Source organism: Dioscorea cayenensis, chromosome 3, assembly GCF_009730915.1.
Source record: "Dioscorea cayenensis subsp. rotundata cultivar TDr96_F1 chromosome 3, TDr96_F1_v2_PseudoChromosome.rev07_lg8_w22 25.fasta, whole genome shotgun sequence".
NCBI lineage: Eukaryota > Viridiplantae > Streptophyta > Magnoliopsida > Dioscoreales > Dioscoreaceae > Dioscorea > Dioscorea cayenensis.
Window position 1 is genome coordinate 6,527,234 of NC_052473.1, and position 72,089 is coordinate 6,599,322.

General features: G+C 37.7%; 1 protein-coding gene across 1 annotated transcript; it reads right to left on the reverse strand.

Moving 5' to 3' along the window:
• Positions 1 to 19,947: 19,947 nt before the first annotated feature.
• LOC120282910 (ribosomal RNA small subunit methyltransferase G) lies at positions 19,948 to 49,218 on the reverse strand. Its single transcript, XM_039289743.1, has 7 exons — positions 48,990 to 49,218; positions 48,704 to 48,911; positions 45,656 to 45,765; positions 36,844 to 36,922; positions 36,683 to 36,750; positions 35,535 to 35,601; positions 19,948 to 20,227 (listed from the first exon to the last, which is right to left on the reverse strand). Exons 1-7 carry the CDS (start codon positions 49,191 to 49,193, stop codon positions 20,115 to 20,117), a joined length of 849 nt encoding a protein of 282 aa, XP_039145677.1. The 5' UTR covers positions 49,194 to 49,218; the 3' UTR covers positions 19,948 to 20,114.
• Positions 49,219 to 72,089: the final 22,871 nt, after the last annotated feature.

Sequence of the window (72,089 nt, forward strand, 5' to 3'; positions counted from 1 at the left end):
CAGCTTTGCCGTCATGGAGGAACTATTGGCCACTTTGAGAAGTCACCCTTGTGTACACAATCACCATAATAGGGATATCAGCTGCACTGATGACGAGCAAGGCTTGGCGGATCTGATATCGAACTTTTGTGAGCAAACATCACAGTTGAGTCAATTTATGATTGCAGAGATGGATCATTACCAAGAGAACCAAGAATAAGGGATGAGAGAGACTCAGGCAACGTCCATCTCAGTTGATCCCTCCAAGGACAGACAAATAAGAGAAATTCAGCATTGTAGGTTCAATGATGATGACTTCACCCACATTTGCAATCCCGAGAGTGGTATTTTAGTGACTACCATAGATATTAAAAAGGCAAGTGTGAAAGATTCAGTTTCAAAACCAATAGTGGCCATCCCTTCAGAGAATGAGCTTATGGAGTTACCTACACATTTAGAATACGCATTTTTTGATGAAAACCCCCAGATTTCTGTCGTTATTTCACCCACACTCGATGTATGTCAAAAGGAAAAATTGGTGGAAATGTTGCAAGTGCATAAGTTGACCATTGCTTGGAGTATTTTTGACATCAAAGGGATTAATCCATCATTTTGTACGCATAAAATTTTGATGGAAGATAACATTAGACCCAAGGTTCAACCTCAACGGAGATTAAACCCCAATATGATGGAGGTGGTCAACAAGGAAGTGAAAAATCTTTTTGATGCCGGAATAATTTATCCAATCTCAGGCAGCCCATGGGTTAGTCCAGTCCAGGTTATGCCGAAGAAGGGAGGAATAACAGTAATTTCAGACGAACATAATGAATTGATCCCTACCAATATAGTAACTAGATAGCGTGCCTGCATAGATTATCGGAAGCTGAATGATGCTACACGTAAGGACCATTTCCCCTTACCATTCATTGATCAAATGTTGGAACGGTTATTAGGTCACAAGTACTACTGCTTCCTTGATGGAATGTGCGAATACCTTCAGATTGTAGTCGCTCCTGAAGATCAAGAAAAGACCATTTTCACATGTGATGAGTGCATTTCATATATATATTTCCATACCCTTTTCATGTACTTATCTTGTCTTTAAGCGTTTATTTATTGTGATTCGGTGCTACTATAGGTATTATTGTGTATTTGTACAGGAAAATAGGCTCCTGTGCAAAACAGCAGGATTCAGTGCAATTACAGTGTTCCAGGTGAAGTAGAGTCTGAGCACGACCGTGTCTCCCCCCTAATTATTCTAGGTGATTTCCGAAGCAAGCGAAGCACTATCACTATAGCTTATTACTATAGCATTTACTATAGCAAACCGCTGTTGCACAAGTCTGGAGAAGAAGCACGGTTTGTATGCTCCTAGCACGATTGTGCCCAACAGCGAAGTAGGGGCATGTCTATACTGGAATTCTATAATTCAATTGTTTAGACAATCCAGTGATAATCAGTGCTGATAGCGTGTTGAGCTTGAAAACTGCTTTTTAAGCCATATCTAGGACATTCTTAGAGGCATCTTCTCTTAATCTTACTTCCTTCTTATTGGGGGGCATCTACCAAGCTCTTTCCTTCCACTTTTCTAGGGCCGATGTGGAGCTACGGTGCAAGATCGCAAGTGGAGCAGAGCTAAGCCTGTGGAACTTTATCAAAGCACCGTCGGAGTGGTTAAGAAGTAAAGAGGCGAGTCTTTCATGGCTTCTTTATATTTTGTTTTCCTTAGCTTTGTAATGATTTGTATAGCTATGAGGGGATAGCCACTTTCTGATGCCCCGGATCTATGAACTTGGATGTTTATGTTTTTGTTGATTTACTTACTTTTAATGGCTACGGAGTCCTGATGTATTTTTGTGTTTAATGATGTGTTTGCATAAATTGATGAGTTTAATTTGCATAGTTACTTAGGTAAAACTTGGTGTGTGGATCGTCATAGTTGTAGTTACCTTGTGTGATTGCAAAGCTTGATGTGTATGAAACCCACAGTTACTTTAGCAAAACTTGGTGTATTTGAGAACTATAGATGCAACATTGCTCTTAAGCGCACACAAGAACCTTAGGATGTACCTGGTAGGTATTAGAAGTAAGTCTATTGTACATTTCTCCAAGATATTAGCCCGAGGCATTGCTCTATCTTTGTGTATCTCACCTAGTTCCATTCCAGCCCTTACCTGTCATCCTTTCCCTCTTTAAGATCTAGTTTCAATCTTTTTCTAGCTATTGTTGATCAGTTAGACATTAGAAGATCAATTAATACTATGAGTACAGTCCCTGTGGTTCGACAACCCTACTGATAAGTGCTTGAGTAGATATATTTTTATATATGTTTTACATGCATTGAGCATCATTTTTACTATGGTTTATGTCTCATATTGTGTATTTGGTGTTCTTTTATGCATATAGGTTGTGAATGCCTTGAAGAGTAAAAAGGAAGCAAAGATAGGCTATAAAGACACAATGTTGGGAGTTCTTATTCAATTCAAGGACCAAGACACGAGAGCAATTCATAAACATGGAGATGTGTGCCAACTTCCAAGAAGATTCAAGTCAATTCATTTTTTGGAAGGGCACAAAGGCAGCCACATCTTCATGATCCTTCTCTTTGTCAAGATTGCAAGACCTCTCAAAGATACGTCGATGAAGAAAAATTTTATAGCCTACCACATGGATGTGTGCCCGGACATGTGGCCTCAAGAGAAGAGTATTTGGATCGCGTTTTGTGAAAAGTTTTACTGTAGCAGTTCTGTAGCAAAGTTACTGTTCACGCGCCCGCGTGGAAATTTCTGCAACCCACGCGGCCGCGTGGAAAATCCACATGGGCGCATGAGGGCACGTGACAGACGCGATCTAAGGCCTACAAATAGCCATTTTGCCCTATTATTTCTCATATTTTGTGCGGCTCTTGAGGGGTGAGACGGCTAGGGTTTGGAGAGGAGGTCTTTGCAGCTTTGGAGGCGCTTCGTCACCAACTTTGATCGATTCCTCCTCCGTCATAGTATCAAGGAAGCCACCGGTGAACCTAGCTTCGGAGTGGGTCTTTCAAGACGTCGAAGCTCTCCATCAAGGCCATCAGTTTATATATAAGGGGGTTTATTTCTATGGTTTTAATGTACTTTCATTCTTTGATGGTGTATTTTGTATGTTGCTCCATGGAGAGCTAAAACCCTAGAGGATATTTGGCCTTGTGAACCCTAGGATTCTCATCTTTTGTGGATTTGCTTTGTGTTTCTATTTAATCCGAGTTTGATTAAGTTTTAATCTTGTATTCTCATTGCTTGTTTGTTTAATTAATCCTTGTGGTTGATTGGATTTGCTTGATTTGTTACTTTGATGTGAGAGAGGTCTCCATTAGAGTTAGAACTTCAAGGTTAAAGAGGGTTGAGAGGGTGAGTCATGAGATAGTGGAGTGTCCCCTCTCCCTTCTGATTGAGTGTATTCTATCTCCGTTCCTTAAGCTCTATGCAACCATATTTGGTGTGAGGCTTGAGATTGAGAGATTTCTCCGCCGGGACCTTGTAGAGGGTTAGGATCCTTCGCCGAGAATTATGGTTGGATCAATCTTTAGGAATCGGATACAACTCTTGGAATCCCTAGAGTGTTTTTCAGTCATATGTGGTGTGAGGTGTTGAGATTGAGTGATTCCTCCACCGGGACCTCGTAGGGGACTAGTATCGGTGATCGGGAGGCCGGATCCGATTATATTTGGATTTCCATGACTTAACTTACTCATCATAGAAACACTTTGCTTATTCGGTACCTAATACTTGAATCCTAGGGGGAGCATTGCCCGAATACCCCACTTTTACTGATTGAGATCTCCATCCATTTTACCCTTGCATATTTGTCTCCGGTATTCATTTCTTCGCACATTAGATCACCACACCTTTCCATTTATCATTAGGTTAGAAAGCAGAGAAGAAGTTAGTACTAGTAGCCCTGTTCCCTGTGGATTCGACTACCCACTCACCGGGGTAATTATTACTTCGACACCCGTGCACTTGCGGTATACACGCATATTCGGACGCGTGTCACCTACCCCTCATGAGATACCACTGTATTACTTGTGTGCGACCCATACACTTGCGGAGAGCCATCAACATGTCTGTATGGTACCTTTGCTTACAGGAGAATGTCATTTGGTCCATGTAATGCCCCATCAACATTTCAAAGATGTATGATGTCGATTTTCAATGAGTTCATTAAAGACTTTATGGGAGTATTTATGGATGACTTCTTGGTTTTTGGGGATTCTTTTGATGGGTGGTTGGAAAATCTAAAATGTGTCATTTCAAGGTGTGAGGAGATAAATTTAGTATTGAACTAGGAGAAGTGCCACTTCATAGTAAGAGAAGGGATTGTATTGGGTCATAAAATCTTTGGTAAGGAAATTGAGGTAGTCCAAGTCAAACTCGACAGGATTGCGAAGCTTCCCCCACTTATATCTACGAAGGATATTCAAAGTTTTGTTGGTCGTGTTGGTTATTATAGAAGATTTATTTAAGACTTTTCAAAAATTTTCAAGCCAATGACGAAACTCCTGGAGAAGAACACACCTTTCATTTTTAATCAGGAATGCCTCAGAGACTTCCAGTTACTAAAGGAGAAGTTGGTCAAAGCACCGATCATAAAGGCGCCCGAGTGGGATCAGCACTTCGAACTCATGTGCGACGCAAGTGATTGGCCAATTGGAGTAGTAATGTGGCAGTGGCACAATAAGCAATTCCATCCAATTTAATATGTGAGCAAGACTATAACGCCAACTCAAAGGAATTATAACACCACAAAAAAAGAGTTGTTAGCTATAGTCTAAGCTTTCGATAAGTTCAAATCCTACCTGGTGCTCCCTAAAGTCATAGTATATACTGATCATGCAGCAATCAGATACCTCCTTGCCAAGACAGATGTAAAACCTCGGCTGATTAGATAGATACTTCTATTATAAGAGTTCAATTTGGAAATACGAGACAAGAAGGGTTCAAAAAATGTGGTGGCGGTTCACCTTTTGCGGCTTGTACACACTAATTGAGACAATAGGAGGCACCCAAGGATTAATGATCTCTTTATTGAAGAACATCTTTACTGGGTTCAAAAGAGACCTACCCTTGATGATGATTGCCCTTAGTTTGCCGATTTTACAAACTACCTGGTGGAACAAATCATCCCTCGTAGTTCTCATACCAGCACCAAAAAAAATTCTTATCTGATGTCAAGCATTATTTTCGGGAGGATCCCTTTTTATACAAACTTTTTGAAGCACTGTATTTCAATGTGTCTCACATAATGAGGGATGGGAAATTTTGAAGCACTGTTATTCTGGAACAGTAGGAGGTCACTTTAGTGCATATCGTACAGCTAAGAAAGTTTTAGAAGCTAGTTTCTTTTGGCTGTCGCTTTTTAGTGATGCTCGGAGGTTTGTTAGAACTTGTGATCAATGTCAAAGAAGTGGAAACTTATCCAAGTTTAATGAAATGAGAGACAGACCCCCATTCATTAGTGTGAAGTTTTTAATGTCTAGGGAATTGATTTCATGGGACCCTTTCAAAGCTCAAATGGGAACAGATATGTGTTAGTGGCAGTTGATTATGTGTCCAAATGGGTAGAAACACAGGCCCTTCTTTCAAATGATGCAAGGGTAGTAGTAAAATTTTTGAAAAAGTTGTTCTCCCTATTTGGCACACCCAGAGCAATTATTAGTGATGGGGGAACTCACTTTTGCAACACTCAATTTGAAAAGGTAATGAAGAAATATTGTGTTAACCACCATATTGCCACTGCATATCACTCCCAAACGAGCGGTGAAGTCGAAGTTACAGACCCATGAGTTAAAAAGAATTTTTGAAAAAACTGTTCATCATAACATACAAGATTGGTCAGAGCGCTTAGATGACACGCTCTTGGCTTACGAATCAGTGCATAAAACTTCCACCTCGGCACACACCTTATCCTTTGGTATTTGGCAAAGGTGGTATCTGCCTATCAAGCTTGAGCATCAAGCATATTGGGCAAATAAAGTGTTAAACTTGGACGTGGGAGATGCGCAAAAAAAATGAAAGTACCAGTTGAATGAGTTAGAGGAGCATAGACTGAATGCTTATGAGAATTCGTTATTGTACAAGGAGAAAACTAGAAAAATTCATGACGACCACCTCAGGATGGATAAGCAATTTCAAGTCGAGGAACCGGTTCTCCTTTTCAACTCAAGATTGAAGCTTTTCCCTGGAAAACTTAAATCTCGCTAGTCTTAGATTTGTCACGCCCCGAGCCCGAGGCATTGACAAACGGCCATATACCCATAAGGTCGAGACCCAATGGACATACAAGGCCTCAAAATCTATCTCACAAAAATAAGATATAACAAGGTACTAACATCACAAGAACATAAGAATTTAAGGGATACAATAACTAGGTTCATAACTAAGATTCATGGAAACTAAAAATGCAAGGTTCAAAGCTTAAACAAATAACAGTTCGAGGTTCGCAACAGAAAGACTATTTACATGATAACCAACTGGTGTTCGCTAAACGGTCCCCACTAAGCCATCCACCACACACTTACTCTTGATTTGAAAAAGATAAGAACCACTATTTATGAGCTTGACAGCCCAGTAAGCAACCACTAAAAATATACGGATTACAAAACTCAATAATTTCACAAAACATGCTTAAGTGTAATATTGTACAATAAGAATAGAAATAAAACTTCGATTTCAGAGTATTTCAAATAAAGATAATTTTTCCAAGTAAAAGAGTATATATGTTCTCCAAATAACTAATGCCATAAACAAAACCACAGAATTCATATATTTAAACTCGATGACCCGAGTCGGATTGTCAGAGTTCATTTATTTACCCTCGGTGACCAGAGCGCAGATTGTTGGGCCCAGAGATTGTGCAGCTGACAGTAGAGAAAGTCCGCTTGATCAGAGATTGTTTGCGAATCGCTCAGAGCAGGCAGAAAAGTTATGCAGATAATAGAAGAAAAACCTTGGAGTTCTAGGTGGGTGATCATGTTTTCTTGAGAGTAGCTCCAACTAAAGGAGTTATCCGCTTTGGTGTTAGAGGGAATCTTAGCCCTCGTTTCATCGGTCCATTTGAGATTTTGGAGTGCATTGGTGACGTGGCATATCGGGTCGAGGCCCTACACTGTCACGCAAACATTTCCTCATGGTGTGGTGGAAATCTCCCACCAAACTAAAGGGACTTTTAAGGTTACTAGGGCATCATTTGAAGCATTATGCAATACAAGAAGAATACTCTCCTCTCACAGTTGGCGGTGCGATTTTAATGCATGAACCTCCTCTTTAAATTTTTGTTCCCCATTTTTGTGATGCATGCCATACATCTTTACATTGAGGACAATGTACTATTCAAGTGTGGGGGAGGGTTGTATGCTTGTTTCTGTGGATGAATGCTTTGCTAATGAGATCTATGATTGTTTTGTTGGAAATTCTTAAACTTAGAGGAACATGTGTGTGTGTGTCTTAGTGACTATTAAAGCCAAATTATAGACTCACTGTTACTTTTAAGACCTAAAACTTCATCACTATGCCCTAATTGTGGAGCTGTTTGTTTTAGGACGATAATCTTCTAGTTTAAAAAAAACTGGGAAGTCGGATTCCTTGATAGGAATGCCCTACCAGTCCAGTTTTGCATTTTTGTTTGTGTAAATAGAGTGAAGCCGCTTTTGAGTAGTCAAATTTTGGGCATTACAAGTGTACATTTGATGACCTACTGAGAGAAAAGGCTACCTCTAGGGTGTATGAAGCTACTAAACACCATTCTTAGTGAAATTAATGTCAAGTTGTGTTAGGTTGACTCCTCGACACTATAGGGCACTCAATTTATGGTTTGTGCACACACATAATATCTTTGAAGTAAAACTGAAGCCTATCATTGAGCATTCTTTGTTTTAACTAACTCCCGTTGTTCCCTCTATGCTTAAGAATTCACCATTCCCCTAACATCAGAAGTGATGCACTCATCCTTTTTTTATTGAGCGATATGAGATTGCTTGAGGGCAAGCAACAATTCAAATGTAGGGATATTTGATAACTGCATTTCATATCATATTTATTTGCCCTTACTTCATTCTTTTACTCGTTCTTTAGCATATTTTTGTGTATATTCGGTGCTATTCTGGGTATATTTGTTCTTTGTACAGGATTTAGGGGCTTGAAGCAATTTGGAGTGAGATCGAGGAAGGAACGAGCAAAGAATGAAGATTTTGCTAAGTGCTCAAGTTCAACACAGGTAGAGCACGAGCGTGCTCTGTTCCACTCATTATTTCAACATGGAGATGACCCAATGATAATTTAAGCTAGGGGGTATTCTCAAACCAACCATGATCTCAGCAAGACTGTGCTCATCCCCCTGATTATTCCAGTCTGAAGATAGTTTCTGCCCAATGAGAGAAGCAAGCTCAGGATGCTCCTAGCACGGTCGTGCACAGACGAAGCAAGGGCTAAGCACGACCGTGCACCTCCCCCTGATTCTTCCAGGCAAGCACTCAGCCGATTCACTCAAAAATCTCAACGAGATAGCATAGTCCAAGGACAATCGTGCATAGACCGTGTCAAGCCTGAAATCAGCCTTTTAACTCCAACTTTCTCGGGTTTCAAGCTCATCTTTGTTTGGGGATTTTCTTCTCTACGGGGAATAATTTGATGAGGATAAAGATCAAGGTTCACCACGCCATCTAAGGGGATCAAGGATGAGTCAAAGGCCAAGGGAAGTTGGGTTAGCACACGAAGCTCAACTAGGAAGAATACATTGAGAAAGAGGGAGTCATATCTTCTTCCCTTAGATCTTCATTTGTTTCTTCCATTTTGTACCCATCCATGAGGGACTAACCGTCCATGATACCTCAGGATGTTAAACTATGATGCTTTGTATGCTTTGATTACTTTCTTCTAATAATCTACGGAGTTCTTTTGGTTTCTTCCGTTTAATCTTATGTTTGCATAGCTTGATGTGTTTGATTTGCATAGTTGCTTAGATAAAACTTAGTGTGTGGATTGCCATAGTTGTAGTTGCCTCGTGTGATTGCAAAACTAGATGTGTATGAAACCACAGTTACTTTAGCAAAACTTGATGTATTTGAGAACCATAGATGTAACTCTTAAGCACACGCAAGAACCATAAATGTACCTGGTAGGCATTAGAAGCAAATCAGCATACTATAGCTCATAGGAATCGTCCCGAGGCATTGCTCTCTTCCTGTTGAAACACTCGATCCTAATCTACCTGATAATTTCACCTGTCTTATCCTTTACTTGTTTTATTTTCTCTTTGTAAACCAAATCTTATTCTTGTTTAACTAGAGATTGGAAGAATAATTAGTACTTTAAGTCCAATCCCTGTGGTTCGATAACCCTATCTCTCACGAGGTACCACTATATTACTTGTGTATGACCCATACACTTGCGGAGAGTGCATCAGTTAACAGTAGAAGTGTTGGGTTCTGAGGTCAGAGGATGGAGGACACCAACCAGGCTTTGTAGGGAGATCAAAAGTTAGCTCTTACAATATCTCAAAGGGACCTCAACACCAAATTCATCAAAAGTTCTTACACACCTCAATCTTTTCTACTGCATGAACTTGAATTTTCTCTAAAACGTAAGAAGACCTCTTTTGTACCCATCTCCCGACATCAGTCTTGATAGTGGCAACCTCATCAATATATTCATCCAAGCTGAGTAAGTTTTTGGTAGGGTACCCAACTATGGTGAATGATAAGTGTTTGTATGTTAAGAATGAGAAGTATTCTTTCCTTACAATGAGTATGACTTTTATCAGGTTTAAGCTCTAATACATGTGTATTTGTGTTCTTTTGCGCATGTAGGGTTGTAAAGCTAAGTATTAATAAAAGAAGCTAAAAGTAAATCGTGAACGCACTATTTGGTGGAATCTTGGAAGCAACAAACGCGAAGATACAAGTGGGGCTCTAAGAAACGTGAATGTGTGCCAACCTCCATTTATTTAAGCCATTACAATAAGTTGGAGGGGCACGAAGGCAATCACATTTGCATATCCCAACTTGTGCAATGATAACAAGATCTTCACCAATGAACCTGTTTATTGAAGAAGAGACGTGATCTACGGCATAAATGTGTGCCCGTTTGCCTAGATGAAAAGTGGATTCGGGAGTGTTTTTTGTCGTGGGGTGGGGGGTACTATAGCAAACCGATGTAATAATTTACTGTAGTAGTTACTGTTCACAGCCGGTCGAAAATCAAAATTCCAGATAATCCACACGGGCGTGTGGAAATTCCACAAGGGTGTGCGGAACATCCACAGGCCCGTGTGGATGCCCGATTCCGGCCTATTTAAAACCGTTTTTCAGCCCGATTTCAGGATCCTTTTCTCCATTCTTTCCCAAACTTGAGAGGGGACTGTGGCTAGGGTTTTGAGAGGTATTGGCAGGGTTTTTGGAGAGGTTTTCGGCTTCAACATCGTGCTCCACTTGGAAGAAGATTAATGGGAGAGCTTTCGTCGGCACCGATCCAGCGAGGTGTGTCCTAAGCCGGACAAGGGAACCTTTGGAGGAGACGAGGCTTCTCCACAAGACCATCATCATGACTATCGAGGGGGTTTTCTATGGATTACTTGTTTTTACATTCGATTTCATTGTTGATTGTAACTAGCTCCATGAAAAGCTAAAACCCTAGTGGGTATTTGGATTTGTGAACCCTATGATGTATTTGTTTCATTAAACCTTCTATTATGCTTTCATTAATTGATGTTTTATTTGAGTTCCAATCTTGAATGCTTGATTGATTGAATCCTCCCTTAGAGTGACACGAGGGTTGAGAGTTCATATTGGTCACCCTTGTGAGTGAGTGACACAACACGAGGGTTGGACAAAGCTAGTTTGAAGAGGGTCGAGAGGGTGAGTCGAGAGGTAGCGGAGCGTCTCCTTTTCTCTCTAATGTGATTTATCCTACCTCCATTTCCTTGATCTCTTTGCAGTTATAGTAGAGTGAATGGGCTAAGGGATAACCTTCCGCCGGGGCTTAGTTGCAGAGGCAACGGAGTGAAGCACTGAAGTGATTTTAGCACCTACGGCTTAATTGTGACTAGGGACCACTCACCTGGACCAAAGTGATTAGGTATATTCCTAGGAAGAGGATTTATCACTTGCATCCCTAGAACTCCATGCGATTCTATCCGAGTGCGAGGTGTTGAGATTGTTCGATTTCTCCTCCGGAACATGGTATAGAGTTAGTCACGGTTGACCTTAGATTTGGGACTGTGTATTGAAGGATTTCTATGACTCATTAATGCATTAGTTGGGAGGCATAATAGTCGGTTTTGCGCTTGAAATGATTGTCCTAGGCGGAACAATATCCGAGTACCCCATTTATATCGTTGCCTTATCTCTCACTTACTTGTGCATTTCTCTCTTGTTTATATTATTCTTGTTTATATTACATCTTGTCAACATAATCATTATTCATCTTCACTTGGTTAAGAAACAATTTAAGTATTTTTACTCCCTACTCCCATGTGGATACGATACCCACTCACCTGGGATTTTATTACTCAACAAACCCGTGCACTTGCGGGACATGCGCAAGGGGCGTTGTCAGTGAATTGTCATTTTGGGATACAAACTTTAATTTTTATTAAAAATAGGTACAAATATTTAATTTTATTTTACCGACTAGGGTACCTGAGTAACATCGGCCAAATTTTAATGACATTGTGGCTGGAAAATTCTCATCAGAGGAGACAAACCAATCTATCTCACCACATGGTATTTCCATCTCAGCAGCTTTCCAGGTCAGGCCTTCCCTATCGTGACTAATAAACCCTTATCCACATGTTGGGGAAACCTTACAACGGTCGCCATCAACACCATTCGCTTTCCCCTTATGAGTTCTTTCCCCTTTCAAGAAACACAAGTAAAGGAGGGTTCCATCAGTTCGTCAAATCTTGCGGTCTTGGGAGGGAGGAGTAGCCCACTGATAAGTGTCTAAATGTAGGTGATTTTGTATATATATCGTATTCACTTTGCATGTATTTTGTGAGGTCTGATGCCCGTTTTGCGTTTAATCGTCTATTATTTGCTTTATAGGGCATAAGGAAGCCATGGAGAACAAGAAGATATCATTTAGGCGAAAAGAGAAAAAAACAGGAATTTCATACCACCCCCATACTACCCAGTATGGGGGCCGTATGCACTGTAGCAGCGGAATGATTTGGAGTTGTCTGCCCAGATTTCCATACTACCCAGTATATAGGGCCGTATGAAGGCCGTATGCACCCCCGTATGAAACACGAATCTAGGGTTTTTGAGTGCTATACGACCCCCATACGACCCCTATACGGCCCATATGTCATGGGGGTATAAATACTGACTTCTAGGACAGAACAAGGGACTTTTTCTGGGAATATTTTGAGAGACCACTTGAGAGGCTTTGGGCGACCTTGGGAAGGAGAAGAAGGGCAAGGAAGCTAAGCGATCATTCATGGCCAAGGTCCAAGACTCTCAAGGCAAGAAGGCAACATCATTCAAGGGAAGATCTACCACGATTTGAAGGAAGGAGACCCGCGGCTAGAGGAAGCGTCATTCGGCATTACTTTGGTGGGAAAAGCGTCATTCGGCACATTTTCTACCTCCTCCTCCACTATTTCATCTAGGGAGTGTCATTTATGCTTTTCTTTTGTGTTTCACTTGATTGTTTTGCTTGTTGTGGGATGATGACACACTAGACCCCCAAGGCCACCGGGTGTTGGTGAACCTTGGGGGGTTTTATCATATATTTTGGATGATTACTTGTTAATTCCATGCTTGGGCTAATTTTGAGATTTAATCCATTGTTTTCATGCTAAGTGCTACACTAAGGACAAATCCGTAGCTCTTTTATGAGTGATGCATGTAGATGTGACTTGCTCGCATGTATTAGATCATGAATGGATTAGAAGCGGATACTTGTATGATAACGCCGAGAAATTGGGTGTTGGTAGCCCTCCATGTTAGGTTAAGCCGAAGAAGAGTAGGTTTACTCCTATTTGAGATTTTCTTGTGCTTAATGCAATCGTAGGAATGTGGATTTCGAAGAAATTCCTATCTATGTTCATATGGGATTAGGGTTCAATCGCCGAGAAATTGGGATTGTTCTAATAAAGAAATCTCTTGGTCCATTTTACCCTTGCGTCAATTAATCATCATCCATGTTTTATGATAACTCCTCAAGGGGATCCACATCCATAGGCCTTTGCATTATATTGAATTTCTTGCTTGCTCATTGCTTGTTCTCTCTAATTTGTTGGAAATCTTGTTTTAGTTTTAATTGCTTCTAGTAGAGTAAATTCCATCACTTGAGATCTTAGGCTAGATAATAGTTCGAGAAGGAGTAATAGGAGATCCTTAGCCCCAAGCAATACGACCCTCGTATCTTCACACGAGGTATTACTTGGCAATCCCGTACACTTGCGGGGAAGCAATCACCCACTATCGCCGGTAAGGAAGTAAAAGAGAGTGCCCACCTTGAAGATGGCAGTTAACTTGGGAAGACGACTAGAGGGAAAGGAAGCACTAAATTATTGTGAGGCCCTTTTTCGAAAACCCTAAATCATCACACATTATTGACTTTTTAGAATAAATCAACATATGAACTTCAGTTGTTAGATGATTCCATTTCACATCATTGCATTATGTTCATCTTAATGTAGTGCATTATGTTCATCTAAAGTTTTTCCAATATTAATAACATATTAATTAAATTCTATTAATGATGTATTGAACCCTAAGTTTTTTTCGCTATTTTATGAACTGCAAGAACAGAGAAAGATATTACATGAAAAAGTTATAACAGACCATAGGGTTTAAATGGTTAGTATTTATGCCAAATGTACTTTACATGCCTGAATTCCAAATATACTGAACCTTAAGTTTTTCCAATGATTTTATTTTTTGTTTAATGAACCAAAAGTCCATTACACATCAATGCATTGTACCATCAATCTCCTTTGTTTCTCATTCACTTCAATCTCCTTTGTTTCTCATTCACTGATATGCTTTAAATCTAATTGCCTTTTTTTTCATTCATTAATATGCTTTATATATGCTTTAGATTTTTTTTTTTTTTAAATGAACCTAAAGTCCATTTCACATCAATGCATTATGCCATCAATACCCTTTGTTTCTCATTCACTGATATGGTTTACATCTGTTTATCTGTCATTTATTGATATGCTTCATATATGGGTTTTTTTAATGAACTTAAAGTCCATTTCATATGAATGTATTGTGTTCATCTTTTCTTTTTTTTTTTAAATGAATCTAAAGTCCAAACTTGTATGGGATATTTTCATATATGTTTTACATTTGTTTTTTTTATTATTTGAAGTGAACAGCAACCATGTTGTATAGATATTCTTGCCATTGCTCAATTAGCATACCAACTGCCCTTGTTGGATTGCCAAACAATTTGATTTTATATTCTTAGGGCTTAATATTTACTATCTAATTCTACGTAGTTGTAGGTGTGAATATCTACTTATGTTTGTTTTTATTGATTCATCGCTCAATTAATTGTTGAAATAGTCAATGGTAGTAAAATTAAGTGCATGTCAAGTTAATTCACTTAGGGTTTAATGGATTAAATAGATCCTGAACTAAAGATGGGTCGATTGATTGGTTTTCATTGCCATGCCAGTGTTAGAGAAGCCCTACAATTGATTTCTCATGACTATGAAATTTAAGACCAAGCTAATTGAATGAACCAAGGTGGCCAGATAAATGTATAGCTCATTTACAATCTTAGGTTAGTGAATAGTAAAAGAGAACTCAAATAAACTTTCACTTGCTAGAAGGTTATCTCGTATTCTTTAGTCTGTTATACCTTCAGTGCTTTAAGATAAGCTCAAAAGAAAGAAAACTCTAATTTTTAGACTTCGAGATGAAACACTCCAAAGCCACAGTCCCAACCATTTAGTTACTGGATATCCTTAATTGTTCAGAGGGAACTCATTTGTAAAATACCTTCGATCTTCCCAGTATTTGCTTAGGCTCGTCTTTGCATTACCATAAAACCAAGGAATATTCCTAACATCATCCGAAAGACGCAAGTGCCTGGGTTTAAATGCGTGTTATACTTTCAAAAGACTTGAAAAGTTTCTTCCAAATTGATTATATATTTGTCAACCTTTGAGTGTTTAATGAGCATATTGTTTACAAATGCGTCTACATTTGTCCTGATCTGTTTGATGAAAATCTTATTTACAAACATTAGAAATTCGCTCATGCATTATTTAATCTCTACATTTCTCCTAATCTATTCGCTGAAAATCTTATTTATGAACCATTGGAAAATTGCTCATGCATTCTTTAATCTAAAGCTAGCTTTGTAATAATGAATGTCTTTATTTGTGATTGAAAATAAAAAATTTCTCCTCATCTAATTCCACTATATGGATTTGTTTTTATCTAGAAAAAAACATTGAGAAAATTTAAAAGTTCATAACTAACTGTGGACAATACCAACTTGTTAATTATCGGATGTAGAGAGCTATCTTTACAACAAGCCTTTTTCAGGTTAGTGAAGTCTATACAAAGCATCCATTTTCCATTAGCCTTCATAACCAACACTACATTGGCGACCTACTAAGGATACTAAACTTCGCTAATAAATCCTATCTATCCTAGCTTCCCAATTTACTTATTAATTTCTCGTTATCTTTCATAGTAAAATGGTACCTATTTTGCTTGATTAGGTTAAGTTAGATCAACATTCAAATGATGCTCCATGACCTTCGATCTACTGCTAGAGGCCTTCTGAGCCCATGCAAACATGTCTGCATTGGCACTTTAGAAACTTAGCACACCCTCTATATATTCGTCTTGCAATAATTCCCCCAACATAGATGATTCTATCGGGTCAACTTTCATCAAGTGCTGCCATGACCAAATCATCAATAGCAGAGTTTTGGTGTAAGTTTCTTTTGGGTCTACTTAAGGACTTTGATTAATAGGTTATTCTGCATCTTGTCCCAAAGTAAGGGTATTGATGAGTCGAGAAATTATAGTATCTATCCTAGTGTTGGTTGTTCTTATTGCTTTTTGTGAACCTCAACATTGTATTTTAGCCCAATTTTTTTATTATTAGAGGATAAATGCTTTTAATGTATTTTTATATGATTTCAATGCAATAACAAGGAGTTGTTCCACGAAAAATGGTTCAAAATGGAGTAAATAAAGCGAAGTATGATATCAGACTTAAGCTAATTGTGCAGCTGAGGCTATATGGCCATAATTCACTCATTTTTTATTAAACCAGCACAAGTAAAGGCTTGTTGGAAAGATCTCCAAAACTCTAGAAGTTTAATGTTCAAAATTTTTCCATATTCCATGTGGAAATTAAAGAAAAACTAGGAACAAAATGGGCTAGGTTAACATGCCAAGAGTTAAAGCATAGCTATACCATAATAGGATTAAGGATCTAATGCAAAAAAATTACTAACTAATTCTGTAATTTTGGTTGAAATTTTAAATTAAGATTTTGTAGAAGCTTTGGGTATATATATATATCCCGACCTAGACCTATTAAGTTTTTTGGGAAGGTTTTCAAAGAGGATAAGGATCGGAGAAGGAGAAAAAGGCACCATTGATGAAAATCAAGCTTGGAAAGAGGATCGATCAAGGCCAAAATTCATCCCCCTAGAGTTTTATTGTTTTAGTCTTGAGTTAATATTTGAACTATTTGCACTACTCTTTCTTTTGATTTTCATGTTTCAATAAATAATTTTGAGTTTGTGTAATTGAATTTCATTTTTGAATAAGCTTCTTACGCCGGATTGACTGATCTACTTTATTTTCTTGAGTTTATATAATTGGGTGTGATTTGATCTAATAATTCATTGCTTGATTGAATTTTAATTCCATGAATCCATAAGAATTTTTAATCCTATTCTTGAGAATTTGATCATCATTTGGTTTGCGAAAATGCTATATTATTTGGGAACAGAGATCTACGTTTCAATATTACATTTCCATTTAAATTTTTGAATCATTCTAGAAAACTTTTAAGATTCTCTAAATCTTATCTAGATTGTTCAGATATGAGAATGCAAAGGTTTGGTAAGAGAATAGGTGAGATTGAATTAGAAATATAATAAGGTGCCTAGAAAAGAGAAATGCCTAGTTAGAGATTCCTCGTATTAGAATTACACTAGAATTATTGATTAATGAAGCATTATATCTAACTATTTAAGCCTACTGGGATAAGAGGGTTTTGCTTTATGATACTTATTGCTCGAATGTGGAAGTTGCCCTATAATAGGAATTGATACTCTCTCAAAAGAATTAAAGAGGTGTTAATTTTACAAGAGGAGCAGACAACCCGAAGGCCCTGTTACACCATCATGGGTGTGCACAAGCCTCGGTGGAGCAAGTGGGGGCGGGGCCGCGCACACATGAACGCTGGGACCACCCGCACACAACCACTGCTCACATCTCCCAGAAATGTGCCCTCAGCCGAGAATCGAACTTTCACCACTCGGTGAAGAGCTCTGTAAGCGACCGGTATACCAATAGACCATTTGGTCGTTGGCGAATTAAAGAGGAGTTGAATGTATATTTTAGTGAAGGAAGTTGCCCAAACATGAGAGTAGTTCAGAAAGTGAATCCAAAGATCAAGCTTAGCTTGAGATCTCCAACTTACTTCTCTAGTAAATTGGGAATATTTGACCTACCAAGACATGAGAGTTGCTTGGCTGTAAGGAGGTCTAGGACTGAGATTAAATCGATGTCTTAATTTGTTTGCGATCAGATTGCTCATAAGAGAATCATGTCAACTCTTTACTTGAAAATTTTAAATCCTTAAAGCACAAGGGAAATTTGAAATCTAATGATCATTTCATATAAAAGTTCTTTGAAAGTCATTATACATTTCTTTTCATTTCTTCAAATTTGAATTTTTTGAATTTTAATTTCTTTGCACAACACATTGATTCAATCCCTCAAATAGCACTAGAAGTAGCTTGATTTGACACCTTTGGAACACTATAGTATGTAGAGTGTCAATCCCACAAGAATTGAGTACTAGTACTATCCTTCTATTATCTAGTCAACAAAACAACATTGGTTCCTTCTTGACATAGTGGCTAACCCTACTATTTAGGATACTCCCAAAGCCTGGATGACCCTGCTGTTAGTTTGGCCGCTTACAGCGCAAATCTCCACTCTCTACATCTCTTCCTGCACGGTCGAGATTTACCCCATTAGATAATGAAAAGCTTTGTAGATGCTAGTCTTTCTCTCGAATTGGTTATATTTTGTTCCTGAGTTTCCTAGCTGTATCTAGTGTTTCTCTTTTACTGTTTTCTCTCCCTTCGTCTCTTCGTCTCTTTTGTTGCTCCTTTTTTGTTTTACTAAAATAGCCCTTCTGGGCTTTTTCTTCAAAAAAAAAAAAACCAACCTTGATTTCAAGAGTCGAATTGAAGAAAGCTACACGAAGGAGGCTAAGAATTAATTGGGAGAAAATCAATCATAGAAAGACAATATGCAAATAATAAATCCACCAAGGATTTCTGAAGTGCAAGACTTCAACCATCAGGTTGACTGTAAAATTCATTGGATCATGGAGATTCCTCAAGTTTGCTAATACTTTTCTCAAAGCAAAGTATTATACTTATCTTTAAAGTTTGAATTTATTATGAACTCAAGCTCTAGTGGACCAATCTATATATACTCCATGTGATATGAAGTGGTATTCCTAAGATCATATGAGAAGATTTCCACAAAATACAACAACAGTACTAAAAAAAACATTACTAAAATTACAGACTCATTACCCCCACAACACAAGTCGCAATATGAAAAGAGGATGGTTGAATGTTAGGAGAAGATCACCCTGATCTGAGAACCTTGTGAAAGAGCGAAGGCTTATCTGAGAATAATATATGTGGCATACCTTTATCTCAGTCCTTACATAAGTGTTTTTAGAACTTTTTAGAAAGCGACAAGCACGAACCCTGGGGACAAACACGTGGGAGAGCGGCATGCGCGAAATGGGGATCGAACTCGGGAGCCACGCTCGACACTCGGGGAGCTAACACTCTACGCAGGCGGGACTGACGCCATGACTAAAAAATGGTCATTGGCAGAAGAACTTTTTTCTACTATATATTTTTTCTAGAGAATTTTCTATTTCTTCCCAATACTTCATCAAATTTCAAAGTCCACCATCGACCTCCACCACCACAATGCCACAACCAAGAGGGATAACATACAAGAAAGTTCACAACCTACATTTTATGAGATGATCATCCATGGTATTCACCGGGCCAGTCATAGTATCTCACCTATCTTAACCTGTTTTATTTTTTTTGCCAAGATGAGTGATAAGGCCATTAAAAAAGACAGGGACATGCACAAACATCGGCAAAACAAGTAGAAACAGGGTCCACGCACACATGGGTACCGGAACTACCTGCACACAGCCACTACTCACACTCCCAGAAAATATGTCTTCACCGGTAACTCGAACTCTCACCACTTATAAAAAATTCTAAAAAAGACCCACCTACCAATATATCACTTGATTGTTGGTTAAATTGTTTTATGTTGCCCCATAAACAACTTCAGTGACAGACAAACATGATAGAGACACAATTATTTGAGATATGGCCCACACAAAATTATATTATTTATAAAAATATATACAAAATTATCTATTTTTGTGGAGGTAAACTATCTATATGGAATTTCCATGGAACAACCGAAGCAAGTTTATTTTTCCGGTGATGTTGATATTTTGCTTTGATTTACATATACTATGGTTCAGTTTAGGATCGAATCCTACCGCTAATATCATGAATATAACTTTGTTCGATAGAAAATTAGCAACTTTAACTTTTGCAAATGTAACATCTTTTTCACAAAGAATAACTAAGAGGAAGGAATTTTATTAGATAGTTGTAACATAATTCTTTGCAATATACCGCCAATAGACAGTGTCATTCGCAAAATTCCCAAAAAACATTTAAATTTAATATTTATCTTCTTATAAAGAGCTCATAAACCATCACCATCTTTTCACAGGTTATAAAGAGCTCATAAACCAGCATGTTACAAATTTAATATTTATCTTCTTATAAAGAGCTCATAAACCATCCTTAAATATGGTCTACAGAGGTATCTTCGACGGAGTACCAGGCTGACGAGGGTACCTGCGAGGGGTTGAACGCTTCTTCAAACAAGTAACAACAGTTCGTTGTCCATGAGGGCTGTATGATTTCACTGTGAAAAAATACAATTGTAACATGCATCTTAGTTACTTGTAAACTGAACACACATCAAGTTCTCTTCAAATTTTTAGCTACTGCTAATCCATTTACAACATGAACCATAAAGAGTAATGAAAAACAATGAACACAATGCTGATGCAGATATGTTAATATATGCATGCATGCATGCTGAAGATAAAAGTGAGTAAAGCAGTCTGATCTTAGTTACACAATCAGAAATCTAAGAACTTTTCATATTTGATGTTGCATTTGTGACAATCTAAAGTATTAACTTACAGATTTCTCAAGCCAACATAAACAGATATTCTGAATCAGTCCTAATCTCATCACTCAGGCATGATGGGAATGGTTTGTAATGCACATAGAATAAGACTCAAAACTGATATTTCTGCCCAGCACATCACCCAGACTGTAATTCATGGGTGCCAAGCCAGGATAGCAAGTTCTGCTTATCCACATCTTGTAAACCATGCATATTGAGGACTATTTATATTGTGATTTAAAAGAAAAAATGTCTCCATCAGAGTTATTACACATCACTGGTAAAAAAAGGGCTCGAATAAAACCATAGTAGAAAGTTATAAATTTATAATACTCAAAACGTTCTAATTGGTACCTTAATATGGAAGGTTATTCACTACATCTAAAGCAATTCATATCTGCCATCAAAACTTCTCCAAAAGTACATAAGTCGATAGTTACTACGACAAATCATCTTGCTGTGTGCAGGCTTGAGATGTGAAGTTTCTAGCTTCGATTCTTAATTATTTACACTCCAATAAGAGCATCTTCAAAGCATAAAAGAAGTTTATGAAGGAAATTTGTGCACACGACTTCAACTTCTCATTTAAAAACCTCTCACAGAGCATAATGCCCGGTAGGTATGTCCATAGATATTTGCTTTAATGGTAGAAAGAAGAAAGCAAGTATTGATATACCATTTCCAATGATCACCATCTCAAAATTGATATCCTTGGTATCCCCAAATTAAATCAGAAAATCTCTTCAGATATTTTCACGGACAGATACATTGATAAACTTAATTCAACATAACCCAGTCACTAGGCATTGCCTTGCCTCTTTACAATCCCTTAGCTTGTGAAATCAACAAACCCGGAGTTTAAAGATTCAGACCAGCATATGTTTGAGCCAACTTTAAACTGAAATATTGGTCCAATTTCAGCTTGAACATAATAATATCTTAGTGTAGGTTAATAACATGTATTCATGGCTTACATTCCAGAAATGCGAATAGCAATCTAGACAACCAATGACCAATGCAAAGTCAACCTTAAAACAAAAAAATATTGACCATAAATGAGAGTCATTCTTGACATTATTCCTCTAATTCTGCAGCATACAATACCCATCAATCCTAATCAAAGTCGTCCCTTCTCCATTATTCCATGCTGATGATAACCAATTGCAATTGCCACAACTGTCTAAGCACTCGTCTCCATGAAAGTAAGTTGGTATCCCAAAGCAATTTACAACATTATTCATCCATGGTTTGCTACATAATAAAGTTAAATTAGCCAAACCAGTTGACCAATTGCAAAACAAATGATACGTTAATATGACAACCAAAAACTCAAAATTGCTAAAATAGTCTATTGTTCATAAGCAGATTATTTACAACTGGAGTAAGTCCTTTGGATGAAGCCAGATCATATAGATCAACAATTTTCCATAGTTTTAGATTGAATTCGTTCAGTGTATTTACTAATTGCACAATTGCAAATCGAATAATGAAATAAATTGAGGATTTCATCCATTCAAATGAACAGATGCAATCTTGTAAAAAATTCAATATAAAAAAGACTTCTAATTCAATAGCTTTCAAAATCGATCCTAACAAGGTTGGGCAATGATAAAGAACACCAGAGGCTTAAAAATTTAGGTGTCCATCCTTGGGTAATAGCTTACATATACCTTATGAACAATGTTTGCTTGAAATTTTGGATTATTTGATTTTATAAAGTATAAAAGTTTAAACACTTCAAAACTGATTTGATCAATATGGGCCGCAGCTGGGCTTAGAACGCTATATGAATCAGGCTTGAGAATTTTTATTCTAAAAATTCACATTGATCTAATATATACATTTTTAGACCAAACATAATTTTTATTTATTTATCATGCATCTTTCCTAATTTTTTTAATTGAATTTTACTCTTTTAGCTCAAATTACTACTCTTCATCAATTTGCATGACGCTAAGTGGAGTTTGGCTTTTATTCGAAACACGGGTGACTCGTGGTAGCTACCACAACCATGGATCATGGTGCAAAAATTCAAGACACAAACCCTAGAAGAAGAGTGACCCGCCGGTGCTAGCTAACATGGCCATGGATCTTTGCCACCATCTCAACCCTAATTTAACCCTCCTTTATATAAGGCCAAGAAAACATTTTTTTAAGAGACAAACAGTTATGGTGGCAAAAAGAGAAAGAGGTGTTTTCCTCCAAGACTTCTAAGGTTGAAAAAGAAGCAATGGTTTCCATCGATCAACAAGCAAGCCGAGCAACACTTTTGTGAAGGATTAGAGTTTCCTATTCTCCTACCTTCTATTCTTGCTTGTCCAATGTTTATTTTAAATGTTATGGGCATCCTAGACACCAAAAGTAGGACAGAAAAGTGAACTGCGGTGTTGGGAACCCTACGATTAAACCTGAAATCCGAGATAAAGATTTTTTGAGGATTCACAATTATCACAAAACTTACAAGATCTAATTAAAATTTAATTACCACAAAAATAAGAGTTACCTTGCTATATTCTGAAAAGAAATAGGGAGCACCTCAGGATAAATCACCTTCAAACAATTGAGTATAATAAAGAAAAAGCCAGTACATGAGCTTTTGTTAATAATTGTGGTAGAACCCTATTTCTAGAAGCTCTTGATATTTGAAGTTTTCCCTCTTTGCCATTGCTAACCATAGTTTAATAGCTTTAAGTACAATTCTGTCAATCTCTTTATTTATTCTTTAATCAGACTAAAAACCTCTGGTTGCAAAAGCATAGTACTCAACAACATAGTCCTCATGGGGAATGAGATCTTATTTACTACTTGACAACTGGCGCACTTGCGACAAGCATCAATTTCCCTTACGATCCTCCACTTCTAGAAAGTAAGCACTATATATCAAAAGTAAGATGGCTGAAGCAAAATGAAGGAAAAATGTGAGATGGGAAAGAGAATTCTGAATTATTAGCTCCATATGAATTGATTTTTTCACAATATTATATAGGAATTTACAAGAAAAATAGGAAACTAAATCACACCCGAAAAGAAATTAAAGCACTTCTAAACCTAAAACTTTCTAGCTAAATCCCTCCATTTAAGAAATTAGTTATATCACTCCATTAGAAATTTCAAACCAATTTTCCTAATCGATTTATCCTATTTTTCTAATCTATTTACGGCTCATTCAAACCTCGAAACGCTCCTTCAAACTAAAGAATAGATGTCTTTCAACCCCAACTTGAATAAAAGCATGAAAACTTAGCATTGTAGAGCCCTTTTGTTAGAACATCAGCTAATTGATGCTCTTATAGAACATATAACATACACACTAATTCTTCCTTCAATTTTTCTTTAATGAAATGTCTATCAATTTCAACATGCTTTATTCTTTTGTGTTGTGTAAGACTATAAGCAATATTGATGGTCAACTTCTTGTCACAATGGAGCTTCATAGGACCTTCCCACTTTATTCTCAAGTCATCTATGATAATCTTCAGCCATATTAGTTCATACAATTCTTGAGCAATAGCCTTGAGTTCCAATTCTACAAATAAACTTATCACCATATTTGCTTCTTACACCACCATCTTACTAGATTACCACAAAGAAAAATATAATACTATGTAGTTAGATCTTGAATCCACTAGGGAACCTGCATGGTCAATTCCAGTGTAAGCTTCTAAAGTAAGAGTATTGTTCCTCTTTGACAAGATTGTTTTTCCCAAATTACCCTTCAAGTAATATAACACCTTGTAAGCCGCTTGAAGATGAGCTTCTCTTGAAGCATGTATGAATTGATTTATCAGGCTCACCAAGTATGCTATGTATCGAGTGTGAGCAAGATGAGTCTACCAACTAACCTCTAGTACATTTTATCAACGGCTAGTTCTTTAGCTTCTCCTAACTTATGATTTGGATTCATTGGGGTAAACATGCTTACACCCAATCTTCTATGTTTCGATCAATAAATTATTCACTTACTTTAGTTTCAATATGAAAATCCCTAGTGTCGAATATGTCACCTCAATACCAAGAAAATACTTCGGTTTCCCCGGTTTCTTTGTCATAAACATTTTTACTAATCTCTACTTCAAATCATGTCTCTCTCCCTTTTTCTCTCTCATCATTTCTAGTCACAATGATGTCTTCTACATAGAGTAGAAGAGCAGTCATTCTCCTTATAATCGAATACTTAATAAGAAGAGTGTTGTCATCTTGGCATTGTTTATTCCCAGAATTTTTCATGATTTTGCAATCTCCCAAACCATGCTCTAGGAGATTAATTTAACCATAAAGGGCCTTTTTCAACTTGAGCACTTTGTTATCTGTCTTTCTCAAACTCTAGTGAGATGTTCATGCAAAGTTTTCATCTAAGCCGCAATAGAGAAATGCATCTTAACGTCATACCGGAGAAGTTACCAATTGAAGTGAACAGCCAATGATATCAAAATTCTCATAGTATTCAAGCAAAAGTTTTTTGATAATCAACCTATACTGTTGGCCACCAACCATGCTTTATGTCTCTCGAACAATCCATCAGCGTTGTATATTAGTATGAAGATCCACTTGTAATCAAAAATGTTTTTCCCTTTCGGTTTATCAGCAACCTCCAATGTTTTATTCTATTATAACGCACTCATCTTCTCTCTAATAGTATCCCTCCATTCCCTTGTTAACAATACCTCAAAAATAGTGCTAAGGATACTAATAGTATTTAAACTCACAATGTGTTGGAGTTTTTTGTCGAAGGAGGAAAGAAGGCAGCTAGATAGATTTTTCTGAAAGAAACTTATTCTAGATCTGAGATGTTCATGCATATAAAGATGAAGTACAGGACAGGAAAGCATCTTACCTACCACATCAACTTTTCCTAGTTTTAAGGACAACCACTAACAAGTTACCAAGTCCAACAAAAACATCATTACATTTCACTTAATCCGACAGCACATAAGCTGCTCAAATAGACCAAAACAAAACATCACAACATTAACACAATGAGCCTTTTGCGGGCTAGTGGCATGCGCTTAACAGAGACATAGACAGAGGATAAAGTGGTCATTTGTGCACTCTCTTGCACCTTTTCGAACCACAATGGGAAGGTCTAAATCATGTGTTAGGTCAGTGGATGTTTAAATAGCTTGTGCATGTAAAGGATCAAGTCTTACAGGGTCCAAATTGGATTCTTGGACATGTCAGTTCTACAATGACCTTCATTCTCGAATAAACCTGACAGAACATTGGAACATTGTGAGCAACATTGGCTGGGTCAGGCTCAAGGTCAATGGTAGGATTGGATGGCTCAATGGTAGGATTGGATTGGGACTTGAAATAAGAGATGTATTTTCAATAAAGATGACATCTGCAAAGATGTAAAATTTTCTTGATGAAGGTTGTAACAGATGATTAATGAAGAAGGGACATTTGACGACTCTAGAGTCCAGCTTGCCTTTATGTTGGTTGTTGACATGGATAAAGGCACACAAAAAAATAACAAATACCTGCATGTGAGGCCATGAGAGGTTCTAAAGTAAAGGAAAAAAACTATTAAGGATCTCTACATGACTCTTGTTGTCTAACATGTGAGAAAATCTATTTAACATGTATGTGGCAGTAAAAACAATCTCTCCCACTAGGACTTAAGAACATTATCTTGAAAGAGTAAAGCTGATGGCGTTGAGTAAGTGCCCATTTCCCCATTCAGCTACCTCATTTTGCTTCGGCATGTTAATACATGATTAATCATGGATAACGCCCTGTGATTGAAAATAAACTGAGAACAGCTGGTTGGAGCAGTCTTTAGCATTGTCAATCCTAAAGCCTCTTAATTTTTCTAATCCCAAATTGGGCTTGAACTCTTAAGAGTAAATTAAGTATACCAATACTAACAACCCATGCAACCCAAGTTCAATCAACAATCAAGGATACCAACCAACGAGCCCCAAAAAATGTCAGGTGCGATAGGACCCAATATGTCATTATGAATTAAATGAAAAGGATGAGAGAGTTCTATTATTGCTAATATGAAAACACATGAGTATGTGCAACTAATTCACAAATATTACAATGAAACTCCAAAATATCTAATTCGTCAAACAAATAGGAAAACAGGACTTTTAAAACTCTAAAAGATGATAGCCTCAGGGTAGGTGATATAGCCAAATGGTGTTTTATCTTAGGAATTGAGGAAAAAAAAAAAAAGGTAAATTACTTACACTTTTCATTAGACAATTCAAAGTAGTAAATGTTTGATCCTAAAAAAAATAGCAAGAAAGCAAAAAGAAAAAAAAAAAATGGCATTTAAGATCATGGATGAACTTGTGAATGGAAACAAGGATGACTAAATTTTTGGTACAAAGAGTACAATTTTTAAGGATAAAGGTGGGAATAAGATATATATCTCCAAACCTTGCAATAATAGTTAAAGGGTTATTGGCCACTATAATTTTTTTGTTGCTCAGGTATAGTATATATGTGAAGAAAAGTTCAGATGTGAGGATTATTTGATCTATAGCACCAAAGTCTATTACCCAAAGAATTTGCATACACTTTGTCTAAGGCATTCACGCAAAAAGGAAATGAATGTTTAAATTAAAGAGCCAAAAAAAAAAATTTGATGAGTGCATTTTATATAGACATTTTACATACCTCTTTTATATATTTCTCTTATCTTTTAGCATTCAATCCATATATTTCGATGTTACTTTGGGTATATGTGCGTAGTTGTGAAGGAGAACAGGTCTTAGGACAATAAAATAAGATTTAGAGCAAATTCAGCATCAAAAGAACTTAACTACACTTCTTTAGGAGAAGCATAGGAGTGTTGAGGCCATGTTTTACCCCAATGCAAATCACTGCATTTGGAGTTTTTATCCGGGCACAGAGCACGGCCGTACAGATGGAAGCACTGCCCAAGCATGGGCGTGCTTCTGCCCTGTGTAGGTATGCAGAATTCCAAAGCTAATGTCAAACCCTAGACAAACCTATAAAGTGTACGGGCAATAAACACAGCCTAAGCACGGCCGTGCTTGTGTCGGAAATTAATTATTAAACCGCAAAAGTTAGGGTTTGAGGGGATTTCACCTTGGATTTGCGAAGGCAGCTACTAGACAAACTTCACCACCAGCTACTAGACAAACTTCACCACCATCTAAATAGGGAAAAGAGCTGAGATTCTGGAGCACCGATTGGAGCAAAACTAAGTCTGCGGAAAAGTCCTCGGAGCATGATTGAGAGAACTAGAGAAGCAAGAGGAAGTTCTTTGAATTCTTACTTATTTGTTTCCTCTATCCTTTTTTTATCATCGTGTGAACCCATGAGGGGTTAAACTATTCTCCGATGCCCCAGGCTATTGAACCTTAAGATTATGTGTATTTGACTTACTCTTTTATAATGCCTATGGAGTTTTCATGGATTTTTTTATGTTAAATCTTGTGTTGCAAAACTTAATGTGCATGATTACCATAGTTATGATTACAAAACTTGATATGTATGATTGTCGTAGTTGTAACATTGCTTTTTAGAGCACACATAGGAGTTGTGGATCGAGTACATGCCTAGAGATAGGGTGTATGGTGTTGAGCCTTCTGATCTAAGGTTTACCCTTCCGATCGAAGAAGATGTACCTAATAGGCATTGTAAAAAAATCAATACATGTTTCTCAAGGGGATTATCCAGGGTGCTACTTTACATTAGTGTTTCCAATCCAGTTTAATTCCCTACTTTCTTTCCATTTTCCTTTCATCCTTCATATCCTTCTTAGATTCTTAGATTACAACCTTTCCCAATCTTTGATCCGGTTAGAAATTAGAAGAGCAATTAGTACTAAGAGATTCCCAGTCCCTATAGACGACAACCCAATCCTATTAGGTACACTTACTACTTGTACGACCCGTGCACTTGCAGTATAGCAAGGGATTGGGTATTAGCAAGCTTCAAAACACTCTTCAAGAAATCCAAAAAAGCTTCTTAGCTTATCAATTTCATCATAGTCGAACCCCTTTATTGCAAAATTTTCCTTAGTTTTGAGCTACTCTACTATGTGGGCTTGAGGCCTTTATTATCTCCCATGGTTTCCCCACTCTCACCTTAGTGGCTTACCATTCCATTTCCAACACTTTCTTATTCATGCACCTCGGTTTCCTACAATAGAACCAAAGATTATCCTAATTCTCCTTCCGTTGGGTTAAGTTTTTGCCACAGATTTCGCAATAAGTTTGCATACCATCTGCTAGATTTGTTTCCTTATTTAGCGGTTGCAGTTTTGACCTTGATCTCATACACTTGAGCAGCACCATAGGCCTTCGAATATGTGCAACAAATGAAGTCCAAAATCTCCATTATTATAGCAAAAAAAAAACACACACACATATTGATGAGTGCATTTCATATAGATATTATATACCCTTTCCTTGTATTTAGCTCATCATTTATTGTGTTTCGATGCTACTTTAGGTACTTGTGCTTAAATGTGCAAGTGAACGGGTCTTGGAACAAAAGAATGAGATTTGGCACAAATTTGGCTTAAAAAGAGCACAAGTGAATAAGCCTTGTGTTTAGTTTCCTATTTTTCTTTTATAAATTACTATATAATATTGTGTAGAATTCAGGATTCTTTTTCCCATATCATAATTTTAGTATTTTTTTCTGGGATTTCTTCTTTAAGAAACATTCATAACTGCATGTTTGTGTATTTATTTGAGTATTATTTCCTGAATGTTCCAGCTTACTATATATTATCTTCCTTTACCATGTCAACCTTTGACACCACTATTAGCAGCAATATGAAAGAATCCAACTCTGATTAGAAAATTGGATATGTGCAGAATGTTTGGGCCTTAAATAAACTCAATAAGAAATTTGTCAGCACATATTTCAAAGGTACAACCACCTTATTGGACCAGGGCCAACAAAGGATAACCGACATTTGGAATAAGAGATGGAAAGGATTTCGTGATAATCTCCAGGCTATAAAAGTCCGTAGATCATGTGGTTAGCTATATTTGATGAGTGTATTTCATATAGATATTTTATATACCATTTTCATGTATTTAGCTTGTCTTTTAGTGTTCATTTATTGTGTTTTGATGGTAATTTGGGTATTTGTGCTTAAATGTGCAGGTGAACAGGTCTTTGGTGAAAGAACAAGATTTGACACAGATTCAGCGTGAAAAAAGCACAACTCAGCACAGCCTTAACAAGCCTATGTTCAGCTAGTGTAGATCTCAGGACGTAGAGAATTCACGTGAAAAAGAGAAGCACGAGTGTCATTCTCAGACCATGGTCATGCAAATTGAAGCACGGCCGTGTTTAGGGCATGTTAAGTGCCATGCAGTTTACAGGTTGGCTGGCTTTCGCATTGACACAAATCCCCAGACTTTCCCATAAAGTGCACAAGCACAAGCACGTGCTTCGGCCGTGCTCGTATCAAGAAACACCTTTTTAAGCCTAAAGTTCGGGTTTCAAGGAGAACTTTTTGTTGGATTTGGGCAGCAACTTCTAGACAATCTTCATCAACACTTTGGAGAATGTTGGAAATATAGTACCACATCGGTTGTGTGATAGAAGTATAATGGGTTTATATATAGGTATAGGGGTTGAGCTACTAAGTCTTGAGACTTTTTGGTGTAAGACTCCTAAGACCATATAAAAACCATATAGGGCCCACTAGTACCAAAATATAAAATCTCATATGGTACCAGAGCACTGGGTTAGACCCTAGTGGCCACCCAAAACCCTAGCCGCCGCCGTCGCCGCCGCCACTCTAAACCCTAGCCTTCAACTCTCCGCCACCACCTCTACCACTATCCACCGCTCATCTATCGTCATTCCTGTTGTTCTACGGGCACCTGGTGATGTTCCTCAGCCTTCACCAGTGATGCCCTTGTCTTTTTGCTGAAGGATTTGTCTCTTCGTCGTCATGTCTTTGTCTCGTGGGTATGGTAATGGCTCCTCTCGTGGTGGTCGAGGAGCCGGTTGTGGTGATTCTCGGGATAGGTTTGTGTGCACCTTTTGTCGACGGACGGGCCACACTAAGAATCATTGTTGGGATAAGCATGGTCGTCCGGTAATGGTCAATACTAGTACAGAGTTGGCCGATCCGTCACCTACTTCTTCTGCTGAACAGTTCGTCACTACCTCATGGGCTGACTTTGCACGGTTCCAGCAGCTACAGGGCATAGTTTCTCATGCCATAGTCTCTTCTCCTATTTCCTTAGGTAATGTCTTTCTTGCTTCCAGGGACAGTTCCTAGATTATTGACTCCGGGGCCTCCTCTCACATGACAAGTACAAAATCTTTCCCCATCTGTTTTTCGTTCTGTGGCAATTACCGATGGACGATCTTGCTTAGTGTCCGGAGAAGGAGTTGTGCAGGCTTCCACTCAACTTAAACTAACTGATGTTCTTTTTGTACCTGATTTTCCTATCAACTTGCTTTCTGTTTCTGCGATCACTAAATAGTTAAATTGTAGTGTTACTTTTTTCCCTTTTCACTGCACTTTTCAGGATTTGCGGACGGGGAAAAGGATTGGTTTAGGGCGTAATCATGGTGACGGCGTGTATATGTTAGTGCGTGATGATATTCCTTGTGGTTTGGCAGCTTCTATTCTGGACACCGAGTCATCACTCATATAGCACTGTAGATTGGGTCATCCTTCTCTTAGTCGTCTTCAGCAGCCTTTGCCTTGGATTCGGATCGAGTCATTTCAATGTAAGTCGTGTCAGTTGGGTAAGCAGGCTTTACCTTTAAGCGTTCTACTCTAGTGTCTAGTCAGTCGTCATTTGATCTAGTTCATTGTAATGTTTGGCTACCTTCTAGAGTCACGTCTATTTCCGGTCATCATTACTATGTTGTGTTTGTTGATGATTTTTCCCGAGTCTTATGGGTATATTTGTTAAAAGACCGTCGATCTCTTATTGATGTCCTTAAAACATTTATTTTGGAAGTACAAAATCAGTTTTTCATTGTTATCAAATGTCTTCGTACTGATAATGCTTTAGAATTTGTATCTTCTGCTGTAAATTCTTTGTGTCCTTTGGGATTATTCATCAAACCACCTGTCCACACACCTCTCAGCAGAATGGGGTTGCTGAACGAAAGCATCGTCACATCTTAGATGTTGCACACACTCTCTTAGTGGAGCGTAATGTCCCTAGGTATTTGTGGTCTGATGCTATCTTAACTCCAGTATATCTTATTAATCGTATGCCTTCTGCACCCCTAGGGGGAGAGGTCCCTCTACGTCATCTTCTACTTGATACTGAGTTGTTTCGCTTGTCTCCTCGTGTTTTTAGTTGTGTTGGTTTTGTTCAGGATTTAACTCTGGTTTGGATAAGTTGTGCCCGCGTGCGCTTAAATGTGTCCTTGTCGGATATTCCCGCACCCAACGTGGATATCGTTTGTACCACCCGACTAGTCGAAAGTACTATGTGTCTATGGATGTCACGTTTTTTTAGTCTTAATCTTTTTTTGCTGACTCGGGTTCTCACGATTTGTTGACTACGTCGTCTGATATTGTTTTCCCTATTCATGTTTTGGTTACTCCACTTGTGTTTGTGCCTAGTGTGACACCTCCTCTAGTAGATCCAAATGATGACTGTTTTGGACAAGTTTATCATCGCCGCCAACATTTACCACCGTCAGATTCGCCTCCTCCGATTGTCTCCCCGGATGATGCAGACCCGTCTCTTGATCTTCCCATTGCCTTTCGCAAAGGTATTCGTTCTTGTACCAAACATCCCATTTGTTTCTTATAATAATCTTCACCCGTCCTTCCGCACATTTGCTCTTTCCTTGTCTGCTGAGTCGATCCCCAGGAACTACCAGGATACACGTCTGCTTCCACAATGGCAGAAGGCAATGGATGAGGAAATGGAAGCCTTGAGATCTCGTGGTACATGGGAGCTCGTGCCTCGCCCGGCTGATACCATTGTCATCACTTGCCGATGGGTCTTCTCTATCAAGCACAAAGCTGATGGTATAGTTGATCGCTACAAAGCCCGGTTGGTGGCCCGTGGTTTCACTCAGACTTATAGTGTTGATTATGCTGAGACTTTTTCACCGGTTGCTCGTCTGAATTCCATTCGCATTCTACTGTCGGTAGCTATGAATCAGTCATGGGCACTCTGTCAACTCGATGTAAAGAATGTCTTTCTCTACAGAGACTTAGTTGAGACAGTGTTTATGGTCTGAAACAGAGTCCTCGTGCATGGTCTGAAACAGAGTCCTCGTGCATGGTTTGAAACAGAGTCCTCGTGTATGTTGCTCATGGGGAGAATGTAGTTTGCCAGCTCAAGAAAGCGATCTATGGTCTGAAACAGAGTCCTCGTGCATGGTTTGAAAAGTTTAGTGTAATTGCAATTGCAGATGGTTTTCGTAGGTGCAATGTGGATCACTCCATGTTCTATAAGAACAATTCATCTGGATGTGTTGTACTTGCTATATATGTCGATGATATCTTGTTGACGGGTAGCGATTATCAGGGCATTCAGAGAACTAAGGAGCATTTAATGAAGCATTTCGTTACACGAGACATGGGACGACCCAGATACTTCCTTGGTATTGAGTTTGCATATGCCAAAAGAAAGATGATGCTTTCACAGCGGAAGTATGTGTTGAACTTACTTGAGGAGACTGGTTTATTAGGTTGTAAACCAGAGAGTACACCTATTGAGCAGTCACCACCCTTCTGGGAGGCATCATCTCCAACTCTCAAAGATCCAAGTCAATACAGACGTTTAATTGGCAAGCTCATTTATCTAACAGTTACTCGTCCTGATATATCTTACGCAGTTGGACTTGAGTCAGTTTATGCATGAGCCACAAGAAGTTCACTGGCAGGGTGCTCTGAGTGTGCTTGCATATGTTAAAGAAGCTCCCAGCAAAGGCCTTCTGTACAAGAATCATGGTCACCTAGACATTGCAGCCTATTCTGACTCAGGTTATGCTGGCGACAAAGGTAACAAAAAGTCTACGTTAGGTTTTTGTACATATGTTGGTGGAAACTTGGTTACTTGGCAAAGTAAGAAGCAGAATGTGGTTTCAAGATCGAGTGCCGAAGCAGAGTACAGATCAATGGCACAGACAACTTGTGAGATGGTTAGGGTGCAGTCTCTTCTATCTGAGTTAGGATTCCCCATCACGATACCTATGCAGATGTTATGTGATAATCAGGCCGCCATCTTCATTGCAAACAATCCAACATTCCATGAGCGTACCAAGCATGTGGAGGTTGATTGTCACTATGTTCGTGATATGGTATTAAAGGGAGTCATCTCTACGCCATATACCCAGTCATCTGAGCAACTGGCGGATATCTTCACCAAAGGTTTAAGTGTTAAAAGTTTTTAGTAATCTATGTAACAAGCTGGGCATGTTCGATATATATGCTCCAGCTTGAGGGGGAGTGTTAAAGCTTAGATTGGTTAATGGGCCATATTGGGCCCATACACAAACCCTAATATTTCTCTATATATACTCTTGTACTCATTTCTTAATTGATATCCAAATTATTTCTCACGCCCAATATATATTAAAAAAAAAGGACCTCTGAGACACAAGTGGTGTATAAATCCATGTGAGTAGGACCTTTGAGACATAAGTAATGTACAAGTCCATGTGTGTAGGACCTCTGAGACACAAAGTAGTGTACAAGTCCTGGTAAATAGACCTCTGATGTATAAGTATGAGCAAGTTCGACCGAGTTGAACTTTAGGGAGGGTGTTGGAAATATAGTACCACATCGGTTGTGTGATAGAAGTGTAATGGGTTTATATATAGGTATAGGGGTTAAGCTACTAAATCTTGAGACTTTTTGGTATAAGACTCCTATGCCCATATAAAGCCCATATAGGGCCCACTAGTACCAAAATATAAAATCTAACAGAGAAGAAGAGAGCTGAGAGGCAAGAACACCAATTGTAGCGAATCTAAGTCAGTGGGGACTTCCTCGGATCACCATCGGAAAGATTTGGGAAGCAAAAGGAAGTCCTTATAGATTTTTGCTAGTTTGTTTTCCTTATCTATTCAATGTTGTGTGAAACCATGAGGGGCTAAACCATTCTTTAGTGCCATGGATTATGAACCTAAAAATGTTTTCTATTTGATTTGTGTAATTACATTAGCTATGGAGTTTTCTTAGGTTCCTCCTATGTTTTATTTTAAATTGCAATTTCATTGTGCATGATTGTCATAGTTAGATCTTTGCATATCTTGATGATGATTGAGAAATCCATCTTATTAGAGCGCACATAGAGGATTGAGTTCGAGTACGTGCCTAGAGGGGCATATAGTGTCCAACTTTCCAAATTAGGGTTATCTCCTCGGTCATACCTAAGGAGTGTTGTGTTGGCTTAGCACCGACAAGAGTTATGACCCACCAGGAGCACAACACCTTGGCATGGTAAAAAAAGGTAATATATAGTAAGCTAGAACATTCAGGAAACAATACTCAGATAAAGACACAAACATGCAGTAATGAATGTTGCTTAAAGAAGAAATCCCAAAAAAAATACTAAAATATGATATGGGAAAGAGAATTCTGAATTCTTTCACTCCAATGAATTGATACCATACAGTATTATATAGTAATTTATAAAAGAAATATATGAAACTAAATCGTTGCTAAACCTAGAAACTGTCAAAATGAAACCCTCCATTTAAAAAAATTGATTTTCTCCTTCCATCTAAGGAATTTCAAACCAATCTTCTTGATCTATTTAACCCATTTTTGTAATCTATTTACAGTTCATTCACACATCGACAATGACAACCTGTATGTTGATTGACTTTCTCCGGTGATAGTTCATAACTTCTAACCACAAACATGCAAAAGTTAAGCACTTGGTTATATCGTGGAAATTCATAAAAATATATCACATGGTGTACTTCACAATCAGTATGTTTCAATTCTTGATATATCCTATCATAATGAGTTGCACCTGCTGAGTTAATTCACTGAGGACCAAAAAATAACAGAGATCTTTCCCCCTTGTAGAAGGGGAATCAAGGTGTTTATGCTTGAGATATCAAACAAATTAGAGAGCACAGAGCATTTTACCATAGCTTAATTCTGATATGGAAGCACCCATCAGATGGATAGCTTTCTCTGCATTCTTAACTTCTTCCTGGCCAGAATTAAAAGCAAGAAATCAGAAACAATGCAATGTCAAGTTGCACGATTCATGCTCAGATGTCAGAAAGAACAGTTGAAAATGTCTGGAAATTGCAAGCTAGCGTACAAGCAATCTTGCAGGTTCATTTTGAAAAATAATTATTTTTTTCCTTAAAATTTCTTGATTAAAGCTAATAATGAACCTATAGTTCATTCCGCCAACTTTAAGCAGTAATTTTATAACTTCTCTGATCAAAAGAATGGAAAGGAAAAGCTTATCCTTTCCAAAAAGTTAAAGAACCAAAGAAGAAATTATTGGCACCTAAAATTTCAGGTATACTTAGATAAAAACAGAAAGATGATGTGTTAGTTATAAAACATAAATCATATTTCGAGAAAGAAAAAGATCCCAGAGGAGTGAGTAAAACATAGTCCCTTCAATTATCGAAATAGGTCGAAAAGCTTTTTGAGTTATAACCAAAGAGTTTGGAACAAATAAAAAGACAAGACCTATCTAGATTGTGGAAATGCAATCATCTTTATAACTTTGCATATGGTTTTTCCCTTTCCCTTGGTTCTTAAATAAAAACATCATTTAATTTTTAGATTACCAAACACATTTTTCTTTTTAACAAATACTACAATCAGTTCAATAAGATCAATCTTGTGTAGAAATGGGCCACAAATGTGTAAAGCTTTGGAAAGAAAACAAGGAGTCAAAGTAACCATAATTTCAAGCTAAGTGACAAATAAATAGCAAGCCATTGATTTTCATGAGAACAAACAATTACGGTGAAGTCATCTTTTGTGCAAGCCATCTAAATAATTAGAAAACAATAACATTGACATATAATGCAGATTTGGATGACCAATGTTACCAAATGAAGGATAAAAAAGGAAAGACATGAGTAAATCTATAACATAAGGCAAGATATAATCACATCACCTTTTGTCTGCCATAAATGTAAACAATTTGTGACAGAAATTGCATGCAGTAAAGAATGCACGCCTTAAAAAAGATACTTAGATTTACCCCAACAAAAAAAAATAAATAAATAAATAAAAAATAAGAGGACTAGAAATAAAATAAGTACCTGAGGATCATAACCTTTAGCAGCTATGAACAAGCCACCAACACGAACAAATGGAATGCAGTACTCAGCTGCAAAAAATGGACTTGTCTATAAGAACGTGGACTAAAACATTCACAAACTTACAAAATAGCAACATGATCAAAATAAGAAGTGCACTCAACCTAAAACCCGCAACTCTGCAACAGCCCTTGCCACTGCTACGTCAAACCTCTCTCGAAAAGCAACATTTTGACCAACATTCTGCCCTACAAAATGATTTAGGTATGAACTGATGAAAATGCAGGAAGCATCATTAGCAGTCAATGGTCACAAATAGGTTTCATCAGAAAAACAAAACTAGATGCCTCTCTCAAAATAATACCCTGACTTCCAAAAACATATGCAAACACAAAATATTATATGATAAAGCCATTTACTAAAAATAACATACTAAGGATTCAATACAGCTATCAATCTTCAGCATCTGCGCACATACCAACTTATCTACTTAATTGGTGTTTCCAAAATTAGCTAACTCTAGTCTCTAAAGAGCTACTACAACTTGTTTTGACAATCATAAATGACTATACCTTGTTACATGCAATCCCAACACATGCTATCTAGACTCGATTTCACCCAAAAGCTTAAGCTAACAGGATTAGAGACCCTAACTTTTGTATTTAGATCCATATTTACTAACTTATCCAATGTGAGACTGTTTGTTACTCCAATATGGCCCCTTATTACATGGTAGACTATTTTAAGTATCCACATTGCAAACAAACCAAGTACTCAGCCTTGAATACCATGTTGTATGCAAACCAATAACATGTTATCTGGACTCAATTCCAAGTAAAAGATCAAGCTATTAGGACGAGAGACCTGGCTTACATATTCAAATCCATATTTACCAACTTAACTAATGTGGAACTATTAGTTACTCATCCACTTTATTTTTCATTAAGGGTTCAAGCCCTAAGTTTCAAACTTATTATCAGAACCTTGGTATTGATTGTTCTGAATTCTAGAGATACACGGCAGTTAAGGAAGACTAGTTTGCTTACATCCATATGTCAAGATCAAGACAAGCCCCGCACTCACATAGTGAGTAGGAAGAGACAAGTAAAGCATAAAACAAAGCATTCTACTTAGTGTTAATCTGATAGGAGTATCTAGGGAAAATTTTATGTATCCTATGCATCTTCTCTTTATATAAATCATGATGTGTTGGGGACACATTGATATCACAGGATCCCGCTTTACCATAGTTTATCGATGGTTTTGGTTTCTTATCTCCTTTCAATTCCACACTTCATCTTCATTTTTCCTTTTGATTTTTAAACTCGATCTCTTTTTCATTCCTGTTAAATACATTATCTTATTCATCTTGTTAAAACCCATCTTGTTCTCTTTTTTTTTAGTCTTTATAAATTAATTCTCATCTTTCTAATCTTTTAAACAATGATTTTCATGAATTTTCATGATTTTAAGAATTCTATTTTATTTTTATTAAAAATTCAATACAATTTAAATCCCTTTCTCATAGCTTCTATTTCTCTAAAATTAACTTGTTTTACTACAATATTCATCACCCTTCTAAAAGCAAATTGATTCACACATCTATATATATGGACACAAATGTACATATATATTTAAAACTGCATCCTCGTATCAGGTTTTCATGAAAATCACCTATCAAATACTCTCGAATACTTGGATATTTGACACCCGTATCTATGTCCGAGTAGCAATGATTTTACTGTGCTCAAAAGTTTTCCTCGAAGCCGTGTTCATATTCTCTTCCTCGTGGGATTGACTTTTGCATATTTGCATCCTTTTACTATTTTATACAACATGTGCACGTACCTCACATTCGGCTAGCTTACGCGCCTCACCACTATGCAATGCAATGAAAGAGATATAGAAGAATGCTGAGTGTAAGTCAAGATTCTGGCAAATAAAGTTAACAGACGCGCCTCATCACTATGCAATATAATGAAAGAGATATAGAAGAATTTTGAGTATAAGTCAAGATTCTGCAAATAAAGTTAATAGAAGAAAGCATTCATTTACAGCTTTTAGAACACCACAAAGTCTCATGATGAATGGTTCATCGTGTCTTTTGGCTTAAAAAACACCCCACAGATATTTCAAGGAAGAATGGATGAAATTTTTAAAGAATATGGCAAATTTATGTTTGTTTATGTAAATGACATATTAATAGCATCTGATAATATATCCCAACATGAAAAGAACCTAAAGATATTTGCTTTAAAATGTCTTGAAAATAGATTAGCATTCTCAAAAAGGAAAGCAGAAATTAAAAAGGAAAAAATAGAAATTTTGGGTTTAAATCTTGACAATTCCGCAATAAAGCTCGAAAGTCATAATATAAAGAAAAAATAGGATCATTCTCAAACGAATTACATCATAAGACACTTCTTGGGATGTTTAAATTATGCAACGGGATTTATAAAAAATTAGCTACCCATAAAAATTCTTCACAAAAACTATTAAGAAAAATAATAAATTTGATCCTAAGCCAACCATAGAACCTGTCAAAAAATAAAATAGAAATGTAAAAATATAACCAAATTAGAGTTACCACTAGAACAAGATGATCTTGTCCTAGAAACAGATGCATTACAAGAATATTGGGGAGTAGTCCTAAAAAAGAAAGCACAAAAAAAGGAATTAATATGTAAATATGCATTAGCAACTTTCACTGAAATGAAAGTCAGATACCATATAGTGAAAAGGAAGCATCAGCTATTAGGAAAGGACTTTAAAAAAGGAGTTGTTTCCTATTGCCCAAGAAATTTATAATACAAACTTAATAATATGCAAGTAAAAGATTTTATATTTAATAAATTCCCTTCTATCCCCAAATATAAGCAATTGATAAGATGGCAAATGTTCATTGCAGAATATAATTTTGAGATCGAAACAACTAAAGGATGTAATAATTCTCTCACCGATTTCTTAAGCAGGGAATTAATGGCCAATATCAAGGAGATTAAAGAACAAATTTCTATGATAACTGATTTGCTTACTGGAATTTCCGGCAAATAGGTAGTAACCCATATTCTACAAAATGAACTCTTTGATGGATGCGCGAAAATATTAGATATATTGCGAGGAGTTGAAACAAAACTCAAAAGCATCTCTTGAAGGCTTTTCTTCCTTGCACGGGTACTTAGTCCACTTGGCAAACTCAGAAGATCAAAGGCTAATCTCCCTCTCACCAAAGATTGGTTGGCATCTTGAAAATGGTGGTAACTCTTTAACCTACTCAATTTTCTGCAGCAAATATTTACAACATAGAAATTCTGACTATGTGCCTATGAGCCGAGGTGCTTCATCACCTTCGACAAGATTAATCAAATGTAGACCATTACTCAATTTGGGCAGAAAGTGGCTGATTGGTGATGGCACATCCATTAAAATTTGGAGAGATTGGTGTGTTAGAGATTCACTTTTGCTTTCTCAAGCTTTAAGTGATGCCAATGGAGATATTTTGAATTTGACGATCGCTAATTATTTAAAATGGTGATGGATAGTGGAATTTGGCCAGTATCCGTAATTTGTTAGCAATTGATAAGCGCAAGGAAATTGAAGCCATGCTAGTTCCAAGATTTAAAGTGGTACCTGACAGAAAACATTAGCTTAGTGAAAGTTCAGGCTGTTCTCTACCAAGTCCACCTATCAACCACTTCAAGATAACAAAGTCACTATTCAAACCTTTGACAAAACCTTGCATGGATTGAAAACTCCCCAACGCTGAATGAGTATGTTTCTTCATTTGGTTACTCCATAATTATAGGCTTAACACTAATGAAAATAGCTTAAAGAAGCATATGGTTAGTAATGTGACTTGCCCATGTTGCATGCATGATGTTGAATCTTACACTTGTTTCCAGATTGCACTTATGCTAGAGGAGTATGGAGCTACTGGATGAATTTTAAGATTGACGTGTTATGCTTCTTTTCCTTGAGATTGAAAGAAAAATTGGTGACTATTAATATTAATAAATTAGTAAGATGCGACGCCATCGATTGGTGCACTCAATTTAGTATGACTTCGTGGTATATTTGGAAGAACCATAATGTTTGATGTTCCAGCAAAGACATGAGCAACAACTACAGGTTTTTGATATGGTAAGGAAGATTGCAAGGGAAATGGCTACTACCATGGGTATGGAAAAGATAATAGAGCATGAGGGATAGCTTGTAAGGTGAAGGCCACCGACCCCTTGGGTGTTTTATCTCAAATAGTAATGGTGCTTTTAAAGCTGAAACAAATACGGCCTCAGTTGGTGGTTTGATCAGAGATATTTGGACAGTGGGTTAGGGGTGGAAGGGTTTATTACTAATATTTGTCATACGAATAGCCTTATGGTACAAATCTAGGGTATCTGTGAAAAACTATTGCTAGCAACAAATTTCAGTCTTTCATCAATTATTGTTGACCTAAACGTAGCAATGGTGATTAAGCTTTTAACTTGGAATATAGAAGATTGTCATTCTTACTCTATCTTGATACATGATGTAGTGTACGTTAATGAAGGAAAGTTGGGTCAAAAAGATTCGATATATCTTTCAAGAGGATAACAAGTGTGCGGACTTTCTAGCCAATTTGGCTCCAAACTGTCAAGATGGCAGAAGTATTTTAGTCAATCCACCTATAGACCTCCTTCCCTTGTTAGAAAAAGATGTACTTGGGCAATCCAGCATAAGGAGTTGGCCTACTTTTGGCGTCTTATGTACCAAAAAAAATATATATACTTTAATTAAAATTTTCATATAATTTAAATCCCTTAACCTTAGTATTATTTCTACAAACACAATTTGCTTTACTATAATTTCTCCATCATTCTAAAGACAATACAATTCACATATACACACCTAAAAGCAACATGTTTCATGTTCTACATCTTTGTAAAAACAATATGATTTATGTGTATACACACATATACACAAGTATATAAATTTATACTTGAAACCATAGGAAAAGATTGAAGAATATGTGTGTTTCTGATTAATTTAACTGTACAAAAGATACATGACTACATATAAAATAAGCCAAAAATAAGGAAAGCACAAAGCTGACGGCAAATCTCTTAAAATTAGGCTATCACTATCTATAGAAATCAAATCTAATATAAATGGGAACAAAATCAATTAAATTAAATCTATATCATATCTCAAGGGCTATCTCTATAATCTTCATAATTTCTCAATACTCTCCCTTAAGCTGGAGCAAATAGATTGTCTGGATCAAGCTTGCCACATATGTAAGCTATCCTCGGTTCTCAAAGAGACTTAGTGGAAATATATGCTAAGTATTCATTGAAACCAACAAACGATGTAGTGATTTTTCCAGACATAACCTTCTCACAAATAAAATGGCAATCGATCTCAATATGCTCCTTCCACTCATGAAAAACTAGATTGGAGGCAATGTGCAAGACTACTTGATTATAACAAATGAGATTTATAGAGCACAATTTCACATAAACATAATTCCTGGAGAAGTTGTATCAGATGAGTTCACATATAGTGAAAGCCATAACTCGATACTTGGCCTCCGCACTACACCCCGTAACAACATTTTGCTTATTACTCTTCTAAGAAATCACATTACCTCCAATCAGGACGCAATATCCTGATGTGGACTATTTATCGGTTGGGACCTGTCTAAGTTGCATCTATATGAGCAACAATATCATAATAACCTCTATCTGTGTATACTAAATCTCTTACGGGGGATCTTTTAGTGTATCTCAAAATCCTAATCACAGCATCCCAATGACTATCAAAAGAAGAATTAAGGAACTGACTAACAACATTTACGGTAAATGAAATATCTAGCTTCGTCATAGTCAAGTAATTCGACTTTCCAACTCACCTTCAATACCTTCCTAGAGTTGCGTGTGAGGAAGCGCGGAACTAGTGTGGCAATTCGTCGAACACTTAGTGTGCAATATCACGATACCTAGCAATCACACAATGAATGGGCAATGCAAGGATAACATACAACCAATCTCACAAGAATAAAGTAAGAGACACCAATTTAACGTGGTTCGGCTAAGAGCAAGCCTACATCCACGGGAGAACAATGCTTCACTATATCATGAGGGATAACAAAAGTACAAGAGTACAAAAAATAGGCATAAAACCACAAGAGGATTACCAAGCTCTAAGAACTAGCCTTACCTCAAAAACAAGGGTCTTACCTTGCTTTAATGAGATCAAGCAAGAACACGAGCTCTCCTTTACACTACTCTTTTCACTCTCCAAATACAAGAGAACTCACCCTCTCTATCCTTCTCTCTTTTCTCTCATTCCCACAACACCCAACAAACATAACCCTATATAAACAATCTAGACCGTTGGATTAAAAGAGATCAAGATTTGGCTTCATCCCAAGGATATCAAGCCAATATTTAACACCTAGATCTAGAAAGGACTCCTCTTGATTAGGTAGAAGCTTGACATTTAAATGCATAGTTGGCTTGCAATCCAGCATACTGGTTTCCTCCAAAATGTCCAAAAAAAAAAATTCTCTATGATATAGCAATTCCTGCCTTTGACAAAGCTACGTCAATTCCAAGGAAGTAAAGCAACTGACCTAGATCTTTTGTTTGAAAATGGACTAGGTGTTGTTTCAGTCCTGCAATCTCATCATGATCAACACCTATAATAACAATATCATCAACATAGACAATCAAATAAATATATCTGTTAGAGGAGCATCTATAAAACATGGAGTGGTCTGCTTCACTCTAAATCATGCTAAATTGCTGGATAACTACACTAAATCTCCTCAACCATGCTCGAAGGGACTGTTTGAGACCATATAAAGCCTTGCGAAGATGACATATACCCACAAAATTATTTTTGAGCAACAAACCTGGTGGTTGCTCCATGTTGGGCAACAGAAAGCACATAATTTTTACCAAGTAGTAAGATGTTGATCCCTCAGAGACCAAGTGTAGATTACCAATCAATTGAAAACAGAGTCTATCTAGGAAAATAAACAATGTGGAGGTGGAGAAACAAAAATAATGAAACTATAATTAACAAGGGCTAAGAGTTGGAAGAAGCAGGGTTGAGAAGGCTAAAATTCATATATAAATAAGCCTAGGGTTGAAAGTTCACCGCAAAGAGTAATGGAGAATATACTAGGGTTTTATTAGGTTCACGTAACTCATTTTAAAGAGCAATTGTCCTTAGATGCTTTTCATTCTCTTTCAAGAAATAGTATGGTGTTTAGATTAGGCTAACCCCCTACATTTGTGGTGGTTAGACCAGGAGACGAGGTTTAAGAGAGACAACTTCTAGAATTACCAGTACGAGCAACTGTGCCCGAGTATGAGGCCTATGATGGCTTGTACTACAAGAAATCCTTATACACATCGTCAGAAAAAACATTCTGTTTTGTGTTCTGGGGCTTAAGACATGATATAAAACTCAGGATCAAACTGGATCACAACGAAGTCGGGAGATAGAGATGAGAACAATCGTTGAAGCATTAGTGGATAAGCCATGGACAACCAGAGTTCTTGAGACTTCTAATCAAGGCCTCGGAACCTGGCTCTTTAATGCCAACTTGAAACCAAGAAAAAGATTTAAGAATGTGTGTTTCTAATTTATTTAACTGCGCAAAGGATAAATGAATATATAAAGATACAAGAAGCCAAAATTAAGGAAAAAATTGGCAGCAAATCTGTTAAAATTAGGCTATCACTATCTATAGAAATCAAATATGATATAAATGGAACAAAATCATATCTGTATCATATCTTAAAAGATATCTCTGTAATCTTCGTAATATCTCAACAAATATATTTACAACCGAGTCACATATCCGGATTCCATTAAATATTAGTGTCAGATACTCTCCAATTCATGGATGCTCAGCACCTATACCGGTGTCCTAGTAACACAAATAACTAGCTCTAAACTTATATGATGTTTTAATAATTCAATCCTATTTATTTGCAGGAATCATGAGACAGAAAACTATTATGAATTTGCGATCCATTTTTGCACTTGACTTTCCCATCTTACATGAAAAGGCATTTTTAACAACCTTGGATGTATGTCAATTATGACCTTTTGGGTTTGGTTTGACTACCAACATGATAGAAACTAACATTTAGCTATCCAATGTAACATTTTATGAAAAAGAGTGTGCGTCATATATATATATAGTTCTATTATTCAATGAGCAAATCCTTTAATGGAGTGAAACTAAATAAATAAATAAATAAATAAAAACTGCACAGACATGCATGCACATCATATTACAATATTCCTATTGCAATTACTTGGACCATTTTATTAGGCCTATACTAGTATAATATAGTAAATTCGCAATTTATTATGCAAGTCAAAGTTCTATCATCTTGTAAGAGTGGCTGAAAAGGGTGACAGATATAAGGATAAATAAGAATCAAATACAATAACTATATGATAATGATACAACTGTAATTCAGTGATCATGTCCATAAGCAAGCTAAATGAACAAGCGCATGACTTAAACATTATTAGTTTCCTTAGGCTTTTTATTTTCAAATAATTTTATATTCATCAAGAGTGTCAGCAACAACAATTTTGACAACATTAAGAAATATGGTTCACTTCTATACTTTTACTAAAATTTCCTTATGGTTTCAAGGATTTCTCAATATTCCTTGCTATGAGATCATATTACCGTTGGAAAGAAATGGCCAATCAAAAAGTACAAACGCTAATTCATTTGAAGCTAAATAAGCAATGACAACTGAAGCCTCTAATACAATGAAAATGGTTGGTCGCTTCCTTACCGTTACAATCTACATAGATTAAGTGTACCTAGAAGCTTGAATCCCAAAATAGAGAAAACTTTCATATAAAAGCCGCAAAGCAACATTCAACAATAAAATATTATAGAATCATGGCCTAGTTTTTAAACTGAGGAAATGAAGATGAACAAATAATTTAGTTTACCTCTGCTCTTTCATGTAAAATTTGCACATTTGACAAGCCAATATGGCTAACAGCATGTTCCAAAAATAAGCACCGTTTGTGCATTGATTCTAAAAGCGTGATTTTCCAACCTATAGGAAAAGAATTTGAATGAACTCAAAATTAAGATACATTCATGTAAACAAGGGATGTTCAAAATTCAAAAGCAAATAAGATAATGGTTGTTAAAAAACCACATCCTTATAAAGAATCTTCACAGCTTTCCATTTTAATACAAATATACTTAATAGCATTGTAATACATATAACTAGAAGTAATCATGCAAGACGTAACCAACATTACGCATCAACCATGAATATACCCTTGTTCTTGCAAATATAGAAAAATATTAGCTCTATCTCTTGTTAACATATTTCATTCAATTTAACCAAACACCAATCATAATGTCATTCTCGCTCTTTCATTCTAGTTGTCTCTTGGCAATGTTATTAAAAGCTAGAAAGGCAATCACCTAGGCTCTCAACCAAGGCGAGGCCCCTACGCCTTAACACCCTTAGGATAAGGCGCCTTCAATAAAGGCAAGCCAAGGCAAGTGCTTTTTGCCAAGCACCAAGCATTAAAAAGGTGCGCCTTTTTTCTTTTTTTTCTTTTTTTTTTCTTTTTGGTCAACCCTATATTTAGTGCTTTCAATTAGTGTTAATTGTGCTTAAATAAAAAGGTAGACTTACTAATATGGAAAGAAATAAATTTAGTGGAGAAAACCATGTGATTTAAGTGTATGGCTGCTATTTTCTTAAACATAATGAATAAATTAAGGAATTAAGTAATTAATTAAAAAAATTGAAAAGGCAGCAAAAAGTGCACTTGTTGTAAATGGAACAAGGCTAGTGTTTTGTTGGAAGTATACAATAGCAAAAAATAAAAAAATAAAAAGATATAGATGGAACAAGGCTGGTGTTTTGCTAGAAGCATGAGACAAAGGAAAAACATAAAAAGTACTTCAAAAAGCCAAATTCAACAAGAAATCGAAACAAGTGAATTTTCTGATTTATTTTCTTATTATATTTATTTGCATTCTGATTTTATGTTTATTCATTTAAATTCTTTCTTTTTTTTTTTACTTTGTTCATACTTTCTATCTTTATTTTATTGCTATCGTCTTTTGTATTTTTTTTCTTTTTTGCTTTCATTATTTCACACTTTAACTATCATATTTTCTCTAACATGTCAAGTTATTGACTTTTAACCTTTGTTCGTATTTCTTGTAGAATAATTAGGAAATGGACTAATGGAGAAAACAAATGCTTCCGAGATAATAGAAAAGATACAGCTTGGAAGTATAACTACTTCAAAACCCCAACAATACTAATTCGGTCACTTGCAACTTTGGTGGGAAGGCAACAAAAGGAGGAATATACCATGCAAAGTAACAAGAAGGTACAAGAATGCAATTGCTTGTAAGACATGTCCTAATGACGTCAAAGAAGAGCTAGAGAATTGCATAAATGAGAGGAAGTTACAAAAGACATAATCATATGGGATGTTTGCGGATTTTGATGATGAAACAATGGGGGAAGATGCTTATGAGGAAGATGATGTGCAAGAAATATATGATAGTGGTAAAGACTTAAAGGCAAAAGTAAGCTTGAACATGGAAGGGGCCACATAAAAAAGTAAACTTGGTGGCTCCACAAAGTAAAGGTATTATAGATTTATTCATGATTAAGAAGCCAAATGTTAAGGATGCAAGACTTAGACAAACAAGTATCAATGATGCATGCGCTAAAGAAGCTAGAGATAGAACATTCAACACATTGCTCGATTTTTTTTTACGAAGCTGGAATTGCATTCAACGCTGCAAATTTAAGCGCTGCAAATTTAAGTTATTTATTCAGTAGGGCTTCACTTTGCTCGATTCCACACCACCATTAGACCTTTTAACCTACCAACTCCACAATTCACTTGTTTTCACCACTCTACACTTGGCAAGGCTATGTTGTTAACTAAAGAACAATGAAGCAACCAAGGAAAGGCTAAGTTTAACATAGCCATAAAGAGATGGAGGAAAATCTCGCAAGTGAAGCTTTGTATATCAAAAATAAATAAATAAATGCATACATAATTTTGTGGAGAAAATTTAAATCCCAAATAGATAATATAGATGTAAAGGGCAAAAGAAACATGGCACCTAAACTTTGGGACAAAAGCAAGAAGCAAATAAGGCACCCTCATGAGAGTAGAATCAAACATGAGGATTTGTTGAGCTATAAGAATCTAGGAGAAAAGCTAAGAAAGACGAGTGACATATATCATACGAAAATTGTCACAAGTATTGGGAGAAAGAATTATTTATTTCACTTATAAGCTGCCAAATCCTGAAGAAGTGAAGAAGCAAATGCCTAAAGAAAAAGTACAACAGATTCATAACATATCTAATATCAGGCATAAATAAACTCAAACCATGCACACAAATAAATCCTCATGAATATAATGAGGTGAAAATGGATGGTTCTGCATGGAGAGTAAGATGCCTGACTCTATTTAAAAAGTAGCATTTTGACAATATCTAGTCCAGATGCCACAACTGATAGTCAGTACAACATATCCGGGAACTACTAATATATGCTAGAAATGACCTCAATGTCATCCAATGTATAATTAAGCACATTTGTGATGCTTTTTAAGAATATAAACAAAAGCTTACCTATGATGGCACAAAAAGTTAAAATAGAAAGGGTAATTACTGGGAATTCCTTTAAAATTTGTCAAATTCCCTATAGGAGGCTCTGAGTTTTCTACCTGCTTTTAAGCTCCTGTTTTTCAGAACATTTATTTTAAAGATGAATCAATGCTTGGACTAAATTTATTCACCCTAGCATTTTGCCCTTAGCGTTTGGGAGTAACAACACACAAAACTGAATAAAAATACATAAAAACCCTCAGGTGAGATGCAGAGATTCAGTCCAAGTAGTGATAAAGCTAAGTAACTTGGCTGAGAGTAGGCAACTCTCAGGAACGCCAAAGTAACTAAACAACAAGAAAAAGAACAATTTAAGAGTGAAATTTTACTTGGATAAGCGATGGCAAGGATGAGTCCAGGTAGTCCAGCGCCAGAACCAACATCAATGACATCAATGACATCAATGCCATCACAGGAGGAAGTGGATGAGCAGTTAGAGAGGTAGGAGCGCAGCATAATTGGGATGATGGCAAGCGAGTCCTCAACATGCCTGCTCAGCACCTCATCCTCCTGGGTCACTGCCGTCAGGTTCATCCGCTGCAGGAATGAAAGCCAGAGCTCACAAATCCGGTGCCTTTTTCTTTAGCAATGGGCAGGAGGAGAAGAGTGCGATACCTGGTTCCATTGGAGCAGAGCACCGACGTAGAGAGAGATTTGCTCTTTCTTATGGGATGAGAGGGTTTCGAGAATTGGGGTTTGGGTTCTTTTGTTAGGGACGGAGGGGGAGGGGGAGGGGGAGGGGGAGGAGGCGGATGCGATGGAGAGGCATCTGAAGAATGAGGGGAGAGCGGAGCAGTGAGGAGAGGAGATTTCAGGCATACCGAATTTGCTGCACCAAATGGCCATCCTGACTTTTGCCTCTTCAATTCATTCGTATATATATAATTATTAATTTATTATTGTGTTTTCCCATGTCATTTTGTTTATTTTTAAAATTATGTGAATAATTTTCTTTTCTTCCATGTGGGTCATGTTATAAAATGTAGGATTGAATATAGCAGTACGACAGTACTCTTTCTGTTACTTTTTATCTGTCATGAATAACCGAATCTCACATACCAAGAAAGTTAGTTATTTCATATAATTTAATAAAAAATTGGTTATCTTTCTAAAATTACCCCTAATTTATATGTTCACATTTTTTCCTCATATTTAATTCCAAGAAAAAAAATTGAATGGAGTGTCAATGGCAATTTTGGATAATAAATGCTTCTTGATATTAAAAAATGGCAGATAAAAAGGAACATGGATTTGTGACATATAAAAAGAAACGGAGGGAGTATAAAAAAAATAAAAATTATTGCTGAAAAATAAAGAACAATCATATATTACGTGGAAACCCCCTAAATAATTAGGGTAAAAAACCATAAGCAATTTTGAAACCCTGCTCACGGCTCCTTCTGCTAGTGTGAACATGTATCTAGTAGTAAATTTGTTTTTATCAAAATCACATGTATAATTTGCATCAACATATCCACTAACAATAAAGTCTGATTCCCCATAACATAATACAACATCTAAGGTTCTCTTTACATATCTGAGAATCCTCTTGACAACATTCCAATGCTCTCAGCCAAGATTTGCCATGCATCGACTTACCACTCCCACTGAATGTGCAATGTGTGTTCTTGTACAGATCATCGCGAACATTAGGCTTCTCACTGCTAATGCATATAGTACTCGAGGCATCTTTATCCTATCTTCTTTACTGCTAGGACACATACTTGAGGATAACTTAAAATTAATAGGAAGTGGGGTAGAAATTGGCTTACAGTCTTATATGTTGATGCGTCGCAAGATCTTCTTTAGATAAGTCCTCTAAGAGGGCCAAATCTTTCTATTATTTCTGTCTCGATGAATTTGCATTCCTAGAATCTTGTTTGCCGGTCCTAAGTCTTTCATTTCAAATACCCTATCCAATTGTGCCTTCAACTCCTTAATAAGATCTTTGTTGGAGCCTGTGACCAATATGTCATCAACATATAGCAACAAGAAGACAAAATCTTCTTCTTTAAACCTCTTGACATATGCACAAGGGTCCATATAGAATCTGCTATTTCCAAGCCTCATGATGAAGGAATCTAATCTCTTGTATACACATCTTGACGCCTGCTTTAAACTAATATTTGTTTAACCTGCAAACCGAGTTCTTTTTACCTTTTTCTTAAAATCCTTTTTGTTGGAGTATATAAATCTCTTCTTCAAGATCTCCATGAGGAAATATAGTTTTGACTTCTAACTGCTCAAGCAGCAAGTCAAATGTAGCACACATTGCCAGGACTACTCAAATTGTTGTGAGTCGAACCACATATGAAAATATTTTAATGAAGTCAATTCCTTCCTTTTGAGCATATTCTTTCACTACCAATCTAGCACAATAACGATCTACTTAATCATCACTATTACACTTGATCTTGTAGACACATTTGTTGCCAATGGGTTTTTGCCCTTGTGGTAGTGACATCAATTCTCATGTCCTATTTTTATGAGGAGCTTTGATTTCTTCTTTCATTGCTGTCATCCATTAAGATGCATCCGAATTATTTAGTGCTTCTTGAAGAGTTGATGGCTCTCCATTCTCAGTTAGAAGACAATATGTAATGTTCCCTCCATAATATAGTCAGAATGCCAACTTAGTGTCTTTCTTGTATGAGTTGACTGTCGAACTTTTGGAACTTCATATTTAGCTGGCCCTTGTACCTCGTACTCTAGTGTGTCTTTAGCTTCTTCTTTTACCTATACTATTATAGTGTTTGAGATTTCTTTTGAAGTGATTTCACCATCTGCTTGCTCTTGTTCTTTATCTTCTATGAAGATAATATCCTTGCTAATTACAACCTTATGGGCAATGGGATCCCATAAGCAGTACCCCTTAACACCATCAGCATATCCTAAGAATATACATTTTCTGGATTTTGGATTTAGCTTTGTAGTTTCTTGGGTATTATACATTACATACACGATACTTCTAAATGTATGAAGGTTTGAATAGTCAACTAGCTTACCAGTCCACATCTTCATTGGTGTCTTCAACTCGATTGCAGTTAATGGAGCCCGATTCACCACATAACAGGCAGTGCTAACTGCTTCTATCCAGAACTTCTTTTCTAAGCCTGTAGTTCCCATCATAGCTTTTGTTCTTTATAACAGAGTCTTGTTCATCCGCTCTGCCACTCTATTTTGTTAAGGAGTATACTGTAGTGAACTACCATTTTACGCCTTCTTGCTTGCATAATTCATAAAATTCTTTACTAGTGTACTATCCTCCATTATCAGTCCTCAAGCACTTGATCTTCTCATCTGATCCAAGTTCCACCCTATGCTTTGTAAAATTTGAAGACTTGAAACACATCTGCCTTCCTCTTGATAGGATACATCCAATATCTCCTGGAATAGTCATCAATAAATGATACAAAGTAATTTGCTCCCCCTAAGGACATAATTGGTACTTGCCACATATTAGAGTGAAACAATTTTAGAATTGTTTTGCTTCTAGAATTAGATGTGTTGAACTTCAGTCAATGTTGCTTGCTCACAATGCAATGCTCATAAAAGGGTAGTGTTATCTTTGTGAGACCTTGAAGAAGATTTCTCTCTGCAAGAATCTTCATTCCTTACTCTGATATGTGTCCAAGTTTCCTATGCCATGTCATTGTGCATCTTTTACTTGGACTACTTGTGGCAACTACAGTTTTTCCTTCTTGCAAAGTTTTCTCCTATCAACATGTATAAATTAATAGCTATCTTCTCTCCCTTCATGCATACTAATGATCCTCGAATTACCTTCATGATCTTGTTTTGTACTTTAATTTTGCAACCAAGATCATCAAGTTGTACTATAGACAACAAGTTATTCTTCAAGCCCTCCACATGTCGGACTTCTTGTATGGTCTGAACCATGCCATCAGACATCTTCAGTTTGATGATGCCAATGCCAATGATCTTCAAGGCTTGATTGCTGGAGCTATACATAGATCCCCCAGAGATAGGTTCATAGTGATGGAACCATTCACTTATAGAGGTCATGTGAAAAGTGGTTGCTGAATCAAGAAGCCATACATCAACAAATCTTTTACTAGTTATTATTGCTGCTTCACATATCATGGCATCTCCATCATTTAAAGTGTTTGCAACATTCCCTTGAGGATTAGAATCTTTCTTATTTAAACTCCAACAATCCTTTTTCAAGTGACTTTTCTTACCACAGTGATAACACTTGAAAGTCTTCGTACTCCTTGACTTTGATCTACCATGATTGTAGCTCCCACCCGAGCTACATTCTATTGGTTTTACTCTCATCACCATCAAGACCTCAGCTTGTTGCAAACTTGCCAACATGTCTTCCTTGTTCTGGCACCAACTTTCTTCCTTTAGAACATTAGCCTCAATGTTGTCAAAGACTAGAATATCCGTGGAGATATTATTTATTAAGTTGACGACGAGTTGATCATATAAATCTAGTAGACTTTGGAGTAGAATTTCCGCACGTTCAACTGACTCTATTATATGTCCCAATGATGTGAGTTAGGAAAATAGAGTGTTTAGTGTGTTCATGTGCTTTGTCACTGAAGTAGATTCTGCTATATGCAAAGTATAGAGTCTTCTCTTAAGGAAAATCTCGTGGAGTGACTTGGTCTCGCGCAACTTAGTGAGGTGATCCCAGATCTCCTTTGCTATCTTCTTCTCTATTACGCTTGATAGAATTCTATTAGCAAATGCCAGATGAAGATTAGCAATGGTGTTCAGTCCATCACATTCCACTTGTCATCTTTGACCTTAGCTGCCCTTTCAGTGATGGCTGCCAAGCAATTGTCCTTCCTCAGAATTGCCTTCATCTTCAGCTTCCACATTGAGAAATTACTCCCACTAAATTTTTCAATTTCTTATTTTTGTCGCCATTACTTCTATTAGAAATTGCTTTAAGAGTAGTAATCAGTCTTTCAAAGGGTGAATAATAATCTAACTTAATTTTTGATGTGGAGAATCCACTTATAGTGGTAGCCACAGAGTATATAATAAATAGATAAATATATATACACCCAAATCTAGCTCTATGACAAGGTCCCCTTGAGTATATCCCTCAAGTGCACAGGTTTGTCGAAGTAATAATCCCGGGTGAGCGGGTATCGAATCCACAGGGAGTAGGGAATAAAAATACTTAATTCGATTCTTAGCTATGTAAAAGATCAATGATAATGAGTGTGACAATGATTCAATTCTCAACAGTAAAAGCAACAAGTAAGAGAGCAAAAGTAAAGAACGGGGTAAGGCAATCGATAAAGATGGGGTACCCGGATAATGCTCCGCCTAGGATAATTGTTTCAAGTGCAAGAACCCTCTATTATGTTTCCTAATCAATGCACTGGTGAGTCATGGAAATCCTTAATTACATAGTCCCAAATCTAAGGTTAACTATGCCTAACTCTATACATGTCCCGGAGGAGAAATCGAACAATCTCAACACCTCGCACTCGCATAGAGTTGCAATGAGCTCCAGGGATTCCAAGTGATAAATCTCTTCCTTAATATAGACCTAACCCTTTGGTCCAGGTGGAAGGTCCTTAACCACAATTGAGCCCTAGATACTAAGATCATCTCAACGCTTCACTCCGTTACACGCGCAACTAAGCCCCAGCGGAGGGTCATCCCTTAGACCATTCACTCTATTATGGCCGCAAAGAACTCGAGGAACGGAGGTAGAATCTATCACGCCGGAGGGGAAAAGGGACGCTCCTGTACCTCTTGACTCACCCTCTCAACCCTCTCCAACTTAGCTTTGTTTAACGCTCGTGGTGTGTCACTCACTCACAAGGTTACCAACAAGAACTCTCAACCCTAGTGTCACTCTAGGGGAAATGTTCATACAATCAAGCATTCAAGGTTGGAACTCACAACAAACATCAATTTATTGAAAGCATAATAAAGAGGTTCAAAGAAACAAATACATCCTAGGGTTCACAATACCCGAGTACCCACTAGGGGTTTAGCTCTCCATGGAGCTAAGTACAATCAAAGAAATAGAATGTAAAAGCAATGAATCCATAAAGAAACCCCCTCGATGGTCGTGTCGATGGTCTTGTGGAGAGTCCTCTACTCGTCGTCCAAGGATTCCCTCGTCCGGTATAGGATACGCCTCGACGGAAGCTCCCCTACCAACCTTCTTCCTAAGGAATGATGATGTCGGAGCTGTAAAACCTCTCCAAAACCTTGGCCAATACCCCTCGAAACCCTAGCCGAAGCCCTCTCTCAAGTTGGGGAAAAGATGGAGAAAAGAATGCTGAAATCGGGGCTGAATCGGCTTTAAATAGAGCTGGATTCGAGCGACTACACGGGCGTGGATGCTTCACGCGCCCGTGCGGAATTTCCACACGGGCGTGGGTAATTTCCACACGCCTGTGTGGATTCTCTGAAACTGCGATTTTTGGGCGGCTGTGAACAGTACTCTACCAGAAATACTCCCGAATCCACTTTTCATCGAGGTAACATAAACGACCACACGTTTATGCCGTGCATCGCTTTGCTTCTTCAATGACGGATAAGTTGATGGAGATCTTGTTCTATGTGCATAAGTCGGAATGCTTGAGTGTGACTGCCCTTGTGCCCCTCCAAATGATTGTGTAAACTCAAATACAGGGAGGTTGGCACACACTCTAGCATCTCGCACCCAACTTATATCTTCGCGTTTGAACTTTAGCAAGATTTCCTCCAAAATCGGTGCATTATGATCCACATTGGCTTCTTTCCTTCATAATTGGTTTCACAACCCTACATGCACGAAAGTAACATAAAAACACACATATTAGTGAAAAACCCCGAAGAAAGTAATGCTCAACATAAGGAAATAATGATTCGCATTCATATCGCACAAGCACTTATCACTCTAATACCACTTGTTATAAAATGTAGGACTGAATAAAGCAGTACCACAGCAAAAGAAATAAAAAGTAATGCTAAAATGTAAAGGACATAGATATTACGTGGAAACCCCCTAAATAATTACGTTAAAAAACCATGGGCAAGGATAAAAGAAATTTACAAAGTGGAAAATTTCAGGAGTTACAAACTGTCTTTAATAATAAGAAGAAAACCACCACTCTCTCTTTTACTAGAAAAAATACCAACTCTCAATAAAATTTTTATTATTATACTCCCACTCTTCTATTTTTTTCTCCCACTCTCACATTCTCATTCTTTTCTTCTCTCGGCTGTGTGTCTCAATGAGAGCTTCATTGTCTCCATTTATAGACATGACAAAGAGAGAGAGAGAGAGAGGGATCAGCCACCATTTTTGACTTTTAATAAATGTGCGCAAGCTGATTTGTAATCCATGGATTAAGCTGATGGTTTAGAAGAGTGGAGTTGGTAGACAATGTTTTTGGTCCCATTGTTTCTGACTAACAGGTGATTGAAGGGAGCATTATGGGTAGATCTTTTATTTGTTTTGAAGTTTTAGATGTAATTAACTAATAAGAATGAATAAAGAAAATATTTTGGAGAGAATTGAAGTTAGAATTTTGATTCAAAAGTTTTTTTCTTCAAATTTTTGATTCTTACCGTTTATTTTATTCTTTGAGAACGATATATGTCTAGGAAAAATGATTATAGTTATTATTATTATTATTATTATATTAGTATTTAGCATAATTAATATATTATTTTATTATTATTATTATTATTATTATTATTAGCATTACTATTTTAAGTATTATAAATATTTTCATCGTTGAATATCTATTCTTCACAACCTTAATTATAGTTAAAGATATTTATATTATACATGACTTTTCACAAAAACTATTGTTATACATTAAAAAAATCACAATAATATAGTTGAAACACAACTAGTGGATGATAAGTTGTTTATCCACCCTTTTTGTAATAAAAAAAAACTAGTTGATGATAATAAAAGTGAAATTTTATATTTTAACTATATTTCATTAGATCAATTTTATTTAAAATGTAAATGTTTGTTTAGGAAAACAAGTTAAAATTGTCGGATTGTTTGATCTACAAATGAATTTGGAAGAGTAGAAAATCATAAATTAATTGTATTTTACGCAAAGCAAGTTGAAAAAGAAATTTTCAAAAATCTCAAATCAGATGCGGGCAGGCTATGTGGATCACCAATGATAAGTGCTAAAAAGATCATATTTTTAATATCATTTACACTGCATTTAGCATGGAATTTGACATGTTTAGCACCGTATTAGTACAAATTTCATTCTTTTGTTCACCAAAGCCTTTATTTTTGTTTTAAGGGAAAAAAGCTAATTCATGGGCTTTTTTTAAGAAAAATAGACTAAGTTGCTGAATCAGAGCTTCACTGTAACTCACAAACACCATTGGTGACATCTTACCACACCCGTTGTCCACACTTACCAATCTCATTGTCAAGCCATGGCAGCATGGAACCACTAGAAGTAACACAGAGTCTACAGCGGCATCACAACAGCATTTTTAGAAACCATCACCATAGTGATCTCACAGGATAACGCCATGGAGCCATTCTAGGACACGACTTGGAACCCAAGTAATAACTTACTCACCACGGGCATCACAACGCCCATGGTGAGCCCGTGGCGGATTCGATCACTATAAATACCCTAGTTTTCTCTAAATCCAGGGAGATTATTTTGCTAAATAATGTAGGGGAACGGAGTTCTAGATATCAGAGCGGCTAGAGACGGGTTTCTTCCATATTCTAGCAGATACCGGTGAATTTTTCAAGGGGAAGTCAACGATCATCGTTAGAAGAGGGCGCGTATGATAGGCTTTATCTAGTCAATCTTGGGATCCTCTTACCCTCAACCTTCAGAGACTTATTGGAGGGAGTTAGTTTACTAATTCTTTAAACGTTTATCTAGTCTTTGGTCTTATGGCTCTCTCTTTCTTTAATTGATTATTTTTATGATCCATGAAAACTTAATTCGAGGGGAATTGTATGTCTAGGTCCCTCTGTTATTATTTATGAATCTTGATTGATTAATTAAATAGATCTTTTTAGTTTATGTGATTCATTACATGTTCTTAATTGATTGATATTCTTGTTAATGTGGATGAGGAAGATATACCCCCATGTTGAGAACACACATGCCATAATGGATCTATGTATGCGCTAAGAGATTAGGCACAGCTAGGTTTCTCGATTAGGAATTGATTGCATCTTAGGCTTATGGTTTACTTGTCCCTTCTCATGGAATTCCCGTACTTAAGGTAAACATAGGAGGCTGGTGTAGAAAGAGATTCTACCTTAAGTTCCTAGTAATTTAGACCTAGTCGCCAAGAGATTGGGGCTAGTAGGCCTTCGAATTCCCCGGGTCCAATTATAAAATATGATTTTCACTTAACGCCTATCATAATTAATAATCAAGATAACTATCATACAACCTCTCAATTCCTTCTAAGTGTGCTTAACAATTCTTCAATTGTATTGTAATAATTTGTACAACTAGATTAAAAAAAGAATGTAAACATTGAGGCTATTGATTAAGTAAAAAAGAAGTAATAGGAGCCTCTCACTGTTACTGAGGAAATACGACCCTCGTGCTCACCTACGATGCATTACTTGATGACCTGTGCACTTTGCGGTATCCATGGACCAATTTTAATATTATTTGCATACTTGTGTGTTTAAATATTCATAATTCACATCACACCTGATAAAGGTCTGTCAAGTTTTTGGCGTCGTTGAAAGGGAACGCTAAGTCGATAGATTCTAGGAAAACTTGTAGCTTAGTGTTTTAGTCATTTATTCCTTTTGTATCTAATTCAATTAATTCAATTTATCACGTGTTTCTATCATTGCTACATAATACTGTGAACATTTATCTTTGCATGGCAGGTACTAGAGGCCGTTAGTTAGAAAGGGTACTAGCCCTGCTTGATCAATGGATTGAACACCGCATAACATAGAAATTTGATTCACAATATCTCAATGCAGTCGAGCAGCCCCCTACACTCCATATTCACTATGGGCATCATGAAGAGATAGTTTGGCAGGAAACATTTGATCAGTTTATGAAAATAGGAAAATCATAAGGAAGAACAGTGAGTAGCACTGTAGAAGACTTTATGGGAATTGATAGGTTGCAGATGAAAGACATCAACAAGGAGGAAAACATGGTTTATGAACTAGATATGATGTCAATGATGATCAGGCTCCTGAGGAAAAAGAGAACACCATTGAAGTCACATTGAAGATGGATAGCCGGCTCAAACCTTCCATAAAGGAGCCTTCAGACATAGAATTGAAGATACTACTAGAACACTTGGAGCATGCCTTTTTGGAGGAAGAATCAAAACTCCTAGTGATCATTACAGTAGGTTTGGCTAATGAACAAAAGAAAAAAATTATTGGAGGTTTTATGGAAGCATAAGAGGGTCATTGCTTGGAAGATATCTAACATCAAGGGAATTAGTCTATCCTTTTGCACCCATAAGATCTTGATTGAAGATGGTCATAAACCCTCTGCTTTACCTTAACAAAAATTGAATCCAAACGTGAAGGAAGTGGTGAAGATAGAGGTAATAAAACTCTTGGATGCAAGTATCATCTATTCAATTTCAGGCAGTGCATGGGTGAGTCTAATGCAAATGGTACCAAAGAAAGAAGGGATGACTGTGAATGAGAAGAATGGGCTTATACCCACTAAAATAGTCACAAGTTGGCGAGTGTGTACTGATTATAGAAAACTGAATGATGCTACTAGAAAGGACTAATTCCCTTTGCTGTTTTATAGATCAGATGCTAGAAAAGGTTAGCTAAACATTCATATTATTGTTCCTTGAATGGATTTTGAGGATACTTTCAGATCCCCATTACTCCGGAAGATCAAGAGAATACCAAATTTATATACCCATATGGAACTTTCGCGTATCGCCGGATGCCTTTTGGATTATGCAATACCCCTACAACATTTTCAGTGATGTATGCTGGCGATCTTCAAAGATAATGCGGAGAACATGATGGAGGTGTTCATGAATGATTTATCCATATTTGGTGACTCCTTTGATATTTACCTCAGAAATCTAGAACGGGTGTTAGAAAGATGTAAGAAAACTAACATTGTTCTTAGTTGGGAGAAATGCCACTACATGGTTCCATAAGGCATCATATTAGGACATTGAATTTCAAGAAAAGGAATTTAAGTGGATAAGGCCAAGGTTACTATGAATGATAAGCTTCCACCACCCACACCAGTCAAGGCGATTCATAGTTTTCTGGGACAAGCAGGCTTTTATAGAAGGTTCATTAAAGACTTCTTATAGATTTCTAGGCAGATGACCAAACTATTAGAGAAGGATGAGCCATTTGACTTTAACTAGATTCGCAAGCTCCAATCATGATTGCTCTAGATTAGGATTTATCATTTGAGCTAATGTGTGATGCGAGTGATTTCACAATTGGGGCAATACTGGGCTAGCGAAAGGATAAACACTTTCATCCCATCTACTATGCGAGCAAGACCTTGAATGATGCTGAAGAAAATTACACAACCACTGAAAAGCAATTGATAGCTGTAGTTTTTGCCTTCGATAAGTTCTGACCGTATTCGGTGCTTCCAAAAGTTATGGTTTTCACAGATCACTCTATGCGTAGGTATCTTATAAGTAAAGCTGATGATAAACCTCATCTAATTAGATGGATTTTACTCTTGCAGGAATTCAATGTGGAGATCAAGGATAAGCAAGGAGTAGAGAACTAGGTTGCAGACCATCTATCCAGGCTAGAAGGCCCTAAGAAGAAATCATTGAGGGATAGAGACATTGATGACACATTCCCTAAAGAATGCTTATATAGATTTAATACGATAAGAGACAAAGACCCACCTTGGTTTGCTAACTTCACCAACTTTTTGGTTGCAGGCATCCTTCCTAAAATTATTCATGCATCAACAAAAGAAGAAATTCTTTGTGGTCCTCAAACACTATGGAAAGACCCATTGTGTAAAATGATCATATTTTTCATATCATTTACATGCATTCAGCATGGAATTTGACATGTTTAGCACCTCATTAGTATAAAATTTCATTCTTTTATTCACCATGACCTTTATTTTTGTTTTAGGGGGAAAAAGTAAATTCAAGGCATAATGAAGCAAAATAGTCTAAGTTGCTGAATTAGAGTTTCACCACGACTCACGACGGCCGTGGTGACATCTTACCAAGCCTGTTGTTTACACTTACCACTGCCATTATCAAGCTGTGGTAGCATAGAACCACTGGAAGCAACACAAAGTCCACAACGGCTTCACAATGGCCGTTATGGAAACCATCACGATTGTGATCTCATGAACAACGCCCAGAGAGCCATGCTGGGACACAACTTGGAGCCCAAGTAATAACTTGCTCACCATGGGTATCAGAACACTTGTGGTAAGGCCGTGGCGGATTTGATCACTATACATACCCTAGTTTTCACTAAATTCAGGAAGATTCTTTTGCTTAATAATGTAGGGCGGCCGGATTTCTAGAGATTTGAGTGGATGGAGATGGGTTTCTTCCATATTCCAACAGATTCTGGAGAGTTTCTCAAGGGGAAGTCAACGATCATCATTAGAGGAGCCCGGGAGTGAAAGGCATCATCTAGTCAATCTTGGGATCCTTTCATCCTTAACCTTCGAAGACCTATTAGAGGGAGTTAATTTAGGAATTCTTTGAATGTCTATCTATTCTTTGGTTTTATGGCTCTCTCTTGCTTTAATTGATTCTTTTTATGATCCATGAGAAACTAATTTGAGGCGAATTATATGTGTAGGTCACTCAATTATTATTTATGAATCTTGATTGATTAATTCAATAGATCATTTTAGTTTATGTGATTAATTGCATGTTCTTAATTGATTGATATTCTTGTTAATGTGGATGAGAAATATACCCCATGTTGAGAACACACATGCTATGATGGATCTATGCATGCACTATGAGATTAGGCATAACTAGGTTTCTACGGATAGTTGAGCCACAAAGTGATGAGTGAGGAGAATGGAATGCAATATCAAGGTTCTGAATTATCAACATTGTTGGAATACTTTGAAAAATCTGCGTTTACGTCCTTTGGGAATAAGGCTGAATTTTAGTCGGAGGCAATTCCTTCCTCTTTTTCAATGGCATTCACAACAGAATGTGTTGGGTGTGGATCCGAAGAAGTTGAAGAAGATGAAGCAAAAATTTGTATCGAGTCAATCTCATCAATTGAGGTGTGTGGGTTGAGTAATCAAGTGGAAGATGAAGATAGCTTGGATATCCTTGGGGTAAACAACCTGGAATAAGGGGTACTCAAGGAAGAGTTAGAAGAAACTTCCAAGGGGTTTGAAGAAATTGATAGAAAACAAGCAAATCGACTACGACCTTCAGTGGAAGAACCTCCCGAGTTAGAGCTAAAAGCATTACCGAAACACTTGGAGTATGCTTTTCTAACCGAAGGATCAAAATTGCCGGTGATCATTGCTTCAAGCTTTTCTTCGGAGCAAAAAGAGCAGCTGGTCGCTATGCTAAAGTTGCACAAAACAGCCATAGCTTGGAAAATTTCAGATATCAAGGGAATCAACCCCTCCTTTTGCACTCACAAGATTTTGATGGAAGATAATTACAAAACTGTGATTCAACCTCAACGAAGACTGAACCCAAACATGAAAGAAGTGGTAAAAGCAGAGGTGGTAAAGCTCCTTGATGCAGGAGTTATTTACCCCATTTCGGATAGTGCGTGGGTGAGCCCAACACAAGTAGTACCAAAGAAGGGTGGTATGACAGTGGTGAAAAATGAGCAAAATGAGTTAATTCCGACAAGAACGGTCACGGGATGACGTGTTTGCATTGATTATCGGAGGTTGAATGATGCCACAAGAAAGGATCATTTTCCATTGCAATTCATTGACCAAATGTTGGAGCGACTAGCAGGCCACAAATTTTATTGTTTTCTAGATGGTATGTCGGGGTATTTTCAAATCCCAATTGCACCCGAAGATCAAGAGAAAACAACTTTTACTTGCCCTTTTGGTACTTTCGCTTATAGAAGGATGCCTTTTGGACTTTGCAACGCACCGTCCACTTTCCAAAGATGTATGACGGCCATCTTTGATGACTTGTTAGAATATATAATGGAGGTCTTCATGGATGACTTTTCGGTATTTGGGAATTCTTTTGAGGCATGATTGAAGAGTCTTGAGAAAGTACTTGTGCGGTGTGAAGAGATGAATTTAGTTCTAAATTGGGAGAAGTGTCACTTCATGGTCCAAGAGCGGATCGTCCTTGGTCATAAAATTTCTAGCCAAGGAATTGAGGTTAATCGAGCAAAAATCGAAACTATTGAAAAACTACCTCCTCCAACCAATGTCAAGGCAATTAGAAGTTTCTTGGGGCATGCAGGTTTCTATCGCTGATTTATTAAAGATTTTTCCAAGATTGCTCAACCAATAACCAAGTTGTTAGAGAAAGACACCCCATTTGAGTTCAATCAAGAGTGCTCGCTTGCTTTTAACTTGTTAAAAGAAAAACTCATACAAGCACCTATCCTCATCTCACCGGATTGGAGTCTCCCCTTTGAACTTATTTGTGATGCTAGTGATCACACCGTGGGGGCTGTTTTGGGGCAGAGAAAAGATAAATATTTCCAGCCAATTTATTATGCAAGCAAGAGCTTGACAAGTGCCCAAGAGAACTACACTACTACTGAAAAGGAACTGCTGGCTGTGGTGTTTGCATTTGACAAATTCAGATCATACCTCATTATTTCCCAAGTGGTTGTTTTCACGGACCATTCGGCGTTGCGTTATTTAATGAACAAGACCGATGCCAAACCAAGATTAATTCGTTGGGTGTTGTTATTGCAGGAATTTGATGTTAAAATTAGGGACAAGAAAGGGGCTGAAAATGTGGCTGCAGATCATCTCTCTCGCCTTGAAGGTTTAGAAAAAGAAGGGTCATGGAAAACTGAAATTAATGACGCATTTCCTGAGGAGCATTTGTATAATCTACAGGAAATTTCAGAAGTTGAAACTCCATGGTTCGCCGACTTCGCCAATTATCTTTCAGGGAAAGTCCTCCCTAGGGGACCTGCTCTTTCCAAAGAAAAGAAGAAGTTTTTCTCGACTTTAAAAGCACATTACTTGGGAGGATCCAGACCTTTTCAGAATTTGTTCAGATCACATAGTGCGAAGGTGTGTCTCGCGGGGGGAAGGTTGGAATATTCTAGCCCATTGTCATTCGGGGCCAGTTGGAGGCCATTATGCCTCAGGAAGGACATCTGAAAAGGTTTTAGCAGCAGGTTTTTATTAGCCAATGTTATTCCAAGACACAAGACAATTTGTGCAAAGTTGCGATAATTGTCAACGAGCAGGAAATCTGGCTAGTCGGGATGAGATGCCGCAAAATCCAATGCAGTTTTGTGAGGTTTTTGATGTGTGGGGCATCATCTTTATGGGGCCATTCCCTAGCTCCAATGGGAATCGTTATATATTGGTCGCCGTGGACTATGTGTCTAAGTGGGTGGAGGATCAAGCTCTCCCTCTACAAATGATGCTAGAATAGTAATCAAATTCCTCAAGAGATTGTTTACTCGTTTCGGAACCCCTAGAATCATCATAAGTGATCAGGGGACTCATTTTTGCAATGCCCAATTTGATAAAATTCTGAAAAGATACGGTGTGAGCCATCGTCTTGCCACACCGTATCATCCACAAACAAGTGGGCAAGTGGAGGTAACCAATCGAGAATTGAAGAGAATTTTATCAAAGTTGGTGGAGCATAGTCAGAAGGATTGGTCGGAAAGATTGGATGATACATTATGGGCATATCGGACAGCATATAAAATCCGGTGGGAACCACGCCGTATAACCTTGTTTATGGAAAAGCGTGTCATTTACCGGTAGAGCTTGAACACAAGGCATATTGGGCAATTAAAGCAATGAATTTCAGTCTTGCACGGGCCGGTGACCAAAGAAAGTTGCAGTTGAATGAGTTAGATGAGTGAGACTAAGAGCTATGAAAATGCACGAATCTACAAAGAAAGAATTCGCTCATGGCATGACAAACACATTAGATCGCACAAGGATTTCAAAGTAGGGTGACCGAAAAGTGTTACTCTTCAATTCCTCGGGTTGAAGTTGTTCCCGGAAAAACTCGAAATCAAGATGGTCAGGTCCATATGAGATTACTCAAGTATCTCCACATGGTGAAATTGAGATCACTCACCCGGAGAAAGGAACATTCAAGGTAAATGGACATAGATTGAAGCCTTACTTTGAAGGGGATGTGGAGGTTCCTAGGAAAGAGGTTTTTCATCTTTGTGAGCCACCATGAGGTAAAATAGGTACGTCAATCTAATTGACGTTAAACAAGCGCTTCTTGGGAGGCAACCCAAGCTTTTAGTTAGTTTTTAGACTCAGAAATGTAAATTCTGCAGAAATAAATTCATGAGTGTGTGTCTTGATTAATTTTGTTGATCGTTGGTGTTTTTGTGGAATTTTTTTTCGGTGACTTGAATTGTTGTTTGTGTATAACATGGTTTAGGGTGAATTTGATGTTTAATGTTGAAAAATTGGTGTTAATTTGGAGTTTCAGGCACTTTCTAGACTGTCTGTAGAAATTTTATAGTCCACACGGCCGCGTGGAATTTTCACGCGGTCGTGTACAGTACCCACGCGGGGGTGTGGAAAATCCACACCCCCATGTGCCTATAAGAATATGAAGGACACTATTCATCATCTTCCATTTTCAAAGAACCTTTTCATCTTCCACCTTTCACTCCTATAAAACTCAAGTTTTGATCTCTAAAACCAATTGTTTTCAACCCTTTGGAGGATTAGAGGTGATTTGCCGGAGTTTACACCGAGTTTCCTTCTCCGATTTGCTCCGGTGAGCCTTCACTCCCTTCCACCCCTTCCATGTTCTTCAAGGTCATTTTCTTGGAGTTTTCGTGGTATTTTTATGACAGTTCTCCTAGGGAATCATGCTAGAAACTTGTTCAATGTATGAGAATGATTTGTATGATGCGTAGGAGCCCAACTCCGGCCAAAACGCCAGAGTCCGGCACCCACGCGGTCGCGCGGCCCCGCCCACGCGACGGCGCGTGCTGGCCGCTGATGGTCGCCGGGCCATGCGGTCGCGCGGCCCCTTGGCCGAGAGTCGCACAAAAGCCACGCCGACCACGTGGCTCGGGCACACGGGCCGCGGCTCCGGCAGCCGCGGCAGGCGTAGCCCGCGCGCCCGCGAGGTTCGCCCGTGCGGGCGCGTGGCTGGAACAGAGGCCAGTTGGCCATCTTTTTCCCCCGGCTCGCAGCTCTTGTGCATGTGGTGCGTAGTTTACACTGTATTCATGCCGAACTGATGTTTTTAAGTGTTTTCTTCGTAGTTATGGCACCACGGACCAAGAGGTTAGCCCAGAAATGTTCTTGCCATAATAGGGAGCCAACCCCACCACCGGTAATTGAATTTCCTGACCCTCGCTCATCGCCAGCTGGTTTCGAGCGCCTCCAAAGACGTGAAGATTGGACAATTACGTTTTATTGACTGGGATGCACTAGAGGACATTGGTCTTGTTGAGGAGGTCAGAGCACTTGTTAGTGTGGGCAGTTGGGACCGGTTATTCTCCACTCAAGAGCCCGTCAAAGTAGATATCACCTTGGAAAGTTCTTGCCTCATTTTATTTTGATCGCTGATACGCTTGATATCGCTTTTGATGTTTCCAATGCCATTCGCTTCCGAGCTTTCAACAACGATAGGATGTCTTTGACCCAGCTCTCGATATATCTCGGATTGTACAATCGTATCAATGCTATACTATCGAGTACACTGAACTCCTCATCGATTATCCTTATAATCTCACTCCGGGCCAGGTTTTCCATGATCTATGCAAAGGGTCGCCGTGATTCCGCAGGCTAGTCAAAGGCCTTGTTGCTTACTTGACCGGCGCACAGGTACATCCATGCTGTTCTTAGCAGGTCCGTGACAGGTCGGGGAGATGGTACTGGTTCACTTCGCAGGACAAATCTTTTGTACCTCCATTCCATGGTCCATGGAGTCCCTCTCCACTTAGGATATGTGTGCGGATTACTTTCGTCATCAGAGTGAATATTTGCGATTGGAAGCATTGTTCGCAGGACCCTACATCACTCGTCTTATGTTCAAGATGGGTCTTATCCGCTTCGGGTCGAGGCGTAGGAGAGAGTTAGTAGTCCAGCACCATTGGGTTTGGCTACTCTCCGTTTGATGGGCATTGTCAGATGTACATGCTCGGGCGGATATGCACTAGTTGAATCGTCATCTGGGGACGATGAGGAGCCTGCTGAGGCTATAGAGGCACTACCCTGCACCGAGCCCATAGTCACCGAGGCAGCCCCGCAAAGATCACCGATCTTGAGTCATCTTTCCCTCAAGTTCACGAGTGTCCGCCTCGACTCGAGGCTCGCCATTGCTACCATCCTCGAGAACCGTGGATGGATTCGGAGCCGCCTTGATCGTATTCAGCAGACTCTTGATGAGAAGGTCTCATCTGCTTCTGCACCAGCACCAGCTCCAGATACTGATGCTTGAGGTGTCACACTCATGAGACTATTATTTTAGTTTCTTGCTCTTAGTTGTTTTGTTAGTAGCTTTTAGACTTTTGTACTCAGAAAGGCTTCACCTTCTGAGAGTTATCTTCTTGTCTTTCTTTTGTGTGAGTATATGCTTTATTATGTTATTTATATGAACTCATATTTTCTTTTATATTTTGTTGAGCTTCACTGAACCCCTTATATTCTGTGCAGATGGCCTTGAGAGTGATGTTGATGGTGTTTTAGTCATAGACATGATCATGTGATGTTGTCACATGGTCGTGTGAGCTTCACAACCCATACAACCAGCCCATGAGTTAGACTTCACCAAACAATTAATGAGGAGTTTAGGGGAGTATTGTTTTAATTGCATTCCCACACACATTATGCTTCCATTGTTATTATTTTTTTGTGCTTGCATGCGTACGTTGAGGACAATGTACATCATAAGTGTTTGGGAGGGTTCACCTTATACATGACTTTTACTTGTGTTTTCATGAGTATGCTCTTGTTGCCAATGAAGGTTCATCTTAGGGTTTAGAGTTTAATTCTTAGTTTTTGGAGGTTATAAACATTGGATTTTATCATGCTCTAGTTTTCATCCAATTTTCTTTTTGAATATTTTTTTGTCCGATTGCTCTTTGTGCACTCTTCTCACTCATTAGACCTATGAAGACTCTAGTTCATTATGTTTTGGGACTTTAGTGTGCTAGTTTTTTATCAGAATTGGAAATTGTTTATTGTTTGTACATAGGAGGTGGAAAGAGCTACCACCCATGATGTATGTAGCTACTCTCATAAGTTGGATACTTGTTATGCCCTAATGAGAGAAAGAGCTATCTCATGGGTGTGTGAAAGCTACCATCCTTGGTAGAAAGAGCTACCACCTCGAAAGTGTGAAAGCCACTCGGGAGGCATCTTGGGAAAGGGCTACCTTAGAGGTTGTGTGAAGCTACTACCTATTCTTTTCTGCTCATAAATAAGTCCCATGTTAATAAGAACTTGGTAGTGGACATAGTGTTGACATGAGTTGAGTTTTTCACACACACACGCATTTGGATTTTATCACATTCATTTTTGATTGGATTGTTTTGCTAGAGCATTGATGGTTTTGTCTAGTGTTTGATTCTCTCCATGACTGTAAAATTTTATTCTTGTACTCTTTTGGTGAACATAAGGCCAAGCACTTCTCTTTTCTTTCCATGAGTTTAATGTTTAATTTTGCTTGAGGACAAGCAAAGACTTAAGTGTGGGGGAGTTTGATAAGTGCTTGAGTAGACATATTTATATATATGTTTTACGTGCATTGAGCATCATTTTTACCATGGTTTATGTCTCATATTATGTATTTGGTGTTCTTTTATGCATATAGGTTGTGAATGCCTTGAAGAGTAGAAAGGAGGTAAAGATAGGCTATAAAGACACAATGTTGGGAGTTCTTGTTCAATTCAAGGACCAAGACACGAGAGGAGTTCATAAACGTGGAGATGTGTGCCAACTTCCAAGAAGATTCAAGTCAATTCACTAGTTGGAAGGGCACAAAGGCAGCCACATCTTCATGTTCCTTCTCTTTGTGAAGATTGCAAGACCTCTCAAAGATACGTCGATGAAGAAACGTTTTATAGCCTACCACATGGACATGTGCCCGGATATGTGGCCTTAAGAGAAGAGTGTTTGGACCGCGTTTTGTGAAAAGTACTGCGCTCACGTGGAAATTCCTGCAGCCCACGCGGCCGTGTGGAAAATCCACATGGGCGCGTGAGGGCACGTGACAACCGCAGTTTTGGGCTTTAAATAGGCCGTTTGCCTTTTTTTTTAGAGACTTTTGGCAAGGGTTTTAGAGAGCACTTTGAAGGCAAGGCTGCTAGGGTTTTGGAGGAGGTCTTTGGCGATATTGGGGGATGTTCATCACCAACTTTGATCGATCTTCTCTCCGTCATAGCATAGAGGAAGCCTTCGGTGACCTAGCTTCGGAGAAGGATTCTTCAAGACGTTGGGCGACCCATCAAGGCCATCATCATGAATTTAAGGGGGTTTTACTTCATGGTTTTCATTGCTTTTCATTGTATTAATCATTGTTTTATAACTTGCTCCATGGAGGGCTAAACCTTAGTAGGTATTTGGGGCATGTGAACCCTAGGATCTATGTTTTTGTAATGATTTACTTTATGTTTCTATTAAATCCGAGTTGATTTGAGTTTTAATCTTGTGTTCCCATTGCTTTCTTGTTTAATTAATCCTCGTGGTTGATTGGATTCGCATGAATTGTTACTTTGATGTGAGAGAGGTCTCCATTAGAGTTAGAACTTCAAGGTTAAAGAGGGTTGAGAGGGTGAGTCATGAGATAGTGGAGTGTCCCCTTTCCCTTCCGATTGAGTGTTTCCTATCTCCGTATTCCCTAAACTTTATGCAACCATATTCGGTGTGAGGCGTGAGATTGAGAGATTTCTCCGCTGGACCTTGTAGGGGGTTAGAGATCCTTCGCATCGAAATTAGGGTTGGATCTATCTTTAGGAATCGGTTTCACTCTTAGGTGTCCCTAGAGCATATTGGCGGTCATATGGGGTGTGAGGTGTTGAGATTGAGCGATTTCTCCGCCGGGACCTTGTAGGGGACTTGTACCAGTGGTTTGGAGGCAAGGGCCGGTAGTTCTTGGATTACCTCGACTAATTAGACTCGGTTTAGAAGCATTTAGTGAGTCATGAGCTTCATGTTAGATCCTAGGGGGAGCATTGTCCGGGTACCTCATCTTTATTGATTGAGATCTCCTTTACTTGTTTGCTTGCCCGTTTGCTTGCCCGTTTGCTTGCTTATTAATTCTCTTGAAATTAGTTCATTTCATCACATCCATTGATTTTGACTAGATAACTAAGAATTGGTTAATACTAATACTTCCGTTCCCTGTGGATTCGACTACCCACTCACCGGGGTAATTAATACTTCGACACCCGTGCACTTGCGGTTTACACGCATATTTGGACGTGTCACTCATATCCATCTTATTAATAATCTTGAACATCTCCTAGATTATATGATGCACACCACTTAAAATGTTTATACTAGCAAGTGCACTAATCATACAAGTAATATAATGTGCACTTTAATAATAAAGTCAATCCCATAAATATAGGAATGTCTAGCCTATAAAATAATGTGAAGTAAAACTAAATTCATGAATTGATGGAAACAAACACAAACAACCACAATAAGTTTATCAGGAAATCTATATTGATATGGAAGTTTTTAGAATTAGTTTGTTTCGTGCTCGTGTTGTTAAAATAGTTTTTCATATTTGATTTTAAATGATCGTATTTCTACTATATACCATGCTATATCGAATTTTTTTATGTGGTTATTTGTAAGTTATGATACACAATGATTTGTTTGAAAGGGTCTTTATTTCAATTACATGGGCATGTGAGATTTTGACTTTGGTGACCGTGAGTGACTTAGCTACTATAGTGGTGGTCTCCATTGACCGGCCTAATAGGAGGTAGCGTGGTAGACTGGATGACATTGGTTATCTATTCAAGAGGCTCGAAGAGAACCAGAATTGAAAGTGGGTGAGTTCCCCCACTTATTCTAAGGCATCATGTGTCACCTCACGTGTGATCTTAGAGGCCAACAGTAAGGTGAACTTGTTTTGATGTTTAAAATTATGTAACTAGTCTTGGAAGCCCCATACCTAATCTTGACGGTGGTTTAGTTTGGGAGCTATTTCTTGGTTGATTTATGAGTTTGGTTTTTATATACAAATTTTAATTGATTATTATTATTATTCTTATTACTACTTTTAAAACCATGAGCTAGACTTATTACATTATGGAAAGTTTGTTTATCGGCATCATTTCTTATTTCATAATTTTTCCTGAGATGTGTATTTCAAATGTAATATTTTATGATATTAAATGATATTTCAAACACCCTTAATAACCACTCACTAAGTAACTATGTTACTCATCCACTCTATTTTTCATTTTTCCTTAAGTAGTGATTGATAGTGCGGTGATGTTAGGGTGTTGTGCCGGGTCGCTCCATGATGTGAACACTCACAAGTGCACAGGGTCGTCAAGTAATACCCTGTATGTGACACAAGGGTCGTATTCCTCGGGGCAAAGGAGCTACCCTTACTTCCTTTGTACTTGTTGTTTAGCTTACAAATTCGAGTGCCAGTGTCCAAAACTACTAAAAAGGATTAAAAACAACTAAAGTAAGAAATCTACACATTGTGTGAATGAGTGGGAAACCTAGAGAAAAGAGTGGTTACAGATGTGGATTCCCTTGGGTCTACTAATGCTAGAATAATGCTAGGGTTGTAAAGCATTGGTGATTTTGGACCAAGAGATTTCTAAGAAAGGTAATCCCGAATCCCTCAATGATTATCCCTAATCCCATATGAGTATTGGCTCAGGATTTCTTCCAACCAAATCCTCCTATGATTGCATTGGGGACAGAGAATTCTCTAATTAGGGTCAAACACACATCTAGGTTCATCCATAACAGTTGGATTGGTACAAAATACCCGAATCCCTCGGTGTATTCATACATGAATCCCTTTTAAGCTAAGTGAGTCTAATACAAGGGTGCATTGCATCCCGCGTATACAAGTACAACCTAAGAAGTGAACCATTGAGTTCTCATGCAATTCAATACATCAAATGACACAAAACTTGAAACCATAAAATTAAACCATATGCATTTAAAAGCAAACAAAGCGTTCTATACAAGCGAAAGTTCACCCCAAGGTTCACCGGAATCAAGTTACCTTGGGGTTTAGCGATCCATACAAACAAATATATGGTGCAATAAGATGAAAACAACTAAAATAATCATAAACAAGACCCCCTTGAAGATTAGAAGCCGAATGACGCTTTGGATCTCATGGAAAGTTTTCATGAAACAATAGCATCATCCCTCGTCAGCCTCAAGCCTCTACAAGTGGGATCAAGGGTATATCTTGCCGATTATGCTTCTCCGCTCAATTTCCTCTTCAAAATTGCCCTTAATCACCTTTCTTCACCTCGGATCAAGAATATAGTGTTGGAGTGCTCAAGGAGAGGGATGATGCCTAGCACCAAATGCCGTAAAAGTTTCTTTTTAAACTCTCTCGGGATGGCTTCATGGTCTGGCTCATTAGCGCAATGATGCCCATGAGAGCCTCGAGATTTTTGCCGAAATTTTA

Excerpts from the sequence above, each read along its gene's own strand:
- LOC120282910 (XM_039289743.1), bottom strand. The coding sequence starts at position 49,193 with ATGCCTGAAATCTCCTCTCCTCACTGCTCCGCTCTCCCCTCATTCTTC. Across the intron at positions 36,923-45,655 it reads TTTTACATGAAAGAGCAGAG|AATGTTGGTCAAAATGTTGC; the intron begins GTAAACTAAATT and ends TTTGTAGGGCAG. Across the intron at positions 35,602-36,682 it reads CTAAAGGTTATGATCCTCAG|GAAGAAGTTAAGAATGCAGA; the intron begins GTACTTATTTTA and ends AATTCTGGCCAG.